Genomic DNA, 72,089 nt, shown 5'->3' on the forward strand with positions numbered 1-72,089 from the left:
TGCCTCTAGCAGTGAACAGCAGTTTTCGACATACTCATCAACACGGGGTACTATCAGATTTTTAAAATATTCTCTGGTATGATGTGAAAACTGGTATCTCATTGTTTTAACAAGCACTTTTTTATGCATGAGTGAGGTTGAGTATTGTTTTATGTGTATTAACCATTCCAATGTATTTTTTTCTAAAGTGACTTCAACTCTACTTTTCTGTTGGATTTTATATCTAGTAGTTTCTATTGATTTTTTTTATTTTGCGGTATGCGGGCCTCTCACTGCTGTGGCCTCTCCCGTTGCGGAGTACAGGCTCCGGATGCGCAGGCTCAGTGGCCATGGCTCACAGGCCCAGCCGCTCCGCGGCATGTGGGATCTTCCTGGACTGGGGCACGAATCCGTGTCCCCTGCATCAGCAGGCGGACTCTCAACCACTGCGCCACCAGGGAAGCCCCTATTCTCTGTATTTTTAATTATAGAAAACTATTGAGAAAAATTGCTTAATATATGTTACCAATAGAAAAATTTAAAGATTTATCATAGTTTCTTTTTTTTTTTTGATGTATTTCACCATAAGGGAGATCAATTTTGTATAGTTTTGCATCCTCCTTTTTTCAGTCAGTAATTATACTTGCTACCACTTACTATGTTTTGAGCAGAGGTCAGACGCTGTGTTAATTTTTTTAAATGTGCATTTCTTTTAGCCCTTACAAAAACTCTATGGGACAGACACAATTATTATTATTATTTTAGAGATTAGAGAACTGACACTCAGAGAGGATAGTTTGTTCGAAATTTAGTTTTAGTAGGTGAGCCAGAATATTAATGCAGGTCTGTTTGATCCCAGGACATTTATGGATTGAATTGTGTTCATATATCCTCCCCACCCCTTCCCAAATTCACATGCTGAAGTCCTCAGAATGTGACTGTATTCAGAGATGGGGCTTCTAAGGAGGTAATTAAGGTTAAAGGGAGGCATTGGGGTGGGTCCTAATCCAATGTGACTGCTGCCCTTGTAAGAAAATGAGATTAGGACACAGAGCGAAGACTGTGTGAAGACACAGAGAGAGGATGGCCATCTATAAGACAAGAAAAGAGGTCTCAAAAGAAAACCCTGCCAGCACCTTGATATCAGACTTTCAGAAGTGTTAAGAAGTTGCCTCCAGAATTGTGAGAAAGTAAATTTCTATTGTTTAAGCTACCCAGCCTGCGGTATCTGTTTGGCAGCCCTGGAAAACTAATACAAGGGCTAAAGTGCTTAACTCTTAGGGTATATTGCCTCTTAGCATCTACATTATTTCAGAAGCATTTAAAAAATTTTTGATGTCCTTAAAATTCTTTGAAACTGTTATTTTAATCACTAGATAATATTCCTTCAGATAGGTCTGCCAGAGTTAATTTGACTCTCCTCTCTAGTTGGACATCTGGGTGGTTTTGAATTTTTAATAACGGTGTAATGAATGTCTGTATTATGGAAATCTTCTCATTTCTCTTCTAGTTTCTTAGAAGGAGAATTACTTGGTCCAAGAGTATAAACATTTTTTAGGACCCCCTAGTTTAAATTAAGTAAACACATGCAGTACATTTCCCCAAATAAACAATATCAAAGAGACTTTCTTCAAATCGAGACACAGTAGAGTCAATGCAAGCTGTGAATGCTTATCAGGAAAAGAAAAGATTAGGTTCTTTTGTTTATATGTGCAATTGTAATCTCTTTGATACAGTATTGGAGAATCCAGGAAAGTAAGGGAAGTCAAACAGATCTGCAGTCAGTCCCTGACGTTCTCTTATTCTCTGTGTGGCCTTAGACAAGTGAATTAGTAGCCCTAGATCTCAGGTTCCTCATAATATTGTTATGACGATTAAACAAGTAGATGAATACAAATGCTTAGCACAATTCATATATGCTCATTTAAAAAAAAGAGAGTGAATGCCTCTTGCCAGGGTAAAGACTTACCTACCTAAAGTTACTAATACTCCCAGGATTTGGATGGTGAGATTTGCATCCAGACTGAAATAAAAGTCCTTACTTTATTTATTTAAAAATATATATACATGGGCTTCCCTGGTGGCGCAGTGGTTGAGAGTCCACCTGTCGATGCAGGGGAGGCGGGTTCGTGCCCCGGTCCGGGAAGATCCCACGTGCCGCGGAGCGGCTGGGTCCGTGAGCCATGGCCGCTGAGCCTGCGCGTCCGGAGCCTGTGCTCCGCAACGGGAGAGGCCACAACAGTGAGAGGCCCGCGTAACACACACACAAAATACATTATGTAGCAGGGCTTTTATTTATTTATTTATTTTTTATTTTATGTTGGAGTGTAGTTGATTTACAATGTTGTGTTAGTTTCAGGTGTACGGCAAAGTGACTCATTTATACATATACATATATCTATTCTTTTACAGGTTCTTTTCCCATATAGGTTATTACAGAGTATGGAGTAGAGTCCCCTGTGCTATACAGTAGGTCCTTGTTGATTATCTGTTTTATATGTAGTAGTGTATATATGTTAATTCCAACCTCCTGATGTATCCTCCCCCGCACCTTTCGTCTTTGGTAACCATAAGTTTGTAAAACCCCTTACTTTAAATCCATAAATAGGATTTATTTTGAGATTGGCACTGTGCTAGATAATTTTATATTTAGTGTTTTTTATATAATCCTCACAAATTTTGCGAATCGGTATTATCTTCATTTAACAGATGAGGAAACCAAGTCTCAGAGAGGCTAAATAACCTGCCTTAGGGTCACAGGGTCACTAAATGACCTAGGCGGGATTTGAACCTGGTTCTGTCCAATTCCACACCCCATGTTCTTTTCCTTCTTTACATTGCTTCATCCAATTAAGACAACATCCATTAGTGCAACATATCTACATATTATATGTAAAGGTATATTCTAAATTTATTATTTATACTTCAGCTCTTTTATTTTACATTTGGCCCAGATTTCCCCTTTCACACAGAATCTCACTTTGTTCATCAGGCTGAGGTTGAAGAAGTCAGGCAGAAGTTAGAATGATTTAAATTTTGTGCTCAGAAGACTCTAGCATAGCTAGCTAGTTAGCTAGAATAGTTAGTTATTTCTTCCTATCTCTTCCCCCGAACCCTCTTCGGAAAATAAAAGGATTGCAACCTGACCCTCTCTCTTGCTCTTTGATTCTCATTGCATTCTTTTTGGATTAAGGGTGTCCGGTTTCCTTGGGAGGAATAAAATATGGCCATCTAAGTGACAAGAGTACGAGCCCCTCCGTAAACTCCTTAATGGGAGTGTTTATGAGGTGTATTTTCACCTCATTGAGCTTTTTATTTCACTAAGATTCTTTCATCCACCCAAGCAGGTGAAGAAAATGGGAAAATGATGGCAGAGAAAAGAAGAGCTTTAGGGAACTTGAAAAGAAAGAGAAAACCAAAAGAAGCTGTCCCACATTTGTTTACTTCTAAGGTCTAACAAGCCATCAAACCAGTAACAAAAGGGCAAATATTTTTACCCCTGATTAGCAGTGTGCATGTAAAACAGGTCAGTTACCGAGAGAAATGGCCGCTTTATTTAGCCATTCATTTCATCATTCATTTCTACATCACTGTTCGTTTATTCATTCAATAGCTAGAGCATCTACGTTAGAAGTCCTGCCTTTAACATGAGGAGGACCTATATTTGACCAGTTAATCAAAAAGATTTTTAAGGAGGGGAATTATTTTAAAAAATACATGTACTATTAAAACTTTTTGTTTTTACTTAAAACTCATGTCTGTATATTCATTCACCCATCTTCTGATACAATCATTTGTGTATTGGTTTTCACCTTTCTTGGGGAAAAAACACAGACACCCAACATCACCCAGTTTCTAGTTCTATTTTCTCTAAAATAGATGAGGAGCTTAAAGAAACTTTTGAAGCAATTTTATTTCACACCTCTAACTTTTTACAATCCTTTCCCTTCCAAATATTATGGTTGGTTAGCTCATAATTAATTTAACAAAACATTTTTAAAACCGACAAGACTTTATCAAATTTTTCTAAAGAATTCAACAAAGGTTTCATGGAAACAATAATTTTTTTTATACTCAGATTATTTTTTTATACTGAGATTATATACTCAGGTTTACAGATTATTTAATTAAATGACACTCCTATGATGTTAGCTGATATTATTATGATATTAGCTTAACTTTACTACAGGTACTGTGTTCAGTACTTGGCCTAAATTCACTTATTAATCATTACAGCCAGCGTGTAATATTCTTATCCCCACTTCCCAGGGGAGAAAATGACATGCACTGGTTTGAGAAAAGCATACTGATGACTCTTGGTGAGTATATAACTTAATGGATGGGTTCAGAAGTGTGTGATGTAACAACATATAGCCTACTAGCTGTAGCCCTTGTTGGGTGGGAAAACTCTAAGATATTTTCTACATAAACTCCCAGAGTTGCCCAGGGGTATGAAGACCCAGTTGTCCACGGCAGCAACTTGCTTTATAATACACCTTTATCAGCTGCCTTCCTTTCTCACGTCCTCACTTTCCTGTTGGTACTTCCTAGTCAGGTGCTCCCTAGTCAGGCCCAGCTACATAATTTGCAGGGTCCAATGCAAATTGAAATTGCAGGGCTCCTTGTTGAAAAGTTATTATGAGTTTCAAGATGCTGACAGCACAGCATTAAACCAAGCACAGGACCCTTCTGAAACAGGCCCCGAGTGAGTGCACAGGTTGTGCGCCTAGGAAGCTGGGGCTGGGACTGGTATTCCCTCCCAGAGAAACTACTTGTACTTTCCCTGCCTTGGCCTTTGCATCTGGGGGAACCCAACCGACGTCACGGAGGTATTCCACAAATACCTCAAAATGAAGACAACTGCGTTTTTATTAATTAAATGCCTGAGCCACCTTTATAATATTTTTCCTAACTTTTTGGCTATATGCCCTTTGTTTACCTTTACATGGCAATGGTTCTGTGATTTCTCTATAAGGAGAACAGAAAGATAATTCAGTCTTTCCTCTAACATGATTGCACAAAGTTTAAAAAAAAAAATTAGGGGGAACTCCCTGGGGGTGTGGGTTCGATCCCTGGTCAGGGAACTAAGATCCCACATGCCACGTGGCACGGCCAAAAAAATGATAGCTTAGGAAAGTTTCCATTTTTCTTCATAGTCCCTTTTGAATAATGCCCTGTGAACTTTTAGGATTGTTATCAGATTTCGGGAAATCTTCACCAAGTTTCCTTCATACATGAATGAGAGCAATCAGATTTCAGGGCAATCAGATTTCATACATGAATGAGAGCAATCAGGTTTCAGTGCACTGTCTAATCTTAAAGGCTTGTTAGTTTTCTAGCACAGCTGTAACAAATTACCATAAACTTAGTGACTTAAAACCATACAAATTTATTAAAGTTCTTAGGTCAGAAGTCCAATACAGAGATTACTAGAGTAAAATCAAGGTGTCAGCAGGATTGCATTCGTTTTTTGAAGCTCTAGGGGAGAGTCCACTTCCTTGCCTTTTCTAGCTTCTAGAGGCCACTCACATTCCCTGGCTGGTAACCCCCTTCCTCTGTCTTTAAAGCCCAAGATGTTCTGTGGTTGAATTTCTCTCTGATCTACTCTTCTGCCTTCTTCCATTTTTAAGAACCTGTGGGATTGGATTGGGCCCACCCAGATCATCCAGGATAATTACCCCATCTCAAGGTCTGTGCCCACATCTGCAAAGACCCTTTTGCCATATAAGGTAACATATTCACGGGTTCCAGATTAGATTAGAAAGTAGGCATCTTTTGCTGGAAGGGAGACGTTATTCTGCCTGCCACACTCTTTTCATTAATGACATTATTCACAGATTTGTCTTCCATTTCTTGTTTGGTGGTGGATTATGAGTTTTTATCTTTTTATCAATGTCAGTTATATCAGCAAGAAACAAATAGTTTTTCAACGTGTTCAGAGGATTCAAATTTTTTCTTTCTCTTAGTGAATTACTACTTTTGGTATGGTCTGATTTTCTTTTTTTTCCTGGCAATTTACTTTTTGAGGTCAGAATAATTTCTATTGATTTTATCAATCTTCTATATTGCTTTTATTCCATATTCCATTTTTAAATTTATTTTTTTATTTTTTAAGTTGAAGTCTAGTTGATTTGTGATGCTGTGCCCGTCTCCGCTGTATAGCAAAGTGACTCAGTTATACACATTGAGACATTCTTTTTTTAATATTCTTTTTCATTATGGTTTATCCCGGGAGATTGGATATAGTTCCCTGTGCTATACAGTAGGACCTTGTTGTTTATCCATTCTGAATGTAATAGTTTGCATCTACCAACCCCAAATTCCCAGTCCATCCCTCTCCCTTTCCCCCTCCCCCTTGGCAACCACGAGTCTGTTCTCTATGTCTCTGAGTCTGTTTCTGTTTTGTAGATATGTTCATTTGTGTCATATTTTAGATTCCACATATAGGTGATATCATGTGGTATTTGTCTCTCTTTCTGACTTACTTACACTTAGTATGATCATCTCTAGTTGCATTCATGTTGCTGCAGATGGCATTATTTTGTTCTTTTTTTGTGGCTGAGTAGTATTTCCATGTTTTATCTGCACTTTCTCTCCACAACTTAATGTATAAAGATGACAAAAGCTGCCTTTATATGTATTCACATCAGGAGGCTTTCATTTCTGTCTTATTTAATAGATATAAAATGTCTCTCCATTTTCCAGATTAAGTGACGTTCCCCAAAGCTATTCTACAAATGTTGGCAGCCACAGCAATGTGATTGACATAAAGGAAAGTATAATAGGAGGGAAGCATTTCCTAAATGATTCAGTGAAAATATCTTATTTTTGCCAGTTTTACAATAACGTGTGAACTTGTGAGCACAGTGCTAGAGCTCCTGCCCAAGGCCTTCTTTACCTTCTTTAGCTGGAAAGACGTGATAAAGGAAGCCTAAGGTTAAACCAAGTCTTGAAAGACAAATGGAATTTAGCTAAGCATAGAAAGAAAGGAAAGATCGTCCAAGCAGAGGTCATGATTGGCTTCAGCACAGAAGTGTGACAGGGCATGGAATGTTCTGGAAAATGTCAGCCATTCAGAGTGGGTGGAGGAGAAGGAGGAGAGGGAGAGGTAGAAGATTCAGCAGATGAGAGAGGCGTGAGGAACACCGTGGACTTTATCCTGAGGGCAGGGGAATCCCACCAAAGGGTTATAAACAGAGATGATAGAAGTTTGGATCTATGTCTTAGGTTTACTTGGGGGCCGCCTTGAAGAGAGTTGGGTGGGAGAACAAAAGTGACCGCTTCAATCCTTTTGTTTCAAAGCAAATTCATAGCCATATCCCACTAGACCAGGGCTATTCAGTAGAACTTCCTGTGATGAAGGGAATGTTCTCTGTCTATGCCATCCAACATGGCAGCGCCAGTTACATGTGGCTCTCGAGTGTTTGAAATGTGAGAAGTGTGGCTGAGTGACTAAATTTTTAATTTAACTTTAATTTTTAAAAATTTAAATAGTTACACACATGACTGATGGCTACCATATGGAATAACACAACCCTAAACCCTCAGAGAAAGACTATGGGATATACAGGCTCATCAGTCTAAGCTTAATGAGAAATTTCAAATTTTAAAGACTCGTAGACTCTGAGGAGGAACGTAAGTGGTACCAGACATAGATGGATGCCAACTTAATGGAACTTATGATCAGGACAGGGCTTTGTGTTAAAAGGGATGAGTGGATACTAAGGAAATACTCAGGATGTGCCAAAAATCCAAAAGAAAGCTGTGAGGATGGATATTCGTTGCAACACTGGTTGTAAACAACATAAATATGCAAATGTAGAAGACTGATTAAGAAAATGCATCCATACAATGGAATAGATCCCATCTATGCAATGGACTGACATAAATAATGCAAAAGCACATTTATTTTAATAGAAAGATGTTTATGATATAACACTTAGTGGAAAAAGCATATTGTAAAATGGTTATAAAATTTTTAAGGAAAATATGCTTAGGGAAATATCTGAAAGTACATGCATAAAATACATATACCCAGAGTGGTTATAGCTGAGTTTCAGGCCATTGCTTCATTTCTGTCTTCCTTTTTTTTTTGCCTCATCAATATTATCACATATTTTTCTGCAAGGAGTGTTTATTGCTTTTCTAATTAGAAAAATAAGAAAAAAGTAAAATAACTTATTTTAAGACTCTTATAGGAGTGAAATAGGTAGCAACATCTATTATGGTTCAGTGTAGATACCCTAGTAGGTGAGGGATGAAGTAGGCAGAAAAGCCTTCTCATCAAAGATGAACTTTGAAAGAAAAGGAGGAAGGTAGGGGCAAAAGAAGGGAACAAACATTCCTTGAGCACTTACTCTGTGCTCAAGAGTAACTGCTCACTCACTCTGGGTTTATATATGTTATGTCTTTTAACTCCCTCCATGAACAGATAAGGTAGGTACCATCATCATCTCATTTTACAGGTGAGGAAATCGAGACTCCGATAGGTTAAATGACCCTGTAAGTGAAACGGAAAATCTTTTTTTTCTTTTTAACATCTTTATTGGAGTAAAATTGCTTTACAATGTTGTGTTAGTTTCTGCTGTATAACAAAGTGAATCAGCTGTATGTATACATATATCCCCGTATTCCCTCCTTCTTGCATCTCCCTGCCACCCTCCCTATCCCACCCTCTAGGTGGTCACAAAGCACCGAGCTGATCTCCCTGTGCGATGCAGCTGCTTCCCACTAGCTATCTGTTTTACATTTGGTAGTGTATATATGTCAATGCTACTCTTGAAGAGAGAAGACGGGATTTGAGGCATGGCTTCAGTGCTTACTAGCTGCTGCTAGCTTTTGTTACTGGGTGAATTTCATAATGTGCGAGTTCTCATTCATATATAGGTTTGTGTAATGACTGTGTTTGTGTAATGTCTGTACAGTGACTAGACCAGGAGCTCCTGGGGCAGGGATTATGTGTGTTTAGGTCAGTGTATCTACAGTGTTCAACAAAGAACCTGGCACACAACAGGCTCTCAATGAATACATTAGACTGAATGAAGGTATATCAGGCATCATTAATTTCTGACCATTTTACCTCCTAGAGTGTTGGGAGAAACTCAAATGAGATAATAGGCCTGACAGGACTTTGAAAACTGTAGAATCTTGTACCTAGGTCAGGGGTTTTGTTTTTTGAAGATTTTCCTTTATTGGCTTTTTTTTTTTTTTTCCCCAAAAGCCAAATGAACTTGGAACTGCTGCTGATACTCCTGCAAAGGAGATTTAATCTAGAGATTCTTGGAAGGTATCAGGAAAACACAAAGCATTAATTTGTTCTTAAATTGAGGTCTTAAGAGATGTTTTGATTGTTTTTAGGAACATCAGAGCTTATTAATGTATATTTTTAAAAATGTTTCTGAAACATCTCTTATTTTAACCAAACTATGAAATAAGTTGAGACATGGGAGGTGAAATCTATGTTATTAGTTGCATAATCACTTATCATCAGCTCCTAACACATATATTAGGAAATGTTGATTTTTCTATTTCTGTGGTCAAATAGAAGGAGACAGATTGTCCTCTTGCAGAACTGGGTGAGGGTGAAAGTACAATTGGATACATCCTGGGTTCCCACAGGATGTTGTTGATCAAATTGCTAATCACATTCTGAAAAGCCTTAGTTTTCTTTTTTCCTGTTGTAGTAGCAAGAACATCACCTTTGTGTCAGGTGGACTTGGTTTGAACACCACTTGCACTTTTCAGCTGTATGACTTTGGATACGGTCAGTAGGCTTCTTGCCTACTGACAGCCTTGGTTTCTGCAATTTGTAAAATAGGAACAATCATGCTGATCTTGCAGGACTGTTAGGAGGTGTTAAATGAAATCATGTGTCCAGCTTGTCTGGCAGAGTGCTTGACTCAAAGTAACCCTTAATGTAAATTATCTTCTTTGTCTACTTTCCAGATTTACAGTTGGCAATGAACAGACTTTTCCAAACAGAAACTTGTTCTTTTGAGTATCAGTGTATGAAAGTATGGAAGTGAAGTGATTTTATGGGTCAAAAAATGGCTTCTGTATTTGCGGCTGGGGTCTTCAGACCATAAATTAGATTCTGTAGTTTTGTACAACAGAAAGAACCCAGTTAAGTTTCAGGATCGTGGAGTACCAGAGCAACAAAAGACATTGCTTCAGAAAACTGAACATGGTGAGGAGAAGTGACCTACCCAAGGTCTCATGGCTAGTGGCATGCATGGTTGAGTTCACAGTACATCTAAGGAAGCAGGTTTAAAATTGTGTGGGGCATTACCTAGTCCTTAGGAAAAAAAGCTGCCTAGAGTGAATTCAGGTTCATAGTTATGTGTGTGAACCCGTGGGAAAATAAAACCCTTCCGTTGATCAGTAAACTTATACACCCCTCCCCCCATGTGTATGGGGAATGCAAAATCAGACTTTAGAGAGTTAGGAAGGGCAAGATTTCCAAAACCAAAGAGGCCAGGGAGACAGGCCGGCTGCTGTTCTGAGAAATCTGGGTTGCTGTCCATTTCCAAGAAACCATTCTGGAACCAGTGGACAGGTAGGGCACTGGTTTTTAAACTCATCCATCCATCCATTAATTAATTAATTAATTCACTCACTGAGCCCAGGCAATGATACTTTGTTAAGTGTGAAAGTTACAGAGATGAACAAAACACATCCCTTCTCTAGGAAGGTCACAGGCCGCTCTTCTGAATCCTTCCTCCTTTCTTGGAACCCTTCCTGGGTCTCTTACCCTGAACTTTGGGAGGAGTCTCCTGCTGAGGCTTCACTGCACACCTCTTGGTGAGGACCGACCTAACCACAGAGCTGGAGGACAGTCCTCTGGCTCTTCCCTTCATTTGTCTGGTTACCTGGATGTGACCAGGTCTATAGATGCCGTTTCTTTTCTCATCCTTGCTTCTACTCTTACCTCCGCACCACCTAAGCAGGGCTCAGCACCTTTCTTCACTCTGTCCCACCCCCCAATAAACTCCATCCTTATTGAGTTTTTAATGTTTAGTTGACTATTTCATTGTGGACATGAAGGGGAAGGTTAGGTTACATTGCACATCACCCAAAATTATTTGTTACAGTTCTTTCACTAGTCAATGCTCCTGTCCATAAAATCTCTTCCCTTGGCTATGTACTCTGAGTCTCTTTCTCTCTCTTCTACCTCATTCATCTTCCCCACACACCATAGCTCCCCAGGCCCTTTTCCTGTCATCTCATCTCCAATTTGCAACTTCACCATTTTTGATCATATCACACCCTTCTGGACAAGGTAGTAGGGATTGCAAAGAAATACTTTTTTTCTTGTCTAAAAATAAGTGTATTTTCCTGTTCCACAGATGGGTCACCTTGGGCAAGAGAGGAGAAACCATTTACAAAACGCTGAGCATCTACTTCAGCACCTTTCCCCTCTGTCCCCAGAGCACCCTATGCTACCTCTGGCGTGTCATTCATCCCACCGTTCTGTAATTGTCTGTTGCTTTACTTATCTGTAATTGATTCTTAGTGGTTATAGTTTTAGAGGCTGTGAGGAATGGGTGTGAAGTGGCCCAGGCCTGGGGAGTCCCTTCCAGGCAGGAAGTCGTTCCCTCTGAGTGCTTAAAAGATGCAGATGGTATCTGTTCCCCAGGTGGCTGCTGTTCTCCTGGAGAACAAAGACTCTCTCATGGTCTCTGTGAAAGGTGAAGAGGAAGGAGAAATGCTCATGTTAAGCCCTTGAAGTCCAGGCTCTGGAAGCTCCCTTCAATGTGCAATTAAGAGATGTATAGGGGGGCTACAGAGTTCCATAAACAGGGACCAATCTCTTTGGGTCAGCCATCAAGAGTCCCATCCTTCAGGGCTTCTCATACCCAAGTATGATTTTCCTGAGGGGCAGAATCTGTGGTTCAAGGAGTAGTTCAGAGCCTGTGGCTCTTTGTTGCTACCCCTTGGAGGATAATAAGAGTGGGAAACATTAAGAAAGATGGAATATTAAAAGTTGGAAGGAATCTTTAAGATCTTTTGAAATGATTCAATTATGTATTTGATAAAAATTTATGGAGTGCTTGCTATGTGCCAGGGACTATTCTAAGCACATGGGAAAGGGAGACTGATGGGACCAAGAGGAAGAGAATTTGGGGGAAGTTATAAGGAAGACCCTGAATTCAACTGTATTTATATATTAGAAGGGTGGAGGAGTTAAGTTTACTTAAGTCTCAGAGCTCCTAAGGGACATCTCAGTTACAGTCTTTATAGTACTTTCACTTTACATACTGGTTTCACATTCAGCCACAAAAACAAACAAACAAAAGTGTTAGGTCCATATGGCAAAGATTTATTTTCTCATATTACAAATAAGTAAACTGAAGTTTTATAAAAAATAAGATGTATATAGCAGGGCTTCCCTGGTGGCACAGTGGTTGAGAGTCCGCCTGCCGATGCAGGGGACACGGGTTTGTGCCCCAGTCTGGGAAGATCCCACATGCCGGGGAGCGGCTGGGCCTGTGGGCTATGGCCGCTGAGCCTGCGCGTCCGGAGCCTGTGCTCCGCGACGGGAGAGGCCACAGCGGTGAGAGGCCCGTGTACCGCAAAAAAAAAAAAAAAAAGATGTATATAGCAAGTCCTAGAGCAAGCATTTAAAAAATCTCAAAAATATGATGAAAAATTATCAAAGAAATGAAAATGCTATGTTAAAAATACTTAATGAAAAAGGAAGCAGTAAAGGAGGAATAGATGAATAAAATAGACACAAGACATAGAAAACAAAGTAAAATGTCAGATGTAAATCCAAAAATATCAATAATATAAAATATGAATAGATTAAGCAATCCAATCAAAAGGCAGAGATTGTCACACTGGGTTAACCAAATCCAAATAATATGCTGTCTACAAGAGGTACACTTTGGATTCAAAGACACAAATAGATTGAAAGTAAAAGAATGGAAAAAAGATATATCATGCACACAGTGACAGCAAGAAAGCTCAAGTGTTAATCAGACAAAATAGACTTAAAAATGTTACTGGAGATATAGAGGAATATTTCATAATTAAAAAAGTGTTGATTTATCAGAAACATGTAACAGTTATAAACATATATACATCTAACAAGAAAGCACGAAGATACATGAAGCATAAACTGACAGAAATGAAAAAAATAGACAATTCAAAAAAGAATATTTGGGGCATTCAATACCTCACTTCATAATGGATGGAACAAGTAGGCAGAAGACAACAAAGAACATAAGAAATGAACAGCACAATAAACCAATCATACTTGACAAACATCTATAGAACACTCCACCCAACAACAGCACAATATACATTCTTCTCAAGTGCAGGATAGGTCATATGGTAGGCCATTTAAAAACAAACACTTCAATAAATTTAAGATGATAGAAATAATGCAAAGTATGTTCTTCAAACACAATGGAATAAAGTTAGAAATAAATAAAGGAAAGAAATTTGAGAAACTTACAAATATGTGGAAAGTAAACAACAGATTCCTAAACAACCAATGGATTAAAAAGGAAATCAAAAGAGAAGTTAGAAAATACTTTGAATGAACTAAAACAAATACACAACATATCAAATTTATGGGATACAGCTAAAGCAGTGCATAGAGGGAAATTTATAGCTGTAAATCCCTATATTAAAAAAGGAAGATTTCAGATCAATCATCTAGCCTTCCACATTAAGACACTGGAAAAAGAAGAACAAAGTAAAACTAAAAGAAGCAGAAGGAAGGAAATAATACAGATTAGAGTGGAAATTAGAGAATAGAAAAACAATAGAGAATATCAAGTGAAAGCAAAAGCTGGTTCTTTGAAAACATTAAGAAAATGGACAAATCTTTAGCTGGATCAAACAGGAAGAGTGAAGACTCAAATTATGAGAATCAGAAGTGAAAGAGGGGACATTACTTCTGATCTTATAGAACTAAGAAGTATTGGGCTTCCCTGGTGGTGCAGTGGTTGAGAGTCCGCCTGCCGATGCAGGGGACACAGGTTGGTGCCCCGGTCTGGGAAGATCCCACATGCCGTGGAGCAGCTGGGCCCGTGAGCCACGGCCGCTGAGCCTGTGCGTCCGGAGCCTGTGCTCCTCAACGGGAGAGACCACAACAGTGAAAGAGGCCCGCGTACCACAAAAAAAATAAAAATAAAAAGAAGTATTCTATACCAATAAATTAGACAAATTGGATGAAATGGACAAATTCCTAGAAAGACAAAAACTACCAAAACTGACTCCAGAAGAAATAGACAATCTGAATAGACCTATAACAAATAGAAATTAAATGTGTGATCAAAAAACAAACAACAAAAATAAACCCCACAACTCAGTAAACCAAGATAGACAACCCATTAAAAAATAAGCAAAGGACTTGAATAGACATTTCTTCAAAGAAGCTATACAAATGGCCAAAAGCACATGAAAAGATGTTCAGCATTGTTAGTCACTAAGGAAATGAAATGAAAACCACAACAAAGTACCACTTTGCGATCACTTGGATGGCTGTAACAACAACAAAAAGGTAAACAAATGTTGGTGAGTATGTGAAGAAATTCAAATCTTCACACACAGCTGATGGGAATATAAAAGGTCCAGCTACTATGGAAGACAGTTTGGTGGTTGCTCAAGAAGTTAGACATCGCATTATCACATGACCCTGAAATCCCACTCCTAGGGATACAGCTAGGTATACAGGCATACCTTGTTTTATTGTGCTTTTACAATAGCATCAAACAGAACAAAATATGTAAGAATGAATTTAATAAAAGATGTGCAAAGTTGATTCTCTGAAAACTACAAAACATTTTTATTGGCTTATAACATTATATATGTTTCATACGCACAACATTGTATTTTGACTTCTGTAGACACTGCAGCGTGCTCAACACCAAAAATTTAGTTTCCATCCATCACCACACTGTTGACATTCTAACCATTTTGCCCCTCTCCCTCCCTTCCCCTACTGTGGGAAGCACTACTATATATATGTACCTATGTGTCTATTTTTGTTTGGTTTGTTCATTTATTTTGTTCAAAAAAATTTTTTTATATTCTACCTATGAGTACTACTCAGCTGTAAAAAAAAAAAGATGAAATCTTGCCATTTGCAACAATATGGGTGGACCTTGAGGCCATTATGCTAAGTGAAATAAGTCAGATGGAGAAGGACAAATAATGTATGATTTTATTTAAGACATAATGCTGTTGTACACGTAATAGACTACAGTATAGTATAAATGTGGCATACAAAACATTTTTGAAAGAAATTAAGAAAATCTAAATAAGTGGGAAAATATTTCATGTTCATGGATTGGAAGACATAATACTGCTAAGATGGCAGTGCTCCCCAACTTGATCTACAGATGAAATACACTCCCTATCAGAATCTCAGCTGGCTTCTTTGTGGCAACTGACAAGCTGATCTGAAAATTCGTATGGAATTTCAAGGGCTCTTGAATTACAAAAACAATCTTGGAAAATAAGAACAAAGTTGGAGGGCTCACAATTCCTCATTTCAAAACTTACTAAAAAGCATCAGTAGTCACAACAGTGTGGAACGGGCGTCAATACAGACATATAGGTCAATGCAATAGCATTGAGAGTCCAGAAATAAGCCCGTGTGTCTATGATCAATGGATTTTCAACGAGGGTGCCCAGATCATTCAATGGGGGGGAGGGGGAACAGCCTGTTATAGGAAAGCTGAAGAGCCACATGCAAAAGAATGAAATTAAACCCTTACCATCCCCCACACACCACACACAAAAATTAACTCAAAGTGACTTAAAGACCTAAATGTAAGAGCTAAAATTATAAAGCTTGTAGAAGAAAATGTAGGGATACATTTGAATGACCTCTGATTTGGCAATGGGTTCTTAGCTATGACATTGAAAGCATGAGCAAGAAAAAAAATAGATAAATGGGGATTTATCAAAATGAAAAACTTCTGTACTTCAAAGGATACTATCAAGAAAGTGCAAAGACAAGCCACATAGATAAATATTGGGATAAAATATTTGCAAATCATATAGTTGATAAGGCATTTGTAGCTAGAGTATAACTCTTAGCACAATTAAAGAAAGAAAAAAAGACAAGTAACCCAATTCCTGGCCTCCATTCCCCGAGAGCACCTCCATAGATCAGTAGTTAGGTGCCAAACCAGAAGCCTGCCCCTCAGGCTGAAGCTCCGGGACAAGGAAATAAGCCTCTTTCACAGAAAGACTGGGTGTGTGTTTCAGTCTATCTGCGCGGTACCCTAGGGGTCTGTCATAGTCCCATGGAACCCAGGATTGCAAGCCTCCACTTGTCTCCAGAGCCAGGTTTGATCAGGGGGTGTCCCTGGGTGGCAGCCACAAAAACCGGAGCCCCAGAGGTGTAGAAAAGCTCCCCTCCGGGAGATATTGGTGCTCTGGAAGGCGGCAGAGGGAGGGCACAAAGGTGAGGCCCACCAGCCAGCAGGCCCCTAGATGTGTGTTCATTAGATGCCTGTCTCTCAGGCCAGTGCTTTACGATTAGCAATGAGCTTCATTCAAGTCCAGTCTTGAATCCACGCACAAACTCTGTAAGAGATCTTTCTCAGATCGCTACAGTCTTGAGGGTGTTGTGGACAGGAGCCCTGTTGGTTTTCACAGCTAGATGTTTTTGGGGCTCATCACCTCTCAGTTGTAGGTCTAAAAAGTTGGGGTGCCCAATGTGGGGTTCAAAACCTTCACTCTTCAGGGAGAAGCTCCAGGTTTCGAGTTATCCTCCCGATTGTGGGTCGCAATGCTGGGGATGGGGTTTACGGCAGTTCTGTGTCCCAACCTCTCTTAGCGGCTTCTTTTGTTTGCCTGATGCCTAGTAGTTGCTCAGACAGTTTTTAGGCTTTTTTTCAGAGGAAGTTGTTTCATATGTAGCTGCAGATTTGGTGTGTTCCTGGAAGGAGGTGAGCCCAGAATCTTCTTTCGTCATCATCTTGAACTGGCTCTGAAGTGTTTTAAGTAGAGAAATAAAATAGGCCAATGCCTCTGAAGACTGTGGTGAGTCACAGAGGATGGATCTGTGGTGAGCAGAGGTGAGAAGGGGTGGTGTACGTCCAGCTATGGGGCTTTGGTAGGATGTCCTGAACTAGGTCAGTAGGTCAGTAGATTAAAGGAAAACAAACACATAGAGTAGTGAAATAATTAAGATTTGGTAATTGAGTGAAAGTAGGTGATGTCTTGGTAGGTGATGATGACTTTGTCTGAGATTAGAAACATAGGAGGATGGACAAATGTAATGATCTTGAGAAGCCTGTGGTATATCAAACTGGAGGTGTCAAGTGGAGGACGGACTATAGAACATAGGCGAGATGTTGCTGCTAGAGATGTAGACTTAGAAGACACCTGCATAGAGATGGTTGTTAAAATGACGAGAGCAGATTCTATGACCCAAGCAGAGTGCCTATGGATAGAAGAAAAGTATGCTGAGGACTTAATTCAAGTATTCAAAAAGTGGAAAGAGGAGAAGGCCATAAATTATAATGGAAAGAAATGGCTAGTAGCACATGGGGAGTACTGACGCCGAATCCAGCTTTGTTCCCCAACACTGAATTAAACCTTGGAGACAGAGTTTTGGGTGAATTAGAAAGAATAGGTTTATTGCTTTGCCAGGCAAAGGGGGGCACAGTGGACTAATGCCCTCAAACCTGTGTGTTCCAACCTGGAGGGGGTAGTGAGAAGTGTTATAGTTATGGTTCAAAGGGGTGTGATCAGCTCGTGGACACTCTTCTGATTGGTTGGTGGGGAGGTACGTGGGAGTCAGCATCATCAACCTTCTGGTTCCAACTGGTCTGGTGTCTGCGTGCTTGTGGGCAGCAGACAGTTAACTTCTCCCACCTGGTGAGGGTTTCAGTATCTGCAAAACTGCTCCAAGGTGTTGTTATGTGTATCCTTGAGGGGGAACCAAGACCCTGCCCCAAGGCTGCACTATTGTTTCTTGACTGTTCCTCCCCTGTCTCTGCATCCCCTCCCTTCCCTGATTAGCAGCGGTTTGAACCTGCTAGTTGGAATTCAGGGAAGGTCATGGAGGCTCAGTGAAGCCTATTCCCTGTAATCAAGAAATGGGGGACACAGAAAGGCTTTTGTGCCCAGGAGCCCCAGGGTCCTGCTCGGTATCCGTATCACACAAGGGAAAGAGAATTTCAGAAGAGCTGTGCGGAGTCAACAGTCCAGTGCAGCAGGAAGTCCAGTTAGAATAGGACTGAAAAGTGTTCATGGTTTTGGCAATATTGTGGCCACTGGAGACCTTCCGAGGAGCAGTTCCAGTGGAGTGGAGGGGGGAGAGGGAGACTGTAGTAGCCTGGCAAGGGAATGGGAGGTGAGAAGTGGGGCCCACAAGTGAAGAACACTATTTCTAGAGCAAGAAAAGTAGAGTAGAGACAGAGTAGCAGTTGGAGGGAAATGTTAGATCCAGAGTGCTTTACATTTTAGTATGGAAGGCACTTTATTCTCTTCATAGGCTCGTGGGGAGAGCCCATAGGGAATGGAGGACCCGGAAGACCAACGGTGGGAGCCAGAAAGAAGGGGAGAAACAGAAACCATGAGGGGTGCAGGCGGAGGGGCGGCCATGCGGAGGAGGGTCCCCACCTCCTATTCTGTGCTAGGCTGAGTAATGGCCCACAAATCTAGTCCCAGTGCCCAGAACCTGTGGATGTTACCTTCTATGGCAAAAGGAGGTAATTTGCAGATGTGATTAAATTAAATGGATCTTAAAATAGGGAGATTATCCTGGATATTCTGGGTGGGCCTTACATGTAATCACAAGTATCCTTTTAAGGAGGCCAAGGGAGATTTGACTATAGAAGAAGAGAAGGCAGTTGTGTCCATGTAAGCAGTGATTTGGTGACGCGGCCATAAACCAATGAATGCAGGTGCCACCAGAAGCCAGACGAGCCAAGGAATTGACTCTTTCTTGGATTCTCCGGAGGAAAATAGCTCTACTGATACCTTGATTTTAGCCCTGTAAAGACTCATTTTGGACTTCTGATCTCTGAAACTGTATAAGAATAAATCTGTGTCGTTTCTCAGCCACTACGTTTGTGATACTTTTCACAGCAGTAATAGGAAATGAATATGTCTGATACTGGAGGTGGGAGAAGATAGAGGAATACAAATAGTAAATTTGGGGGAAGGGTGGTCAGGGACTTCTGTCACATATACCCAGGGACCTCAATTCATTGCTGGGTTAGGAAGCCAGGTTATATGCTAGGCTGGCGAGGACTGGATAGGGAAGTAGAAGAGAAAGGTCTTAGAAGTGAACGGCAGAGGCTGCTGAACTCGCCAAAGAGGAGGAATTGCCTAGTCCCTTGATTCTTGGAGAGTTTTGGGTGTTGATGGTAACACCTTTGCAGTCCAGTGGTGGAGCTGTGGTGTTGCTTCACAGCTCGGCGATTTTCTCTGACTGTGATCGGTCACCCCAACAAAGGAGCCACTTAATTCAATCGAGAAAGTGACTGTGAGTTTGACTCGGGTTTGGGGTTTTGCCAGGTTGTGGGAATATGTGGGAATGGGGCGGTGGGAAGACAGGGGTTCCTGGCGACCCTCCTGATTCTGAGTGGGGAGCAGGGGAGGCAGCTCCCGAAGGTACTTACGGGTCGGGTTTAAATTAAGGAGGCGGAGAAGGAAGAGTGAGCGTCCAGTGGAAAGGCTAAAGGGAAATACGGTGCCAGGGCAACAGCGGAAGCGTGCGAGGGAGAACAGAGTAGTGGGTGGAGGGACAGAGACTCCGACGGTGCGAACCAGTGGGGCTGAGAAAACAAGCTGCCACCGATAGGGCTCGTGCCTGGCGAGGTGAACAGACCGCCTCGGGGGAAAGAGGCGGCTCGGATTCGCAGCTCGTCCTAAGGCTCCAGGTGGTAATGCGGGGTCAGGCGTCGGGATAGGCGTGGTGGAAATCTCTCACGGCAAGTCTGTCGTGGTGAATCGGGGACCACGGAGGTGAAGTGATGATAAAGACATGTCTAACTGGAGGGTTCTGGCTGTGGGATTTCCAGCCCCACTGTGCCTGCTTTTATAGGGTTCCAGGTTGCCTCAAAGCCCACTCTGCACTGGGTGGAGCTCAGAGCAGACCCTGGCCCCCTGTGTCCCAAGGCCAAATGCTTCAGGGTGCCTAGGTCCCACTGTGCCCAATGTCCTTTCCTCCTGAACAATTACAGACCCTCACCCATCGCTCCAGGCAGTTTTATGTCTCTATGCCTTTGCCTGTGCTATTTGTTCCTGTCAGAGTTGCCTTTGCCTACCATGTCTGCCTGGTGAAGTCAAAACCTAGCTCCACTGCTGTCTCCTCCAGGAAGGCTTCCCTGATGCTCTCCACCCCCGGCTTCCGCGCCCCTCCCGAGAGGAGCTCACTCCCTCCTCTGCCAACCTATGCTTTGCAATTACTCAACCTATTACATGGAACTGCGGTCTTCCCTTTGTCTGCATTTTTTCCCTCCTTCACTAGACCTTAAGTTCATTGCGTCTTGCAATGCATTCTGCATTCCCACTACTCAGGAGAGAAGATTCACAAACAAACTGAAAGAGACTTTGAGGGTTGCTTAAGTGAAGGAGTCCTTCTGGTGAGAGTGGTAATCGGGGATATGAGTTGATGGCTGTGGAAGCCTCAAGCCTATTTCAGTCCTTTTGGTTGAGTTACCTCCTTTCTCCAAAACCAGTTGCTTAAAAACTCATCGTCCAAAGTAAAAAGTAGATTTGCTCCACCAAAGACCAGCCCTAACTGTGAGGAAATGTCAGGTTTTGAGCGGACGCACTTCCGTGTCCTCACCCTCCACGATGCCCAAGCCAATTGCCGATTGGCTTCTTTACTTGCACCTCTGTCATTGGACCGCCGGCCTCGCTTCTTCACATCCCTCCTCTTTCCGAGATCCTGCCACCTGTTTTCCTAGGCATGAAAGAACTACAGTCTGGAGAGAGGCCTAAACGCTCTGTGAACCTCACGTCAAATCACATAGTTTCAGAAAACCCAGATGCAGTTTGAAATTACAGTTAAGAGCCCATGGAAAATAAATGACACGAACAGCTGAAAACCCCGCCCCTGCCCCCCTTCAACTCCCCTCCCCCTGTTTTTTATGTCCCTCTCCTCCCCCCCCTTCAGCTCTTCAGAACAAAATTTGTTCACTGGGGACACGAAACCCGAGCCTTGCACAAGAGTGCACACCACAGAGCGGGGCGTTGATTTGGTCCATCCAGGGACGGCAGCTGCTGGAGGGGGCGGGGTGGGAGGAGTGAGACGCGCTTGAAGAGCCTCTGGACGTCCTCAGGAGAGTTGTTGTTGGAGGGTCCTTGGGGGCCGCCCCCTCCTGTTTTGCGCAATCTATCTTTAGAGAACTGCAAGTTCATTTCTCAGAAGGGCCCCAGAGCTGGAGAGGACTTCTAAACGGACAAACCACTTCCTGCAATCTTTAACTGAATTGGGGCTGGGGGGCTGTGTGTGTGTGTGCGTGTGACCACCGGAGGGGGGGGTCCATTCAGACTCGTCCACCCTCATGTCTTTCCACAGCCCACCCCTGGCTCTGGGCCGAGAGAGATGGAGCAAAGAGGGGGCCCTAGGTCATGGATCAGATGTCATAGCCGAAAGTGCAGCCTTGCTTTCACTGGTCACGTAGGGGACTTTGAAAGGGGGACAGGTCCCTGTCTGGATCCCCCATTTCAGGTTGAACCCTCCTGTGCTTTGTCTCTGAGACCCTACTTTCTGCTCCCATGCACTCTCCCTTGGGCAGCGTTCAGAAGGCTGTTCCAGAAAGGAGTGGCTTGAAGCCCGGTGGGTGTCAGCCCTGATCAGTAGGCAAAGATCCCAACGGTTGCTTCCCAGCAGCTTGGTGCATTGGAGAAAGAGCGACTTCAAGAATAAGCAGACCTGGCTTCAAATCTTGTCTCCACCGCTTAGCATCTGTGGGCCTTGGGCAGGTGTCAGCTTTTTTTTTTTTTTTTTTTTTAGGTGTCAGCTTTTTGAACTTGGTACCTTGCGATGAATACCAGTAACTACCCTGGCTTATTGTTGAGGTTTGCATGAGATAATACACGTGTATAATTCTCATGTCAGAGCTGGACGTATGCAATATGTTCAATAAATACCACTTCTAGCTCCCTTACAAATAGGAATAATAACTAAGGCTACTTTGGGGAGTTTGCTAAGTGCCAGGCCTTAGCGCTAAACATACATTGTCTCACTTGATCACCGTGATGACTCTAGGAGGTGGTTATATTATTATTGCAGCTTTACGAGTCTCTAGATGGGCAGGAGCACGTCTCCATGGGACTCTGGCTCTAACGACAGAGCCCTGTGCTTTCCCTGTGTCTGTACTGCTACTTAGCACGCCTTTCTGGATGCCTCTTCTTCAGGTGCCTGGAGCAACTCTCCTGTGGTCGAAAGCTTCCCACTTCAGGTCACACTGTTCTTCCTTCCCAGTCCCCAGCGCTTTCATAAAAGCTACCACATCAGCCGGGTGACCGTGGACTGATGAGTTAGATCCGTGTTGGAGTCTGGGGAGTGAGGCTGCCAAATTCATAAAACAAATACGGGACACCCAGTTGGATTCAAATTCCAGATAAATAAATACTGTTGTTAGTAGATGTATGTCCTAACTACTGCATGGGACATACTTATGCTAAAAAATTATTGTTGTTTATTTGAAATTCAAATGTCACTGGGGAACCCTCTCTGGGAGGAGATATTTGCTGATGGAAGCCACACTGGTTTGGGGGCAGAAGACCCCTGTGTGGTCAGGCCATTCAAGGTGGCTGTTCTCTTGCTCTCTGTGCATCCCTGCTCCACCAGGCCCTGCTTCACTCACGTGACTATCCAATCCTCTTAATTATAGGGGTTAATCAGTAACTGCCTAGTGCTTGCCCCCTACCCCAGCTGCTGGTTTCCCTAGTAACTGATGAGCCAACCTGACGTCAGGACCCCCCCGTAAATGGTAGCTTCCTTCTCCCCAGCGTAGCGAAAGCTGCTGCCGTGTCCTGCCTGCCGTCTGCTGTACGTGGTGGGGTGTCGCTCCAGGATTTTTGCTTCAGACTTGTAAGATCCTCCTGTCCAAAAAACTGTTGACGTCTCTGTCACTATCTCTGGGCCCTTTCTTTGGTCTCGTGGCCGGGCAACTACTAGGCTTGCAGGCCTGTTGGGTGCAGCCCGACGACACCAGATCCAGTCTGGGCTCTTCCACCAGCTCTCTGTTCTTAGAAGAGTCACCTTCTCTGCCTGAGCCTCGATGTTATCATTTTGAAAAGGTGCATAAGACTCTTTCCTTGCACTACGATTTAGTGCAGTGTTCAGGGACTAAACGGTCATCTAATGTTGATTATTAAAATGTCAAGTCAGTGATTTCAATAAGCATTTTCAATTGAATGATCTGTGCCAAGTGGCGGAGACAAGGATTCATGAGACATCATGACCCTGGCCTTTGGGTCATGATCTGGTCGGAGGATTGTAGACAGACGGTTGCAGATGAGTTTGCTCCGTGTGGTAATGAAGTGCTGGGAGGGGCTCGGGGCAGGCCTGCTCAGCTCTGCCTGAAGGGACTCGGGGAAAGTATCCCAAGAAGAAGATGCTCAATCTGGGTCTTGAATGAGGAGCATAATTTCATGGCCACCTGTTTTCTGTGAAACTCACTGTCTCCTTTTACACAGTCAAAAACTATACTTTTATTTGTTAACGATTTTGCAGCTTAATGAACCCTCCCAGTCGACTTGCATTCTGTGCTTCACATGTGCTACTCATTTAAGCCTTTAAGTATCACTGTTCCCATCTTACAGATGAGAAAGTGGAGGTTCACAGGGGTCAAGGAACTTGCCCAAATTACACAGGTGGTCAGCGGTGGAGTAAGAACAGACCTGCAGTGGTTGAGAATCTGCCTGCCGATGCAGGGGACACAGGTTCGAGCCCTGGTCCAGGAAGATCCCACATGCCGCAGAGCAACTAAGCCTGTGTGCCACAACTACTGAGCCAGGGCTCTAGAGCCCGTGAGCCACAACTACTGAAGCCCGCGCGCCTAGAGCCCGTGCTACCTAGGAGTTCACTAAACTTTCCAGGCCAGCCTCAAAACCAGAGCCAAGAAGAAAGAGCAGAAAACATAAAACACGTGGGAAAAGCAGCTGGGTGTTGTCTTGGAGGCCAAGCTGCATTTCAGAGCCAGCCTTAGAAATCCAGCATTCCCCAGACCCCCTTCCTCCAGTGTGGCAAGGTGGAGGCAGGCACTGGTGGCCTTTCTTGTGTAATGAAAGGTTATATGATGACACTGGTTATTTGATCACAAAGCTCCTCGATGGTTCCCACTGAGCCAGAACCTTGGCAATGCAGAGAATGGATCCAGTTTCAAACCTGACCTTTTCTGAGTACGAAATGCTGATGGAGAAAGGAGCTAGAATTGCTCCTCAAAGACAATCCTCTCTGCAATTCAAAGTAAGGGCTGTCAGCTGAGGCATGGAGGGAGGCTAATACCCAGGGAGCTTCCAGGGTTTCCAAAGACGGGTACTTGCTATCCATCTTATACCAAGGGGGCTGCTACATAATGGTGATTGCTTTTGTCTTTGTCTTTGCTCATGTCATTCCCTCTCTTTTGGACACACACATGTATGACAGAGGCACACACACACACATTAATATTTGAAACACCCACATCAAATCAGGAGAAATGGTTTTGACTTTACGGGCATGAAACAGTCATATCCCACATGTTACACATGTAACCGTTTAACAGTATTTGCAAAGGAATCGACAGTTTCTTAGCTCACTCATTCATTGAACTTGGGTTGGTTCATTCAACAAATACGTATCATAAGCACGTATATGTGCTATAATATGGTGGGTGCTGGAAGATGGGACTAGTCATGGATGGAATTCAGATAATCCAACCCCAGGCAACAGTAGGGGCAGGTGGCATAGAAGATACTGACCGTTGCAGCCACATATCCTGAGATTGAAACTGGACTCTGCCACTCCCTAGCGGTGTGTCCCTGGGTAATCCATGTAACCCTTTGACTCTCAGTTTTTTCATGTGTAACCTGGGGCTAATGAGAACTATTTTATTCGTTTTGTATGGCAACATTTTGACTAATTACATGTTATCACTATACCCACTTTATAGATGACAAATATGGCTCAGATAGGACTACTGTTGGGCTCAAGTTTGCACACTCATGAGTAATAGAGTTGTGTTGAACCCTGGTCTTCAGTTTCCAAGTGTAGTATTTTTTTTTCCATTTCTCTTCATTTTTTTAGCCCAAGTAATTAATCACTCCCTCTAAGCTATTCAGCAAAACATTTCTTTATTCTGGTATCATTATCAGCTATGAACAGACCCTCCTGGGTCGGCTTATGCTCAACTTTTCAAGAGGACAAATGCTACCACAACAAGCTTCACTGTTTTTCGAGGTGAACACAGCCATTGCAGAGCATTAACTCTGTGCCGACCTCCGCCTGTGACTGATAAGAGCAATTTGATACCAAACAGTCTCTGGACTTGAGGGAGGGTCGACCGGCTCCCACCCTCTCCCTATCATAGAGTGCCAGCTCCTAGAGTGTCCCAGTTTGGTCCTGCAGGTTTTCCTGTTTATGCAGTACACCTCGTGAAACCATAAGCTCTTGGCTTTTTGCTGAAAGAACGATTCTAGCCGTCTTCAGCTATGTGTAGGTAATCCCAGATAGCTGGATCACTGCATCTGAAGATGCGAGAAAGCGGCCAGCACTCACCGAGGACCCACTCCGCTTGTCTAGTCAGGCATGAAAGACCCTTTTCTAACCTGGCAACACAAACATTTGTTAATATTTCACCTTAGGTTCTGACCCCTTCCTCTCCCCTCCCGCAGGCTGGAAGCCTTGACCAGCGGATATGAGAACGTGCCTCCATTTGGAGCTGATTCGTTTCGCTGTACCTAGTCGGGAGCGGGGACAGAGCGCGTGTGCGCGCGTGCCTGCGCGCGCGCGTGTATTATGGGGGTGAGCATATGGGGCGGCAGTTAAGGGTGGACGTCTCTCCCGCCCAGTTTAAACCAGGCCTTCACATTGCACAGTGCACTGGTACATACTTAGCACACAGTTAAATCTTCGGAGTCCAAGAGACTTCAGAGTCGTTTTCTGGTCCAACACTCTGATATTTGGGTCCCTCTTCCTAAAATCCTACCAACTGATTGAGCTGCAAAGGGTCCCATTTGGGTAGGTTTTAACAGTGGCTGTGGTTAGTCTGGGAAAAACAAAAGCTGTCCCCATATTCCAGTTGACATTTAGGTGTCCAGTAAAGATGTCTTGAATTTTAAGAAAAATTTATGTTCACTTTCATATGTAACATAAATCCATTCTTATATGGTAATATGGGAAAATATTACAGGTAAGACTGAAGTTCCCTTTGGGCTGTCTTCTTCCACTCCCGAACTTTTCTTAGAGGAAACCGTTATTAACATTTTGGTGCACATCCTTCTAGACCTTTATCTATGTCTTTGCAGACAAGTTTGAGCACCTTGGTAGGTACCTGACCTGGACCAATGCTCTGCGTAGCTCGGGTCTAGTGAATTTTCTCTTCAGACTTGATAGATGTTTCCATTCTGGCGGCTATCACGGAGCGGGGCAGAGAGGAAGAGTGGGCTCGTGGGGAACCAAGAAGACAACCCCAGGCAGGTCACACCCCAATAGGAAAGTTTACAGAGTTTGTATTTTTGGTTTGTAAGGACGTAAGTCATTGTGGATCATCCTAATGGCAGTTTCACCCTCTTCCCCAAGTCTTTGTTGCATCAAGGATGACCCAGAATCCCAGAGTCTCATCTGTATTATTGGGGTTGCAGGAGAGTTTAGAAGCCTTTCATCACAGCCACTGAAGTTTCAGAGATGGAGACACGGAGGAGAGTCTTTCTGAGCTTGGATAAGTAACTTTATTGTCTGTTTCAAATCATTTGTTAGGGGCGGTAATGATCGCGGCTCTGCTTGCCTCTTGAGGTCATGGAAGGGTAACATGAAATAATAAAGGTGAAATCTCAGTGTGGATACGTGCTGATTTAAGCGACAACTGTAGCATAGTGTTTAAAAACGTGAGCTCTGGAATCATATTTTTATCTGGAAGGCATGATTTTAAGTCCTCTCGAGACGGAAATGTGTGACGGGCCAATGACAATGATTCCAGCTCTGGACAGAAGGGGGCACTCTTGTACTTTCTCTAGACTGTCTTAACTAAGCGTCGGGAGGGGTCAAAGTCTTATTGTCCTGTTTAATTCTTGTCACTGTGGTGGGGGGTGGGGTGGGTTACATTGTGCCCATTCTCAGGGACTGGTCACTTCATGACTCCCCAAAATGCAAAGGGTCCAGGCCTGGGTTGATTTTTACCAGTAGTTTTTCCAGGACGGGTAGGAGCTGACCACCTGGCCCAAGTGGCATGTGAAGAATCCAGCACAGCAAACAGATGGTGCGAATAACACCAGGGGATCAAATTGCCACCTGATTTCTGCATGATCTATGTGTGCCGGCATGTTGCACTGCAGGAGCGATATACTTCTGCCTTCCATCAGGAATGGAAGAGATGGTGTTGGACTACGTGTTTCAGGAGATAAATTTTTAAGACACCAGCTGGCTTGGCAACGACAGCTAGTCCTAAGGATGCTGCTCTGGGGTGTGGGTGGGTCGTTATAGGAAAGCAGCACTGAAGGAATGTCCCATTTAGCGTCATCTCCCATCTTTTCATGAATATCAGAAGCCCTGACAACAGGGATGAAAAATGGGTGAAACATTTGGCATCTGGGGTTTCCAGAAAGTACAGCCAGAACTCTCTGTAGAATAGTACAAGGAATTCCCCAGTGTTAATAATTCTACCAACTTTGGTTAATTTCTCTCTGTCTCTCTCTCTCCCTTGTTCTCTCTCTCTCTCTCCAATTGTTATATACATATATCATTATATATACAATTATATATAATGGTTTTCCTGAATTATTTGAGAGTAAGTTTTATACATGATGCCCTTAACCCCTAAATACCTCTGTGTATATTTTCTAAAAACAAACACATTCTTTCATATAACCATAGCATAATCATCAAGACTAGGAAATTAACATTAACACAGAACTATTACCTAACCTATAGACCTTATCCAGATTCACCAATTATCCCAATGACATGTTATATAGCAAAGTACTGTGTCATGCTTTGAATTTGCGCCTGTTGACCCTCCTCAGTCTTTGTCTTTTATGACAATGGCAATTCAGAAAAGTGCAGGTCAGATATTTTGTAGAATGTTCCTCAATTTGGGTTTCTCTAATGTCTTCTCATGATGAGATTCAGGTTATGCATTTTCAGCTGAGCTGTCATAGAAGCGATGCCTTTTTCCATGCATTATATAAGGAGGCATGCAGTGTCAATTTCTCCCATTACTGGTGGTGTTGACTTTGATTGAGGTTGTGTCTGCCAGGTTTCTCTACCATCTTTCTCATTAATTAGTATCTTGTCAGAAGATACCTGATTTTGTAAACATACTCTTCATGCTTTAAGCCACTAGTTTTATCGCGCATTGATGATGCTTGCCTGACTTGATTATTATTATAATTGTTGCCAAATGGTGGCTTTCTAGTTCCATGATTCATTCTACATTTGTTAGCTTCCGATGGTAAGGAAGAGACTTCCCTTCTGTATTTATTTACTTAAAAGACTGGGCCACAGTGGTTCAAATCCTTGAACACAAGTAATATGAGATGGTAATCAGGTGCTGAAGTTGTGCTTGGTGGTTTGTAAAGAATGTTAGCATCCATTTGTCCCATTTGCTCTTGAAAGCTCATCAGTGTAGGGGTTAATGGCGTCCTTCTATTACAAATGAGGAAACTGAGACTCCAGAGAGGCCCCTCAATCGTCACACGTGTTGATGTGATGTCAGTATTGTGAGGTCAGGATTTGGTTTTGTGAGCTCCCTGAGGATAGGGCAGGTATGTTAGTGACATTGAGATCTTCTAAACACTCAGAACAGAAGGTACTCAGTACTGGTTGCTTATATGAGTAAGTGAGTGAATGAATGAATAACAAAGCATTCTGCTTGCCCAAATCTCTCTGCTACCTTCTTGTGATTCATAGAGGTCCTTTCCTCCCCTGTTACAGCAAAGTCTAATGCTGGAATGTCCCTGGGAAAGGCAGCCAGGTATCCTGCACAGTGCTAGGTCTTTGCTGAAGACTGTGAGAATGGGCAAGAAATGGAACAGCCTGGGCCTTTACAAGCCCAAAAGGGGGGATGGAGATATGGACCAAATGGAAAGAGCTCAGAGAACAATGCTGCCAGGTCCCAAACACAGGTTTTTCTGATATCGTTCGCCATTGGCTACAGGTCAGGCCAGGCCACAATCCCAGTGAGGGAGAGGGACAGGCACACTCATCATTTTGACTCCAGTCCAAAGTCTAAACGCCGCTAACCAAGCAGGACAAGAGGTTTCCACCAGCTTCCAATGAAACCTGGCGGTTTTACGGTTTCCATCGGCTTCCAGTGAAACCTGGTGGTTTTATGGTTTCCACCTGAGCTCTGGCAAGGCCTGGCGTCCCAAACCCTGCATGCTTGTTCAAGCCTTTGACCACAAATGCAGCTCGCTGTGGGGATCAAGTGAAACCAAATCAAAGCCAAATTAAAAATAATTCTGAAATGTAACCAAGAACTTGACCCCAGAGTATCATGGAGGCTTTGACGCTAGGTTGCATTAGGAGGAAGGACGGGCCTTTGGAAAATTAATTCCCTGAGGTTTTTATTTTTAGCCTGTGATTCTTATCTGGCTCATCTCTACACATGACCTCTAACCTCACCTTCTTGCTATTATTTGTTGGGATTTTGTGGTCAGCATGGCTCGGCCACGGTGCGTTTTGCCCTGAGTGAGTTCAGTATATATTTCTCCTTCTGGTTTCATGCCTTCAGAGAAACAAACAGTAGTTCCTTCTGTCAGAGGCTGGTGGCCCTGCTCAGAATGAACAGACTGATAGCCTTGAAAGAGTCCCCCCGGTCTACCACATCACTGAAACAATAGTGTGCTATGTCATGACTAAAAAAAAGGTTGCATTCCATAAAGCATTATGAGTGGCCAGCTCGGAAAGTTAGAGCATCTGTTGATGGCAGCTGGGGACAGAGTCGCCATGTAGCTTTCCGTGTTCTGAGCGTATCCATTGCACCCAGCTAGCAGTCCTTGGAATCTGTCTCTGTGGTCACAAGGAAGTTTGAAGAAAGGAAAGGGGACGGGCTCAAAATAAGGCCATTCCTTCTGCAGGAAAATAAACTAAAAATGGTCTTCTTAATTCTTGCTGGGCCCCTTGAATGATTTAGACCATATTGTTAAGCACATAGGCTGTTGGGCTCCCTTCCCTCCCCCACCCCCTCCCAGGCCAAGATGGGGTGGGTCTGTAGGTCATCTGAACTTGACCCAGAAGCTTGTAGGGGTCTCCAATGGAGGAGGATATAACAATATCCGAAGAACCTTCCTGTGTTTGTTCTCACTCCAGAGTGAGCACAATGGTGAATGGTCTGATTCTGCCACTCCTTTGCTCAGAAGAGCAATGGCTACCGTTTCATTTATTCTGAAAGCCCCAATCCTTACAATTACCTGCAAAACCCTACCTGCACTGGCCCGTGTCTCTCGGTCCTCACCTCCCCTTCTTCTCTGCCTTGTTCACTCTGCTCCTTCCACCCTGACCACTTTTGTGGTCCCTTGAAAACACTGGGAACACCCAGACCTTAGACCTTTACTTTTCCTCCAGAAGGTCACATAACTGTATCTTCTTCAAGGCTTTGATCAGATGTCATCTTTCCATGCCCCGAACCCTGTTTAAAATTGCAACTCCCACTTCCGCTCCCCCAACACTCTGTACTTGCTCTGCTTCTGTTAATTTCACTTATCACCTTCCAACACACTTTTAATTTATTTACTACTGTTCATTCTCTTTCCCTTCACTGGAAGATGAGTCCACCGGGGCAGATTTCTCTGTTTTGTTTTACTGACATAGCCCAAGTACCTAGAATGGTGGGCACTCAATTAGTACTTGTGGAATGAATGAACGGACTTGGTTGTCCTGCTGGACTGGTCCACTGGGGTGTTGAGATGAGGCTGGCAACAATACTGAAACACAACCAAGGGATTCCTGCCCTGCTTCTCCGGGCCGGGGTGGGGTCATCGCAATTCTCAGGGGTGAGCAGCCCATTTAACTTTTGATGAGAACCACCCCCCTCCCCACCGAAAGAAGGAGGTTATGTAACCCTGAAGCTTTTCCTAATCAGTTGTACCCTAGAAGGGTGAGGAAACCCGACTGGTCAGAAGAGTGTTTCCCACCTAAATTTCTCCAGCTTCCTGTTCTAGGAATGATTAGCCACAGAAGTCAGAGAGAAACCAACGGAAAAACAAGTTTCCTCCAATCTCCCTCTGCACCTTGAGCATTGAGGTTTATGAAGATTACGGTAGAGCTTATCCAAGAGAACGGTGACCGCTGCCCCGGCTCCTTCCCCTAGTTGGTGGTGATGCAAGGGCCAGGGCTGAAACGAGGGCACTGGGGTATCCGGAGTGGGGGACCTCAAAGAAAATGCATCTTGAAAAAAATGTGAGCTGCTCTGAAAGATGCAGCCTAGCAGCTTCCTGAAAACGAACCACATGTTGTTGGTTTCCCATCCCCTAACTCCTTCTCCTTTCCAGCTCTCTTCCTTTCCTCTCCGCAACCCCTACTAGAAAAGATAACTGTCTTGTTTCCAGATGAGGTTCTGTTGCAGGGAGATAGTCTGGGGCCTAGGATCTGCAGGCAGACATACATTTGGAATGATCTCCCCGCTGAGGTTCCTGTGTTCCACATCTGCTTGGGACATCCAACAGCTGTGCTGAGGGCTGCCCATTGGGGAAGAGGTTGTGGAAGGATTTCAGATGGAAGGAAAATTTAGTGCTCATGCCGTGGCTTAGGTGCAGACAGTAGCGAATGCTTTCATAGGCTTGCTAGTTGGCTAATGTGTAGCACCTGTTCAGGAACTGAGCGGTTTGCAACTGAGGACTCACCAGTTTATGAGCAGAAGAGAGGATTTTGCCACTTGACTGGGTTATTTTCTTCCAAACTTTTTAGCTAGGTCTGGCATTGAATCCGGAGTGTTGAATCTGAAGGTCCCTGGCATACAGTTCAGGGAAAAATTTCAAGAAGTTCTGTGTGATTTTCTTAATTTCCTAATTTTTTTTATTGTAAGTTGCAATTCTTTTATTGTCTTAATTTTTTCAAAGTCTGGCTCTCCATGTTATATATTTGAAGTGTATATGGTATTTCAGATACTCATTTTCATTTATTCTAGGTGGATACATTTCTATTCTTTGAAAAAAAAAAAGACAACTTTCTCTTGCCCAATAGCACAAGACCATTTTAGGCATTTAGTTAGGGGGAGTATCTTGGATAAGCAATGTTGAAAAATGGCGTGCAATATAATTGAATCACTTTGCTGTACACCTGAAACTAACACAACATTGTTAATCAACTGTACTCCAATATAAAATTAAAATTAAAAAAAAGAAAAAAATACATATATATTTGGTCATTCAGATGGCCAAAATATATTTCTTATATATATTTGGTCTTCATCCACAGTTTCTGGCTCTCAAAACCCTTGGAATTTCCTGGGCGATAAGTGAAATGGGAATATCTCTTGTTATAGTATTTGGTGTCTTGTCTTTGGTTGCTTGAAAGCTTCAGAGCCATAAGGGTGGAACAGGTGTCTTGATATCCGTAACAATCCCTTCTCCATCACAACAGGGTTTGTGTTTATAGGTGACTTTTGGAAAGCGCTGAAGGATGGGAGCTGGTTGCCAGACGAACCAGCTATGAATACGGGTGTGCGGTCAGGCCACTCAACATGGCTGTTCTCTTGCTCTCTGTGTATCTCCTGCTTGACCAGTCTCTGCTTCACCTGCATGCTACTCACATGACTATCCAATCCTCTTAATCGTAGGGCTTAATCAGGAAGTACCTACGTGCTTGCCCCCTACCCCAGCCACTGGTTTCCCTTGTAAGTGATGAGCCAACTTGACATCAATCTCTTTGTAAATGGTAGCCTCCTTCTCTCCGGAGTAGTGACGTTTCCTACCGTGTCCTGCCTGTTGTCTGCTATACACAGTGGAGTGTCACTCCAGGACTGTGCTTCAGACTTGTAACATTCCCCTGACCAAGACACCATTGATGTCTCTGTCACTGTATCAAGGCTCTTTCTTTGGTCTCACGGTTGGGCAACTACAAGACTTGCAGGCCTGTGGGGTGCAGCCCAACAAGGGGGTTGGAACTTTCTGTCCCATCCCCTGATTTTGGGGGAAGGGTAGTTTGAATCAATCACCAATGGCCAATGAGTTAATCAATTATGCCTGTGTAATGAAGCCTCCATAAAACCCCCAAAGGACTGGGTTCAGAGAGCTTCCAGTTTGGTGAATTTGTGGAGTGGCGCACATGGAGAGGCATGGAAGCTCCATGCCCTCTCCCCACACCTTGTCCTATGCATCTCTTCCATCTGGCTGTTCCTGAATTATATCTTTTAATAATAAACTGGTAATCTAGTCAGTAAAATGTTTCTCTGAGTTCTGTGGGCCACTCTAGCAAATTAACTGAGCCCAAGGAGGAGGTGTGGAAACCTCTGATTTATAGCCAGTTGGTCAGAAGCCCAGGTTATCACCTGGGCTTGCAGTTGGTGTCTGAAGTGGGTGGGTAACAGCTTTGTAGGATTGAACCCTTAACCTATGGAATCTGATGCTGTCTCTGGGTAGATAGTGTCAGAATTGAGTTGAATTGTAGGACACCCAGCTGGTGTCCTGAGAATTGTTGGTGTGCGGACCCCTCTCCACCAACACACATATTGCAACACACATCATTTGGTCCAGAAACCCAAAAGATGGGGTGGAGGGACTCTTCCAGGGACTGGAGAGTAGGTTTGGTAAGATTTTGGACTGCCACACAAATTTCTTATCAGTAAACCTCTTACTGAACAAACCTTTCATAAATAACATCAGAAAAGGGCACAAATCATAAAAGTACAGCTTGATGAATTTTCAAAAATAAACACTTCTGGGACTTCCCTGGTGGCTCAGTGGTTAAGAGTCCACCTGTCAATGTAGGGAACACGGGTTCGATCCCTGGTCTGGGAAGATCCCACATGCCGCGGAGCAACTAAGCCCGTGCGCCACAACTACTGAGCCCGCCTACCTAGAGCCCATGCTCCACGACAAGAGAAGCCGCCACAATGAGAAGCCTGTGCACTGCAACAAAGAGTAGACCCCGCTCGCCGCAACTAGAGAAAGCCTGCGCAGCGAGGAAGACCCAACGCAACCATAAATAAAACAAAAAAAACCCCAAAATCAACAACAACACTCCCCAGTACCTAGCACCCAAATCAAGAAATAACTTGTGGCCAAATCTCCAGATGACCCCTGCTGCTCCTTTCCCATCACCACCTCCCCTCAGGGGAACCACTACCCTGACTTCCAATTGTGTTTGTTTTGAACTTTATATAAATGAGATCATAGAACACATACTCTTTTGCATCTGGTCTCCTTCGTTCAACATTCTGTTTCTGAGAATTAGTCATGTAGTTGTGTGTAGCAACAGTTTGTCTATCCTCCTCACTGTATGTATGTTATTTTATTATATGAATATAAAAAATTTATTCTGCTGAAGACATTTAAGTTGTTTCCGGTGTTCACAATTAGGAATATGTCATGCTACAGATATTCTTGTTCACATTCTTTAGGACACTTATGTACTCATTTTTATTTTTTTTATTATTATTATTATTTTTGCGGTACGCTGGCCTCTCACTGTTGTGGCCTCTCCTGTTGCGGAGCACAGGCTCTGGACGCGCAGGCTCAGCGGCCATGGCTCACAGGCCCAGCCGCTCCGCGGCATGTGGGATCTTCCCGGACCGGGGCACGAACCCGAGTCCGCTGCATCAGCAGGTGGACTCTCAACCACTGCGCCACCAGGGAAGCCCTTGTACTCATTTTTAATTGGTTTATATCTAGGAGTAAAAAAATGCTGCACCAGAGGGTACAAATGTATTTGACTTCGGGAGATAAACACCAAGTGGTTTTCTAAAGTGATACCAACCTGTAGTCTTGCCAGCAGAGCAGGAATGTTCTGATGGCTTCACATCTTCATTAATGCTGTGTAATATTGGTGGTGTTTTTTATTTAAGGCGTGCTGGTGGTCATGTAATGGTATCACATTGTAGTTTTGATTTACATTGTCCTGATGAATAGTGATTTTGATCACCTTTTCATATGTTTATTAGCCACTTGGGTATCCTTTTTAGTGACATGGCTGTTTAATATTTTACTCATTTTTCAAATTCTATACCTTTGATTTTACTTATTGATCGGAGTCCTTTATAAAATCCAGAATGGAGTCTTTTGTCAGGCACATGAATTTCAAATATCTTCTCCTACATTGTGGCTTGCCTCATCATACTCTGGTTTCTTTGGATGAAAAGATTTAAAATTTTAATTTGTCAAACTTTTCCTAAGTGGTTAATTGTTTGTGTGTAAGTCCTGTATAAGAAATTTTTGTCTATTGACAATATCATGATATTCCTCTAGGGTACTTTGTAGAAGCTCTATTTTTTTAGCATTTTCATGTAGATCTATAATCCATCTGGCCTTTTGTGTCTGTTGTAAAAAGGGAGTCATGATTGCTATAGCAACATTTATTAAAGAGACCATTCTTTCTCTGCTTAACTGCAGTATCACCTTTGTTATGAATGACTACATGCGTGATTTTTTTGTTTCATTGGTCTGTTTGTCTATCTTTGCAGTGCCCTAATTACCTATAACTCCATAATAAATCTTGATATCTGGTAATGTAAGTCCTCTAACTGTTCTTCTTCAAGAATGTCTTGGCTTTTTCTGACCCTTTTCATTTCCTATAAATTTTAGAATCAGCTGGTTAATATTCACGTCAAAAAATTCTGGAGTCTTGATAGGGATTGCAAAGAATATATAAGTCAATTTGGAAGAAATTGATATCTTTACATATTGAGTGTTCTGATCCATAATCGTGGTCTATCCCTCTGTTTGCTTAGGTCTTTTAAAATTTCTCTAAATAATATCTTGTAGTTTTCAGTTTAGAAGTCTTCCATATCTTTAGTCAGTTTTACTGCCATATCTTTAGTCAGTTTTACTGATTTTTTAATAAATGGTATTTTAAAGTTTTTAATCATTTAACAAAATCATTTATTTCAATAGGTTATAGAATTTTATGGATTCTCAATGTACACAATCACATTGTCAATGAATGATCATATTTTTATTTCTACCTTATCAATCTTATGTCATCCATTTCATTTTCTTGCTTTATTACACTGGCTAGGGCCTCCAGTACAATGTTGAATAGGAGTATTGATAGTGGATATCTTTGTCTAATTTTCAATATCTGGGCGATATATTTCGATATCCCACCATTAATACTATGTTTGTTGTAAGTTTTTTTTCAGACCATAAAGACAGGCATATTTATAGATTTTTTTTTTTTTTTTTTTTTGCGGTACGCGGGCCTCTCACTGTTGTGGCCTCTCCCGTTGCAGAGCACAGGCTCCGGACGCGCAGGCTCAGCGGCCATGGCTCACGGGCACAGCCGCTCCGCGGCATGTGGGATCTTCCTGGACCGGGGCATGAACCCGTGTCCCCTGCATCGGCAGGCAGACTCTCAACCGCTGCACCACCAGGGAAGCCCTATTTATAGATTTTTAAAATAAATACTCTTCATCAGATTAAGAAAGATTTTTTGTATTCCTAGTTTACTAAGTTCTTTAAAAATCACTTTATCATATCTATAAATAGGCCTACATGATTTTTCTCATTTTTTCAAGATAGTAAATATTATTGGTTAACTACATCAGCTTCATTTCTGGAATAAGTAAATTTTGTTGTAACATATTATGATTTTCATTATTTCTGGATTTGAAATAATTATTTAGTATGTTTTCTTCTGTATTTTTGAGAGGTAATTATCCATAATATTATTTTGTTTTAATATTCTTGTTAGGTTTGAAAATCAAGTCATGCTGTTCTTATAAAATAAGTTTGGAATTGTTTTCTCATTTTTTCTGGAAGAGTTTATGTAATATTGGTGTTATTTCTTCTTTAAGTATCTAAAAAAGAATTCAGAAGTGCTCCTCAGGGCCTATACATTTCTTTGTGAAAATATTTTTAATTGCATGTTTAATTTATTTAATATAGTATTACATTTTCTGTTTCATTATGTGTCTGTTTTGGTAATTTGTATTCTTTAGAAATTGGTTGACTGTCTAAATTTTAAAATTATTAACACAAAACTATTGTATTATAATATCTTGATATAAAGTTATGTCTATATTTTCATTCCTTATTTTGGTTATTTTTTCTTTCTGTCTCTCTCTTGCTATAGATTCCTCAATTTATTAGTTTTTTCAAAGAACCAACTTCTGAATTTATTGATTTCTCTATTTTATGTTTGTTTTTATTTCATTTTAATTCTTCCTTCATTTCAAATTAATTCTTCCTTCTGTTTTCTTTGGGTTTAATTTGTTGTTCTTTTCAAAATTTAAACTTCTTCAGGTGAATAGACTGCTGATTTTCAGCTTTTCTTCTTTTCTAACATATGCCTGAGCTAAATGCCACAAGTTTTAACATGTCAAATTTTTAATATCACTCAGCATATTTTATAATATCCAATCTGATTTAACATTGAATGTATTATTTAGCAGTCTTGTCTGATTTTCAAACATTTGAGAATTTTCTAGTTGTCTATTATCGAATTTTATATCCAGTGCCATCATAAAATATATTTTAAATGATTTAAAGCCTTTGAATTGTATTGAAGCTTGCTTTATAGCATAATATCAATATATGGTCAGTTTTGGTAAATGTTCCACATACACCTGAAAATTGCATAATTGTCAACAATACTTTTTCTTCCTTTTGTGGAATTTCAGTTACATTTATGCCTTTTTCACATATTGTCATCTATATTTTCTTTTGATATGTTAAACAATTTTTTGTCCTTCTGTACTTCAGTCTGGATAATTTCTATTGATACTTCTAGTTCACTCAACCTTTTATGAGCTATATGTGACCCAATGTATCCATTTATTGAACTACAATTTTAGTTGTATTTTTTACTTGTAGAATTTCCATTTGATTCTTTCTTAAAGATTCCAGTTATCTGATAGTGGTCTACATCCTGTCATCTATGTTCTTCAAAACATTAACAGTTTTTAAAAAGTCCATGTCTATATATTTCTATTTTTAGTTTCTTTTTTCCTCAGTCCTGTTTCTTATTCTTCTTAGTAATTATTGAATGAATGCTGGACATTGTGTATAAGAAAAAGTAGAGGCTCTGATTGTATCACCATATTGAATGTGGCTTTTCCTTCTTGAGCTCTTGGCAAAATTAATAATGGGCTTAGGAATGTCACCTCATGGCAGGACGATGACATTTCATTCACTACTGGAGATACATGGAGATACATTCATGTTATATTCACATGTTTCACTTTCTTTCCATCTCCATTGCTGCAACCCTGGACTGGACCTTAATTAATTGTATCTCATCTAGAGCTCTGACCAATTTTTTCCATTTTTATTCTCTCAGTTCTTTGCAATTTGGCCATAGTCATTAGATTAAGATTTACAAAATTCCTCTGGTTACATCCCTACTTTTATACAAAGCCTTCAATAACTGATTTCAGAGAACTGAAATCCAGCAAGAAAAGACCACCATGTTTTCCCCTATAATGGATTCCCAGTGTGAGAGATGGCAAAGAAAAGAAAAAAGTTGGAAACTTGTCAAATGTCCTAACATCTCAGTCTTATGTTTCTAGTATGATTGTAAGTGGAATGCCACCCTTATTTAATAATGACTGTTCTTCCAATAAGAGAATATTCTTATCATGAATTCTCTTTCGAGGTAAAATTTCACTTCTTAAATTTGTTACGATGAGAATTATTTGTTAATTATAACAAAATAAAAGATTTCTATTACAATGTAGAAATCAGTCTTTCCTAATTGTACAAATTGTCTAGGGTTTAGCATTATTCATTGTTTGCATATAATATCTCAGTTTAAGTGCACTTCCCACCAAGTAAAAGGAAGAGTCATACCACAGGAAGAAAATGTAATTCAAGGTAGCTTTTTTCTTTCAATAAAAACGTGCTCCTCTCTTCATGTCTGTGAGTATAGATTTGATACTATATGTAAATGTGCCTTGTAAACTCTAAAGTGCTATAAAAGCGAAAGCTATTTTACTTAATAATTAACATTAATGCTAATAAAATATTGTCCTCTATTAAAATGCAAAAGCTCTTGGGAGACAAAGGCATTAAACCAATTATGCATGACTTGGTGAGAAATATTTCATCAGCAACTTTCCCGAGCAATACATGAAGTGGTGCAGAGTAGAGGAGAGAGAGAGACAGGATACATGAGAGAGAGAGAGGAAGAGGAAATGTGAAAGCGACAGGGAGAGAAAACATACAATTATGTATATCTGGAGCATGAAATAGTAAAGGAAGGACTAGTAGAAAGTAAGAGGCAGGACAAGTAAGCAGGAGTGAAATAATCATGTTGGACTCTTTGGCCGTTGTGAGGAGTTTGGTTTATAGTATAAAAGCAATGGCTAATGTTGGGCTTTAAGTAGAGCCATTTCAGGAGAAATGAAAGGGAATCAGAGTGACCCCAATGGGGATCTTCTGCATCTTATTATTGGGATATAATTTTCTCTGTTTTGATCAAAGTTAAAATTTCTTTCTTTCAAAATTAAGTCTTAGATGGGGGTCTAAGTTTCAAATGCAATAATGTATATAAAGCTTCCATCCTGGAGCCTGTTTGTATAAAAGGCTTTCAGCAAAAGGCAGCTATGAGGCTGGCCGCAATGAAGCAACTTGGGCTACTTTGACCTTCAAGGTCATTCTTGCCGACACTTGACATCTCACCTCTCACCACTCAGGAATACAGGGCAAACTGGATTTTAGAGACTGCTCTCTTCTCTTTTGCTTTCCAATATTTTAAATACACACACTTATCTTCCTACCCCCTTTCTCTATTCCCTCCAGCTGAAGACTTAATATGAATTCCAGGTAAATCCTGAGTTTCATTTCCAAGTTTTCTGTGGAAGGTCCTTCCATTGGTACATTATTTAGCTCTCCAGGAATACCTGGACGGGGGAATTGGAGAAGATAGCATACAGGTGTTCAGCATTATCTCCCTGGAGAGTCTGCGTGTTGGAGAACAGCTAAGTCTGGGAACTTCTAGGAAAGTTATTGGTTCATACATCTGTCTTAAGCACGTGGGGACCTGCCAGTAGAATTCTGGAGAAAAGACTGCGTAAAGAACCTAAAGAAGGTTGATAGATGATTTGAGAAATGTCAAAGTGAAGTGATATTTGATGCAAATTTATATGGGTTTTAACTATTTTCAGCTTTATTTGCTGCTCTCTGTGGTGTTTATTTACCTTGTGGGTTTTAATTGACTGATCAATGAGAACTTTATTTGGACTTGCGGTCACAGATTATTTTGAGTGTTGGTGACTCATTGCGGAGGGTTGCATTTGAAAGATAGACACAACATTCAAATCCTTAGGTCTTGTGTATAGTAGAGAGGAAGGTAGGAGGCAAGGAGAAGGGAAAGGAAATAACATATACCTACTGTGACACATGTTTAGGCACCTACATATATTAACTCATTTAATCATCACAGCAAATGGGAACACAGATATTTTAATCCATTCATTGCAGATGAAAAAATGGAGGCTCAGATAGGTTGAGAGACAGCCAACATTTACAGAGATAGAAAGAAATAGAACTGGAATATGATCTGATAGAGTAGAAATCCATGTTCTTTCCATTATCACTTTGGGAAGATGCATTTGGATACTAGAGAAGATATCTGTACCAAATAATGGGATTTGGCTATAGTTATTCACATTCTGGGGCAGGGTGGGGGGAGTTAATATCTTATCATTATATTTTCATTCTTCCTTTTGAATTTGACTAAGTCACTGGGACTCTCTGTGCCTCAGTTTTCTGATCCCTGAAAAGACATGATGGGATGAAACTAGTAATTTAGAACACCAGGTCACCTTCCCAGGAGCTCAGAGAAATAAGTGTGCATGCAGGGGAGGTCATGGGAGGAAGCTGAGTGGATCCTACATCAGCAAGAGCTTATCTTCTTTTATCTCCTTTGCATATTAGACTTCCGGATGCTTTTGAAGAAAGGATTTCATGGCTATTGAAAAAAAAAAATAAGGCAGGGGGACAACTAGTCTATACTGCCTGGTTTGCACTCTTTAACTTTGTTTTGCTCCACAGTCACGTCATCAAATCTGAATTGACAAGCTTGAGGTCTCAGAGGCTCAAAGTTCCTTAGAGGCTCAAGCAGTGAAAACATGTGACTGTCAATGGACTCATTTATGTGAACAAAGAATGAAGCTGTGAGGAGGCATAGAATACAGGAGAATTGAGTCGTTCACTGGCTCTCAGTCAATTTGCTGAAAATCCATTTGCCAAAAGGTGATTCACCAAAACACCAATTCCCTGTAAACCTATTCAGTGAAAATAAATCCGCCGAAAGATCAACCTGCCTAATTCCCTGGAAACTGTCAAACAGGTATTTTAGGCCAGATCTAAGACAGTTTGCTGCAACTGTTTCCTAGCAAGAGCAGATGATTTTGCTTAAGGACTATAGCAGAGGCAAGACTTCAGGAGGGGAGGGAATGGGGAAGGGCATGAGGCTGCAAAAATAGCAAAGTTTGTAAAATTAAAGTCTCATCTTTAGAATACAAAATGTTGACTATGTGAAGTGTTTGGAGACAAATGTAAAATGCTAGAGAAGCTGACATTCAAATTAGCTGGATTAGCAAATCCGTATAAAAAGTGTGCAGTGACATTTGGATTTTTTTCACTTCTTGCCTATTATGGATAATGCTGCTATAAACGTTCATGTACAAGGTTTTTTATTTTTTGTTTTTTTTCAGACATGTGCTTTCATTCCTCTAACACATTACCCAGGAGTAGAATTGCTGGTCATATATGTAAGTGTATTTCAACTTTTTAAGGAACCGTCAAACTGCTTTCCAATGTGGCTGTACCATTTTATATTCACCGGCAATATATGAGGATTCCAGTTTTTCCACATCCTTGTTAGCACTTGTTATTATTTGTCTTTTAGATTCTAACCATCCTCCTGGGTGTGAGATGGTATCTTATTGTTTTGACTTGTATTTCCTAATGAGTAATGATGTTGAGCATTTTTTTCATGTGCTTATCGGCCATTCATTTATCTTCTTTGGAGGAATGTCTATTCAAATGCTTGGTCCATTTTTAAATTGGGTTGTTTTTCTATGTATTACTGAGTTGTAAAACTTTTATATGTTCTAGATAGAAGTGCCTTATCAGATATATGATTTGAAAATATTTTCTCCCATTATGTGTATGTCTTCTCACTTTCTTAATGTTGTCTTTTGAATCACAAAAGTTTTAAATTTATGTCCATTTTATCACTTTTTTTCATTGCTTGTGGTTTTGAGTTGTATCTAGAAATCGTTGCCTTGCCCAAGATCATGAGAAATTTTCTTTTTTTTTTCTAAAAGTTTTATAGTTTTAGATCTTACGCTTTGATCTTTGATCAATTCTGAGTTAGTACTTGTGTATGGTGTGAGGTAGGTGTCCAAATTAATCCTTCTGCTGGTGAGTATTCAGCTGTACCAATATCATTGGTTGAGAAAATTTTCTTTCCTATTGAATTTTCTTGGCATTTTTGTTGAAAATCAGTTGACTGCAAATGTATGAGTTTATTTTTGGGCCCACAATTCCATTGATTTATTTATACGTCTATTCTTATGCCAGTGCCTTGCTGTCTTGATTAGTGTAGCTTTATAGTAAATTTTCAAGTTGGGAAGTCTAAGTCTTCCAACTTTATTCTTATTTTTCAATATTGTTTGGCCATTTCATTTTCTGCAAAAAGACAGCTAGGAATTTGATGGGGGTTGCATTGAACCTATAGATCAATTTGGGTAGAATTTCCATTGTAACAATATTGAGTTTTCTAATACAGGAACATGTGTTGTCTTTATTTTTAGATCTTTAATTTATTTAGACAATGTTTTCTAATTTTAAGTGTACAGTCTTAAACATCTATCATTGACATTTTCCCTAAGTATTTATTGCTTTTGATACTATTGTGAATTGAATTGTGTTCTTAATTTTACTTTCAGATTGTTCAATGCTTCTATAAAATACAAATGATTTTTGTGTATCACTATAATTGATCTTTTGTCATGTGACCTAGCTAAACTTTTTTATTATTTCTAATATTTTTTGTGGACTTCTTAGGATTTTCTACATACAGGATTATGTCAGATGTATATGAAGATTGCTTTACTTCTTCCTTTTCAATCTGGATGACTTTTATTTCATCTTCTTGTTTGATTGCACTGGCTAGAACTTCTAGTATAATGCTAAATAGAAGTACCAAGAGCAGATATCTTTTTTTTTTTTTTTTTGCGGTACGCGGGCCTCTCACTGTTGTGGCCTCTCCCGTTGCGGAGCACAGGCTCTGGACGCGCAGGCTCAGCAGCCATGGCTCATGGGCCCAGCCGCTCCGCGGCATGTGGGATCTTCCAGGACCGGGGCACGAACCTGTGTCCCCTGCATTGGCAGGTGGACTCTCAACCACTGCATCACCAGGGAAGCCCAGGTGTCTTTTCTTTATTCTGGCTCTTACAGGGAAACGTAGCCTTTTACTATTAAATATGATGTTAGCTGTATTTTTTTTTGTAGATTCTCTTTATCATGGTGAAAAAGTTTCCTTCTATTTCAACTTTTGTGAGAGTTTTATCATGAACGTGTGTTGGATTTTGTCAAATACGTATGTTCTGTCTATTGAGATGATCATGTGGTTTTTTGATTTTCTATGCTAAAACAGCCTTGTATTTATTCCTTTGACAAATCCTAGTTGGTCAAGGTGTTTAATTCTTCTTCTATGAATCTGTATGATTTGCTAATATTTTACTGAGAATTTCTTCATTGTTTCTTGGCTTGTCTTTTTCACTGAACTATTTTCTCTCTGCTTTTAATACTATTCTCATGAAGAAGTAGCTGAAAAACAAATATTTAAGATTCACTGGATATGACCATGTTGGAAGAAACTTTCCTATAATACCCATGAGCTTTGGAACAAGATGGAGGTGAGACTGAATTGTAATTTTTCATAATCCACCTCTCTCAACCACTGTGGAGTCCTGGGCTTCTAGCAATATCCTCCAGTGTGCAAATAAAGAGTGGTTAAGGAAATATTTAGGTGGCCCTTGCCTAAAAATGAGTAAATGAAATTAAGTAGAGGATTTTTCTTTTTCACAAAACTTTGTTTCTCTTTCTTCTTCAGCATTACTTACTATGGCTAGTGCTGCTAAGTGGTTTACATGTGTTATCCAATAGCATACTTACATTCATTTTTCTTTTTTATAAATTTATTTTATTTATTTATTTTTGGCTGCATTGGGTCTTCGTTGCTGTGTGCAGGCTTTCTATAGTTGCGGTGAGTGGGGCTACTCTTCATTGCGGTGCGTGGGCTTCTCATTGCGGTGGCTTCTCTTGTTGCGGAGCATGGGCTCTAGGCACGCAGGCTTCAGTAGTTGTGGCATGCAGGCTCAGTAGTTGTGGCTCACAGGTTCTAGAGCGGAGGCTCAGCAGTTGTGGTGCACAGGCTTAGTTGCTCCACAGCATGTGGGATCTTCCCAGACCAGGGATCGAACCCATGTCCCCTGTAATGGCAGGTGGATTCTCAACCACTGCACCACCAGAGAAGCCCCTTATATTCATCTTGAAACACAGGGAGGCTAAATAACTCGTTGAAGATTACCCAACCTGCAAGTAGCAGGGCAAAGATTCCAGGCTGCCTGACTAAAACTTACGCTCTTACCTATACCGTCAAGGGTCTCTTCCTTCTTCTTCCCTCTTTCCTTCTGTCCTTTCCTCTGTATTTCTCCCTCTTGCTTATTCAATTCACATCTGTTGAGCCTTTTATAACAATAAAATTGATATTATTAGGTAATATTTATTAAGTACTTATTATGGACCAGAACATATACTTTTTCCTTAACAATTATTAACTTATTTAATTCTTATAAATACCCACGAAATATATGATTTCCTTGGTCTCATTTTACAGTTGGGAAAAATTGATGCACAAAGTTTACATAATCTGTCCAAGGTCACAGAGCCAGTAAATGATGGAATCCAAGTAGTCCCTTTAATGACACACGCTATGGTTATAAAGAAAATGTGAAAAATACGCTAGACTGATACTGGGTAAGTGTGTTTAAATGATACTTCAAAGACTGATGAAGATGATCTGAGTATGCACAAGCTGCCTGGAACAACTAACTCTGCTTAGAGAAGCAGTGGAAGGCTTTACGAAGAGTATGATATTTGTTCATGATATTACGGAAGAACAGGAGGTTGTCAGTACCTGGCAGGAGCAAGGAGAGGTCCAGCATCTCGCATGAGAGGAGCTGCTTGGACAAAGGGCAGAGCGATGTGGAAATAGCCATCACCTTCAAAGACCAGTGAGACATTCAGAGCAAGGCAATGCAGGGTTAAACGTGGGGAGCGGCAAAGCAGCTTTGCTCTGGAGGCTGGGTGATTAAGCCAGGTTCTGAAGGGCCCAAACCAAAGTTTCAGAGTCAGAGCACCATTTTTGAGCACAGGAATGACATGATCAGTTTTGGTTTACAGAATCATCCCAAGGCAGTGGCCAGGAGACTGAGGGAACAGAGTCTGGCAACAGCAGGGAAGGAGGAAGGAGACTGGTGCAGAGTGAATCTAATTTCCTACTTTGACTACAAGTGAATCTGGGGCAATAAAATGTTTCTATTTTGGGGGGCATGATGAAGCAAATTGTGTACAGGACTTAGAGGTGGGCCCAACTGGCTCCCATTCATAATTTAGCTTAGCACTGGATGTGTGTCTCTGGGCTAATTGCATTCTCTCTCTGAAGATGGTTTTCTGGAACAGAGATAAAAGTACCTGGCTCTTAAGGAGATGCTCAGTATAAGTTAGCTACATGACATTACCTTCAAATACTTTCTGTTTACCTGGATAAAAAATATGTGAAGTGTGTGTGTCTGTGTGTCTGTGTGTTTATTTGTTTTTTAACATCTTCATTGGAGTATAATTGCTTTACAATGGTGTGTTAGTTTCTGCTGTATAACAAAGTGAATCAGCTATATGTATACATATATCCCCATATCCCCTCCCTCGTGCGTCTCCCTCCCACCCTCCCTATCCCACCCCTCTAGGTGGTCACAAAGCACAGAGCTGATCTCCCTGTGCTATGCGGCTGCTTCCCACTAGCTATCTATTTTGCGTTTGGTAGTGTATATATGTCCATGCCACTTACTCACTTCATCCCAGCTTACCCTTCCCCCTCCCTGTGTCCTCAAGTCCATTCTCTATGTTTGCATCTTTATTGCTGTCCTGTCCCTAGGTTCTTCAGAACCATTTTTTATTTTTTTAGATTCCATATATATGTGTTGGCATACGGCATTTTTTTTTCTTTTTCTGACTTACTTCACTCTGTATGACAGTCTCTAGGTCCATCCACCTCACTACAAATAACTCAGTTTCGTTTCTTTTTATGGCTGAGTAATATTCCATTGTTTATATGTGTCACATCTTCTTTATCCATTCGTCTGTCAGTGGGTATTTAGGTTGCTTCCATGTCCTGGCTATTATAAATAGTGCTGCAATGAACATTGTGGTACATGACTCTTTTTGAGTTATGGTTTTCTCAGGGTATATGCCCAGTAGTGGGATTTTGGGGTCAGATGGTAGTTCTATTTTTGGTTCTTTAAGGAACCTCCATACTGTTCTCCATAGTGGCTGTATCAATTTACATTCCCACCAACAGTGCAAGAGGGTTCCCTTTTCTCCACACCCTCTGCAGCATTTATTTGTGTTTGTTTTAATAGCTTTATTGGACTATAATTTCCACATCATAAAATTCACCCATTATAAGTGTTCAATTTAATTATTTTAGGACATTTATAGAGTTGGACCATCATCACTACAGTTCAGTTGTAGAACATTTCCGTCACCCCGAGAAGTTCCCCTGTGTCTGTTTGCAGTTCATGGTTACTTCCACTCCTAGCCATAAGCAACCATGATCTGTTTTCTGTCTGTACAAATTTGCCTTTCATAGACATTTCTTACTGATGCAATATGTAGTCATTCTAGACCTTTCATGTAAATGATATGTAGTCTTTTGCATTTGGCTTCTTAAACTTAGTTTAATATTTTTGAGGTTCATTCATGTTGTGGAATTATCATAGTTTGTTGCTTTTAATTTTAATTCCATCACGTGGATATACTACATTTTGTCAATGCATTCACCAGTTGATGGGCTTTTGCGTGTAAAGTGTTTATTGCACAACGTTGAGTGCTACTCGATCAAAACCCGTCAGAATTTTCAGATTAACTGAGATTTATTTTCCTTTGAGTAAGTATTTTGAAGAAAGCAAATAACCATGCAGCAAAGACCATATCAGAGATGTAAAAAGGGAGTTTGTTGTATGTTATATCTAGCAATCTCTTTATTCATCTATCAGTCATTGATGTATCTATCAATCATCACTGTTTATTTTAGCATTTAATAGCAAAGGAGTATGTATGGACACCAAGGGGGGAAAGCGGGGGGGGGGGGGGCGGCGGTGGTGGTGGTGGGATGAATTGGGAGATTGGGATTGACATGTATACACTGATGTGTATAAAATGGATGACTAATAAGAACCTGCTGTATAAAAAAATAAATAAAATAAAATTCAAGAAAAGAAGAAAAACAAAAAACAAACAAACAAATAAAAAAAAGAGCAAGGGAGTAAAGCATGCATTCCCACCTCTAGGACTTAAATTCCTGAAACAAAATTCTTTTATTTATATAACTATCAGTGAATAATTAATTTCATTCATTTTACTATAGCTACTAACCATCATAGTGGTCTTGTTCACCTGAGGCATATTTTTAACAATGAAGCTGGAAGCCAAAAACATTTGGTGGTTGCTGAGGCAAGTTGGAAATTAAATGCACCAGAATTCTTCCATTTTTCATGCTTTGGGCTAATGACATTTTGACTGTAATAAGAATCCTGTTCCCACCCAGTTACCTTCAGGTGTGGCTTCCAAGGGTCACTGAAGTCGATAGCCTTGGCTTGGTGAAAGATCTATCCCCTGTACTCACCCCCATCAGATCACGCATCACCTTGTTCTGAACTTCCTGTTCACCTGTCTGTCTCATTTATCAAGGGGTCTAATTTCTAATTTTTGCAAATCTAATCTATGGTGCAGTCCCTGAGGTAGTAGATGCTCAATAAAGTTTGCTGGATAAATGAATATGTGCTAAGTAAACTGTTTAGAATTTTGAGATTTGTTTTTGCAAGTGACAGCTATTTTGAATGTATTCTAGGTGGGTTGAAGTGAAAAGGACCACTTCCTGGCCCCATTTATAATTTCCATCACTGGTCAGTTATTGTGAAGAAACGCCATGTGGTTCCCTTCATTTGCCCAGGGGAGTTCAGTGGGAACCAACCACTTCTCACCCGCTGGCTTTCTGTGGTTGAAAAATCTAGATCCCTAAATAGCCTCTCTTTTGTGCCCTGGGGTTCTAAAGCTGGCATCCACTTTTCCCTTCAGATCTAAAACTTTGTATTCATATCCAATTCATATGATTCTTGGCCTCCTGAGTAGGACCCAAAAGAGAAGCCAGATTTAAGCACAATGATGGCAACATCCTCCTTACATGTCTGCATTCATTTTTTAAATTAAGTTTTATTGGAATATAGTTGATTTACAATGTTGTGTTAGTTTTTGTTGTACAGCAGAGTGAATCAGTTATACATATATCCGCTCTTTTTTTTTTTTTTTTGCGGTAGTTGGGCCTCTCACTGCTGTGGCCTCTCCCGTTGCGGAGCACAGGCTCCAGACGCGCAGGCCCAGCGGCCATGGCTCACGGGCCCAGCCGCTCCGCGGCATGTGGAATCTTCCCGGACCGGGGCACGAACCCACGTCTCCTGCATCGGCAGGCGGACTCTCAACCACTGCGCCACCAGGGAAGCCCTATCCGCTCTTTTTAAAATTCTTTTCCCAGGTAGGTCATTACAGAGTATTGAGGAGAGTTCCCTGTGCTCTACACTAGGATCTTATTTCTTACCCTCACCCAGTTCCCCATGACCTCCATGCCCTTCTTTACAGTGAAACTGGAGCAATCTTTTCAAAGCACAGATCTCGCGGTGCCGCACCCCATGTGGAACTCTCTCCAGGAGCTTTCCCCCACTCCAAAGTCTCACACTGCCTGGTTCCAGCACAGCCCCTTCCTACGGTGACCCCTGCCTCCTTCTCTAGTGTCACCTCTGGTCCCTCACCCCTTCTCGTGTACCTTTGCACCGTGAGTACTTAGCATCAGGGGCTGGCTACATGGATGTTTTCAATTACAACTGAGAGGGGATGGGGATAACAGTGAACAAGATGAACAGTGTTAATAGTGGGGATATAGTCTATGGAATGTGCCACGCATCCCCTAGAAAGCCAAAGATGGGAGACAGGACTCTTGTCTTCTCCCTCAGTTGGCTACAGTTCCCATGTACCTCGCAGAGCATGCTCTCTTTGCTGTCAGTTGCTAACCACCTCATATTTCTCAAATAGTGCTGTGATCCCAGCTCTGGGGAAACAGACTGCGATGGTCTCCCTGAAAGAAGGCATATTGGGTCAACACAAAGCTCCTTCCGAAGGGATTTTCTAAAGAAAAATTTGACTCTGCAGTTTTCAGGTTTTGTGCTGACTCTGGATCTCTTGAATGGCCAAGAGTCCCCTTCAGTATCAGTACAGATCCACAGACTTTTCCAGGCTCCCCTGCATATCCCTCCATCTGACAGTTCCTCCTCCTGCGTTCTTGTTCTTGGCTCACATTCAAGCTTCAGCCCGCATTGACTCCCTGGAAGCTTCTCTGATCCTCTAAAGACTGCCCTTAATTACCTACCCTTCTGTGCTAACAGAGCAGCCTTCCATGCCCGAGGATCTGTTAGGAGTGGTGAAGTGTTGACTTTTTATTTCTAACATTCCTTCTACAATACATTTATTGGTTGGCCTGCTTCCATAAAACAGATCTGTCATAAATGGGTCTATTTGCCCTGAAATACAGTTTTTACAGACAAGGTAGGATGAATACTTAATCACTTCTGTTTACCAATTTGCAAAAGAATATGTTGCTTTAATAACCACTTCAAATGGTGACAAGTACATTTTTGTTCCTAGTTTTCTTTTCTGAGTATGATTATGGACTCATGGCTTTCATAAGTCCCATGTATTTCAATCTGCTATGACCACTGTTTCTTTTAGGGCTCCAATCATCACAGTTTGGGGCAGCATGAACTCCTTCCAGCTGGTTCTTGTGTCCATTTGACATACCCAGTTACTATTGGAAAGCTTCTTTGCTTTTGAACATGATAACATGTTCCAGGCTCAACTTGTACCTTCCCTAACCCAGTCCTAAAAGCAGCCAGTTCTCTAAGAAATCCTAACTTCACAGAGCGCTAGATGTGATTATACCTACTTAATGACATTGTTGCTAGGCCATTTCAATGGACTAAGATAGATAATATACTATTAATAAGACCATCCATTAATTTAACTATTTCTACTTCAATTTCAATGTTAGTTTTATAGTTAATTTTTGATCTTATAATTGAATCTTTTATTCTCTTTGACCGTCATTAGTAATCCCTCATTTGTTTTATTGTGTGACATAAAGAAAATAGTTTCAAAGTAACAATATGAACTTTATCACTAACATACAATGGTCAGATTTAGTTTAAATTACTTTGTAGTCCTTTTTGTCCATGGAACATATCCCACAAAGGATGTTCAATCAAAGTACTGTGGTCAAAGCGTCTTAGGGGAAAAAATGATCGTTTCTCTGTGTGGTTATGTTACTAAATTGATAGATGGTTAGGTTTATTTGTCTTGGTTTATTTTCAATTTTTAGAAAGGCTTTTAAAAATTAGCTTTACTTTTAATAGGTATGAACTTACACTAGTCAAAGGGCATTAACGGCATAGAACGGCAAACACAGGAAGTTTTATGTTCATCTCTTTCCCTTCCACACATTCCCCAATACATTTCCTATGAAGTAACAATTTTTATTAGTTTCTTGTTTATATTTCCTGTGTTCTTTTGTTGTTTTTGCAAATATAGGAAACATTTTTATTTTCTTCTTTTAGGCAAAAACAAATATATCATAATTGGTCTACATTTAGTCCTGTTTTCACTTGGCAGTATACCCTGGTGAACTCTCCATGTTACTGCATAGAGATTGTCCTCATTCTTTAAGCCCACTCCATTGTGTGGATGTACCATGGCTTATCTAACCACACCTGATGGCTGGATATTTCAGTTGTTTTTGATGTTTTGACTTATAAATAATACTACAATTAATGACCTTCCACGTATGTTGTTTCATGCTTTATCGGGTGTTTCTGTAGGATAGATGTCTAGAAGTAGAATTAATGCATCAAAGAGTAAATGAATTATAACTCCGGTAGGTACTGCTGAAGCCCATGGGGTTTTATCTCTTCCCAATGTTGGCCCCCTAAACTGATTCGAAGTGCAAAGAATAAATGAATTTATTTTATAAAAGGTATTTTAAAAACAGGTATTTCAATATTTTTAAATACCAGGTTGCTTTAAAAAATTTAATCTACTGCTATTCCTCCTCCAAAAAATAAAACAAAAATGTAAACTCAGATATACTAAAATACCTCACACTCCTTTGTAATTACTGAAGTAATTAAACACAATATTAATGAGAGGCAACTGTGTTCCAGTGATGTATTAGGTGCTAGGGATACAGGTGTGAGTTTGTCCTCATGGAGCTTAGAGTCCAGTTGAGTTGCTGAGATAGACATGATACACCCAGTGGCCCAATTACTAGTTTAACTGTAGCTGTGATAAGGTCTGTAAGAAGCAGTGACGGGTGAGATAAACACATATAGCAGGAGGACACGTCCTTGCCTTGGGAGTGGGGAAAAGCTTTTCTGGGTGATGTTTGTGCTGAGACCTGAAAGCTAAGTGGTGATAAGTGAGAGAAGTCGTGAGGGGTGGAGGGAAGAGGCAAGAGAGTCATTCAGAAAGAGGAAACCAAATGCATAGATTCTGAGGTCAGGAAGGAGATTGTTGCAAGTAGCAAAAAGAAGGTCGACGTAGCTGGAGCACAGACAACCCGGGTGAGGGGTATGCGTTACTGCCCCAGAGACAGGCAAGAGGTAGTTTTTAAAGCAGTACCAGGGAGGCACCACAGTTTCTCAATCTTTTCTTTTCCCCACAGTGCCTAGAACACAGCTGGGCACTGAGTTGAAAAGTACTAAGACAGTTTTGAGTTAACTGGGGTGGATCATTTGAGCATCAATTTCTTGGGTTAAGATTTAGACTCTTTTTTTTCTTTTTTGCGGTACGCGGGCCTCTCACCGCCGCGGCCCCTCCTGCTGCGGAGCACAGGCTCCGGACGCGCAGGCTCAGCGGCCACGGCTCACTGGCCCAGCTGCTCCGCGGCACGTGGGATCCTCCCGGACCGGGGCAGGAACCCGCGTCCCCCGCATCGGCAGGCGGACCCTCCACCACTGCGCCACCAGGGAAGCCCGAGATTTAGACTCTTAAATGAGAATGGGATCATTAGGGGCCACTGCTGTCCAAGACATTTTGTTCTTTAACACCATCCAAAGTCAGCATACAAACACATATACAAAGAGACAAGCTTCCATTGGAAGAGCACTGGAGCTGCAAGAGCTTCAGATGATCACCTGCTGTGATGTTCTATATAACACTTGTTCAGTTTTGTGAAGCCTCAGGAAGTTACGGTGGATCTGAATCACCACCGTGATCTTCCCAGGAATTGTCCCATTTCATCCTCACAACAGCTCCAGGAGGTAAATACCAAGCAGGTGAACTTTGTCTTTCTGTACCTTTAGCAAGATGGACTCTCCCCATTATTGGGGGTAATAAGTAGAATTACCACCTTCTTCTCCTTCCCCCAGGAGTAAACAAGTACACTTCTTAGGAAAGAAACCAAATCAAACAAATAAAAATACCCTTCAGGTTAAGGCGTGAAGGTTTGGTAACACTAAAGGGAGGATTATCTCTACCAGGAGATTTGTACTTTGATGATCTACTACCACCACTCCCAGCCCTAGTGCTGAGGTGAAGAAAAGGAACATTTACTGAATGCTTCCAGTATATATGTGGGACACCACGCTAAGCGTTTCTAATGGGCTAAATCATTTAATATTCACAGCCATCACAGAAAGTGGGAACTGTTGTTATTCCCATGGAGGGATAATGGAGCTTGGCCACAGCAAGGCAAGGTAATGCCAAGCACAGTCCTAATCACGTGCCCAACAATAACTTATTTAACACTTACAACAGCAACATGAGTTTAAGGACTATGGCTGTCTCTGTCTTACAGAGGAGAGAATTGAGTCTCACAGTTAATAAGCTGCAGGACTGGCCTTTGGACCCAGACCATCTTAACCATGGTCTTGGCCTTCCCAGCACTGGTGCCCCAGACACAGGGCAGTGGAGAAGGGTTAAGTTTGCCTCTTTGTTTCAACACGTGAGTGCCTGGAGTCTGGTCACCTTATTGCTGTAAGCTGAGTCTCCTCAGATAGGGCATCTGTGCTCCCTACCTGGCTGCTTTGTTCTGAGGATCAGTGTAGATAAAGTGAAAGTCTGCAGCATTTGGTTGAGTTTTTAAGAGGTCCTGAGCTGACTTCAGTCCTATCTTGGGCACTTACTATCTGTGTGACCTCATTCAAACATGTGGAACTCTCTGAACTCTACTTGTTACCAAGTCCAAGCTCATACTGCTTGCCACATGACAGGCCAATAAATCGAGAGACGGGTTCTGCGGCAAGGAATAGCAACTTTATTTCGAAAGCCAGAAGACCGAGAAGATGGTGGACTGGTGTCCCAAAGAACCATCTTACCTGAGTTAGAATTCAGGTTTCTTTTATACTAAAAGGGGAGGGGATGTGGCTGCTTGTTGCAGATTTCTTGGTGCCAGAATCCCTCGTTCTTGCAGCTGTCCACATAGGTCTGGTCACTATGTTCCTATAAACCTCCAACAGGACAATTGTTATTCTCTGTTCTGCAACTTCTTCTCTCTATATGAATGGAAAAGTGTTATTACACCTTTAAAGGTCAGAGCCTTGAGAATGGGGTATCCTGTGTATTTCAGGCTATAGGCAACGTTCTTTTACAAAAGGTGCAGAGCCAGCATGACTGACCACAGGCAACAGAACACAGGGTTCAAGCTAAAGGAATAGATCCAATATGGAGTCAGGGTTGTTCTTCTCTGTTACGTTCTTATTTCTTCTGATACCTCAGAGATGTCAGAAACACTCCATGAGATAATAGTTAGTGGCTAACAACTACGCTTTGCTCTTTATGTGTGGTCATGTACTTTTCATGCCTATTTTATGAGATAGGTACTACTGTGATATCCATTTGACAGATGAGACTACTGAGGATGGAGAAATTTAAGAAACTTACTACGGCTCTCTCCTAATACATACCAGAGCCAGGATATGAATCCAGGCAGGGTTACCTCTCACCTGCCCCACAAACCCCAATATCTTTGAAACCAGACAATTCCAGGGTTGAAGCCAAGCTTTGCCACATACCAGACGTGTGTCAGAATAAGTTACTTAACCTCGCTGAGCCTCAGTTTGTACACCTGAGGCATGGTGGTCACTGGGAGGATTGATGGAGATCCTCTATGCAAATGCCTAAGCCGACCGCCTGGTGCGTAATCAGCTGGTAACAAATGTTAGCCCCCTTCCGGTCGGAATGTTGGTGAGATAAATTGCTCCCCGAAGGCTGACGCAGGGAGAACTGCCTACCTCAGTCCACCAAATGAGACTTGGAGGAATTAAACTGGGCAGCTTTAATCGATCATCTTGTAATTTCCCCAACTGGATGCAGAATCGCCACACTATATTATAGAGTCATTACTTTTGTCACTCCACAGGGCCTGAGCAATGCATTGTTGTAACTTTGCTATTAAGATGGGGTTTGTCTAATTAAAATCAAGGAGTTCTGCGAACAGCCTATGTTGTTTTGATTCCAGCAGGCCTTGTTTAATCAGAACAGTTGCCTGTGCGCCTACTGACTGTGTTTCTTTTGGATCAGATACTCCACTTAATGTGCCGTAGGGTTGCACATTGACTGAAGCTGATGGCAGACTCGTCAGGGAGCATACGACAGTTTGCTGGGAGCTCAGTGGTTACTGTTTTCACAGCTAGTTATCTCAGCTTTTATTCTTGCTATTTAAATAAACCCTTAATAGGTCGGGGGCAATTGTTCTATCTTTTCCCCATTGATTTGAACATGTGTGAATTTCTTCACTCATTTGACATTGATGTATTAGGGCTTGCTATGAGCCAGGTATCATACTAGGTACTGTGTAATATGGTGACAGTGCTTAAGAGCTGGTTCTTTGTGTCTAGGGGTAAAAGATCCCGGGATCCCGGGATGTGGGAGGTTAAGGATAATGCAATGAATCACAATGTTATTAGAAACTTGAAATTAAAAGTTGTTATGATTTATGGCTCAGAGGAAAGAGTCCTGGGAGGCTGAAGTTAGCCTGACCTGGGATGAAGTTCTTACCCCTCCATTTTCAAGTTGTGTGCCCTTGGGGAAGTCACAACTTTATTGAGCTTCAGATGGTAATTGACTTTCCTAATATAACACTGTTAGTACATGGCAAAGCCAGGATTTGAACCCTGGCAGCTGGCCCCAGAGGGCTTCATCCTAACCACTATGCTGTACTCTCCCTGCTGTATAATGAGAATGGAGTATATAAGGCCCCTAACGTTGGTCTGGTGTTTCAGATAAAAAAATTATATCATTGGACTCTTTAGGAAAGCCAATGCAAGTATTGTAATCTCCACTTGACAGATGTGGAAATAGAAGTTCAAAAATTTAACTGATCTGCCCAAAGTCACAAAGGTAATACACAACAGAGTGTGGCATGCATTTATTTTATTTTTTTTAGCAAATTGAAATACTTTACACATTATTTGATATATTGCATTTTCACATAATTTTTACCATATCATGAAGTAATTAAAAAACCAACAATTCATATAAGCTACATAATGTTGTATATTATGGATATACCTTAAGCTTTAATCCACTTACCTATTGTTGGACTTTTTGGTCTTCACTTAACTGGGGAAATTACTACTATTGCTCTCATTAATATCCTTTTACATAAACCTAGATCTTTGGATTAATGATTGCTTCCTTAGAATAGATTAATTCTTAGAAGTGGAGTCACTGGGTCAAATGTTGTGAACTCTTGATTGCTATCAAACTTCTCTTGAAGATATAATAACTTAGTGAGTATTTGTTGAGTGCTGAATGAAACAGAAAGGCATTTATCCCAACAGTGTATGAATCCCTTCCGTATCAGTCTGGGTGTGGTCAAGAAAATAAAATCATTCATTACAAGTTTGTTAGGAAAGAGAGTTTAATATAGGAATTAGGGCTTACGTGAATGTGGGATGAGTGGGTTGGTGAAGGTCTGGAAGCCTGCAGCCAGAGATGGGAAAAACTATCACTAAGGACTTCAGCTTCAGCCCCACGTTCTGGAGCTGGCGGAGAAGTTGGAGCTTACAGAGAAGTCCGAGAAGTCACAACTGGTCACCATGACTGCAGAGGGGAAACTCATGAAAGGTCTAAAAATTCACCACCTCTGGCCACTAAGACCTCTGGCTTCTGCTTCACTTCTGCCTTCCAGATCTCCTGTGAGTTCTTCCCTTTGACAAACTCTAACGCTGAAACACACAGGGGGGAGATTCTAGAAAACACAGTTCATACCTTAGCAGGGAGTAGTGAGGGTGCTGAGGTGAGAATTGACAATCCACTACACCTTCTCTTTATATACTCAGCAGAACTTGATGGAACCTTTTATGATTCTTTGCCAGTATTAAAAGGAAGAAGTGATTATCTTATTTTAATGTGCATTTTTAAATTATGACTTTTAAAATTGAAGTATGGTTGATTTACAATGTTACATTAGTTTCAGGTATACAACATAGTCCTTCAATACTTTTATAGATTATGCTCTGTTTAAAGTTATTATAAAATATTGGCTATATTGTGCTGTACAACATATGCTTGTAGCTTATTTATTTTATACATAGTGGTTTGTGCCTTTAATGTCCAACCCTATCTTGCCCCTCCCCCCAAACCTCTCCCCACTCATAACCACTAGTTTGTTCTCTATGTCTGTGAGTCTGTTTCTGTTTTGTTATATTCATATATAAACATATTCATTTGTTTTATTTTTTAGATTCTAAAGATAACATACAGTATTTGTATTTCTTTGTCTGCCTTAGTTTGCTAAAAACCAAACAACCCGATTTAAAAAATGGGCAGAAAACTTACCTGAATAGACATACAGATGGCCAACAGGCATGTGATAAGATGCTTAACGTTGGTAGTCATCAGGGAAATGCAGACTGAAACCACAGTGAGATACCCTCTCACACCTGTCAGAATGGCTATCATCAAAAAGACTACCAATAGCAAATATTGGTGAGAATGTGGAGAAAAGGGAACCCTAGTACACTGTTGGTGGGAATGTAAATTGGTGCAGCTACTATGGAAAACAGTATGGAGGTTCCTCAAAAAAACTGAAAATGAAACTGCCGTATGATCCAGCAATTCCACTCCTGAGTATATATTTGAAGAAAAAACCACTAATTTGGAAAGATGTATGCACCCAGTGTTCACAGCAGATTATTTACAGTAGCCAAGATATGGAAGCAACCTAAGTGTCCATCAATAGAAGAATGGATAAAGAAGATATGATGTGAGTGTGTGTGTGTGTGTGTGTGTGTGTGTGTGTGTATGTACTGGAATATTACCCAGCCATAAAAAAGAATGAAAATTTTGCCTTTTGCAACAATATGGATGGACCTGGAAGGCACTATGCTTAGGGAAATTGTGACTTTCAAAAAATGTACTTCTTGGTCACCTATTGATTCAAATATTCCTGAGCACCTAAGTGTAAATCAGTCATGATTCAGGGCTTTGGGGAAACCCTGGTGAATAAGGCAGGCAAAGGTTCTGCTTTCATGAAGCTTATGTTCCAGGGCAGGGAGATTAGAAAAAAGGAACAAATAAAGGAATAAAACACTTTCAGATAGTAATATTATAGGGAAAACTGTGGATGATTTTGAAATGGGCAAAAGAGATTACTGAATATCCTGTGAATGGATTTGGAGTTTCTAAAGATTATTTGATACTATGGCGGTGGTGGTGGGGGCTTTGTCTTTGAGTAGGCTATACAACTCTGTAGAGATAGAAGTTGTAGAAAACTGTTAGTCATGCAATTAATTCCTGCCCATAGAATTGCAAACTGTGTCAGGTGCAATGCAACTGATTTATCCCCTTGTCGATATTGAGCAGTTTTGTCAGTTTTACATCAGTTTGTAAATCCGTTTCAGCATTCCTTAGCTGAATATCAGTGCATGGCATTTGGACTTCTCTGTTGAACTGGTTATAACATCTGACTGTGGTTACCTCATTAATTATTGAGTTAAAAAAACTTTGATATATGTTCATTTTTATATGTGCATGGGAGTCATGATTATATCTTCTATTCAAATGTATAATAGTTTGGAACATGCAAGTGAACAAGATAATTTCAGACAGTAATAAGTATCATCAAGAAAACAAGACAGGTATTGTTCTAGAGGGTGACCATGGGGAGGGTGGGAAGATGCTATTTTGGATTGGGTGTTGGGAAAGGCCTTGCTGAAGGGGTGGCATTGGAGCTGAGACTTGAGTGAATAAAGGAGGGCAGAGTGTTCCATGGCAGAAGGAATAGCTTGTGCAAATGTCCTGAGACACGGATTAGCTGTCATATTCAAGAAACCAATTGCAGTGACTGAGGAGGTGAATGGCAAGAGATGTGATTAAAAAGGCTAGTGGGGGCCAGATTATTTGGGGCCTTTTAGACTATGATGAGGAATTAGAATTTTACTCTAGGTGTCATGAGAAGCTGTGTGGTTTTACACAGTGATTTGTCATCTTCTGATTTGTATTAGAAATAGATTTGTATACCTTTTTCTACAAGAGTTCCATTCTCATTTTCTTCCTCAAATTATTATTAAACCTGACTTTTTTTTTTTTTTTTTTTTTTTGCGGTACGCGGGCCTCCCACTGCCATGGCCCCTCCTGTTGCGGAGCACAGGCTCCGGACGCGCAGGCCCAGCGGCCACGGCTCACGGGCCCAGCCGCTCCGCGGCACGCGGGATCCTCCCAGACCGGGGCACGAACCCACGCCCCCCGCATCGGCAGGCAGACTCCCAACCACTGCGCCAGCAGGGAAGCCCTAAACCTGACATTTTAATTAGCTTCTCAAGCCTTATCATGAGCAAAGAAATTTTTTGTTTTGATTGAAATTTGTCAACAAGTACAATCATGAAAGTAACACATAACTGTTGTGCAAAACAAGAACTGTAACAAGAGGAAATAAAAAGATATGTAGCTTTAGAAATATGGAACGTAGCTCATGTACCGTTTTTAGTTCCTATTTTATCTTAGGGTCTTGGACACCTCAAGCCAGGAAAGATAATTTATAAGATATCTTCTAAGCTGACCGATCTACTAATACTTAGTGATTTACTACGTTTCTCTGTGGCATCTGGTCATTGGGCAATAGCAGCTAATAGGTACTGCCTACAAGAAGCAGGTGCCAGAGACACCTGAGGCTTTTGCCACAAACCCAGTTCATTTCAGGTCACACATCTGCTCTCCCTTCCTCTGAGAGACCCCCACTGGGAAGGCTCTTCCGGCCTGGCAGTCCCAGGGGTACGTGGTAATCTTCTCCCCCCACCTCAATAAGAAACACACCTGGGAAGAAATTAACCAGTGGAAAGAAAGCTTTTACAAAGAACACAAGAGGAAATTCAGTGGAGATGCCCGGAGGCCTCTATGCTAGGAAGCAGGAAATGGGCATTCCCCTGCCCCCCTTAGACTTGCTATGAAATAAAGGTCTGTTCTTGCTGTTTAAGTCAATGGAGTTAGATGCCCCTCAAACTGGGACATGAGGTCAGAGAAAGGTGTCCTTTTTGGATGGACACTACCTTCATCTGATCATGGATGAGAGCAGCCAATGCAAAAAGGACTGACGGTCTCTCAGTAGACTCTCTGGGGTCCAACTTTCTATTGATGAATACACTGTGGGAAGTAGTTCCAGGGAACATGTCTCTGGATGTCTTTCTTTGTCTGTAGAGGCAAGACTCTCCATGTAAAGAGAGGACTTTAGCATTGAGGGAACTTGGGAGTCATTGAAACGTAATTGATAATGACAAGACCTTATGGTCAAGGACTGGACCATCATTATAAAAAGCTGTGACTTAACTATTCTAACCTGAGCTTTGCCATGTAGTAGCTGTGTGATCGTGGGCAAGTTAACTAACATTTCTGAACCTTGATTTCCCTATTTGTAAAATGGTGATGATAATAGTGTCTGTGGCATAGAATTGATGTAATTTTAAGAAGAGAAAACCCATCTTCTGTGCTTAGTGCAATAACAGAAGAACACAGTCTGCATGTATAATAGGGAAAAGGAATGAAGTCCTCAGAAATTAACAAGGTTTATGTAACCCCATCTAGGAGAGAGGAACCCAGAATAGAGTAGCAAGGACATTCTCTAGGCCATAGGGAGATGGGTTTTATTGTGGTGGGGGCAGAATGAATTCTTCAGTTAGGGACAAAAGAGAATGACAAATACCTTTCATCATTGTGATTAGCTCTGCATTAAGCTCCTTTTTTGTTACTAATTTGGTATCCCAAGAATTTTCACACAGGTAAAAGTGAGTATCTGGAAAGCTGACTTTGGTACTCTGGTTACTGGACATATGTATTCCCTATCCTAAAGGGATTTATTGGCTGGAAGTAAACAAGGGGACACTATTCCCTTGAGCAGATGGGTCATAGCCTCTCTTCAAGGTGTTCAAGGCCTAAAATTAAAATGGAACCCACCAAAGATACATGACTTTCTCATCACCCATGATCTTTACTTGAAAAATAATTAACTGGTTTCTCGAGACTTGGGACTTGAGTTGCTCAACTAGGGTGACCATATGTCCTGGTTTGTTGCAGGACAGTCCTGGTGTATGCATTGTATCGCAGAATAATTATTCACAGCACTACCTTTCATTCTGAAATCTATCTTGGTTTAGATGATTAATTATGTGGTCACCCTACCCTTATCACATGGGATTTGGCCCCAGCTTGGGGGAACTCATTTACTGTGTTTCTGGTTGTCAGTGTGAGGGGACAGATGTTCCTTTTTGTGATATTTCCCTTCTTTTTTTGTCAGTTGGGATTATACTGTATTTAAAACTTTGAAAATAATATCTGGTTGGGTAATGGCCATTCAATAAAGAGTGGTAAGTATTATTATTGTTGTGGTGGTGGTTGTCATCATCTTGTGTGGGGATGAGATTTCTGCTGGTGAAAGGGCCTGCGGTGTGGTGGAACCATCAATTAACCAGACTGTTTTCCCTTTTCTACAGGAGGAAAAAAATAATTCTGGATGCCCACTGAAAGCCAGGCTCTGTGCTTGATGTTCTCTATGCATTTCAGTTCAATGGTGTTTTTAAATCTATGTTTCTAGACAAGGTTTTTTCTCCTCTTAGTTGCAGTTCTGGCTCCGACATTTGTTAACTGGTCATTTCATGCAGATCACTGACCCCTGTGAACCTCTATTTTCTCTTTTGGAGGAGGTTGTTTCAAATGAGAGTTCACATCCAACTGAGGTGATCAGAGAGTGGGCTCAAAATAGGACTGTCGTTAAGAAAAGCTGTAATTGTATTGTTTCTCTTGTCTGAAGAAAGAGTGTTTACAGAATAGGCTTGGAGATCCTGTCACTTAGCCACCACTGCCACTTCCAAGGTACTGCTTTATGACTGTGTGTAAGAGGGCTTCCCACACCAACTCTGCCCATGAATCATAACCAGGGGAAGGGGCTTGACCACAGAGCCTGATAACAGCACTGTACTCTAGCACGTTGGGTTCAGAAGCTGGGCGAGAGTGAGAAGTGGTTTTTCTGCTGGCTGCTCTGTTTTTTGCTTTGTTTTCTCTCTCAAGCACATGACAGGATCTGGCAGAGGTAGTGGTCAGGGGAGTATGATGGGGGAAGTAACCTTTTCTCTCATTGGGGGAGATTTGCTCCATTGAAACATGAAGTGCAACTTCACACGGCTGGGCCTTTGCTGGCTGGAAAGGGCAGTGTGTGAGCAAACAAAAGTGTTCTTATTCTTTTGTCAATGAAAACTCAGTAAACCGCAGGAAGAGATGGCAACACTTTTCCCACTCCATTCACGTGAAGGATAATGAACTCCATTGTAGAGCCAGCCTTTGGGCATTATCTGATGCTGCTATTTCTGCTGGTCAGAATTTGCACGTCCCACATGACTCGGGCTCGTGCAGCCTCTTTCCCAGTGGGTAACTCTGACTGCTTAGCATTCTGCAGATTCTCAGCTCTGGCCTAGAGAGCCCACCACTCAAAATGAGCATGGCCATGTGGCCTCCCAACCTCTGACATGGGAAATAGTTCCAGTGGGCATTTAGATTACAATGGGCTTTTCTTGTGGTTTTTAAATATACACTGGCTTTATGGCAAATGATATTCTCACACACACACACACACACACACACACACACACACACACACACATACACACTCCTCAGTGAATAGAATTTCAAATGAATGAGAATTTATAAAAATAATTATTGGGGGGGGCTTCCCTGGTGGCGCAGTGGTTGAGAGTCCACCTGCCGATGCAGGGGACAGGGGTTCGTGTCCCGGTCCGGGAAGATCCCACATGCCGCGGAGCAGCTGGGCCCGTGAACCATGGCCGCTGGGCCTGCGCGTCCGGCGCCTGTGCTCCGCAACGGGAGAGGCCACAACAGTGAGAGGCCCGCGTAACGCAAAAAAAAAAAAAAAAAAAAAAAAAAAAAAAAATTCTGGGGCTTTCCTGGTGGTGCAGTAATTAAGAATCCGCCTGCCAATGCAGGGGACATGGGTTCGAACCCTGACCTGGGAAGATCCCACATGCCGCGGAGCAACTAAGCCCGTGTGCCACAACTACTGAGCCTGCGCTCTAGAGCCTGCAAGCCACAACTACTGAGCCCAAGTGCTGCAACTACTGAAGCCCATGCGCCTAGAGCCCGTGCTCCGCAACAAGAGAAGCTACCGCAATGAGAAGCCTGCGCACCACAACGAAGAGTAGCCCCCGCTCATCTCAACTAGAGAAAAGACCACGCACAGCAACAAAGACCCAAGCAGCCAAAAATAAAATAAATAAAATAAATAAATTTTAAAAATAATAATTCTGTACGGTGAAGGGAAGGTAGCAATGTTTAAGTACAGACCATGCTACAGATCCCAGGTAGACAGTTCCCTAAAACTATCTTGTTAATTCCTCAGTGAACCCTTCAAGGTACGTATTATCATCCCTACTGTACTAGTGGGGAAACCAAGGTTCAGAGAGGTTAAGTTATTGGCCTAAGATGAACACAAAGGAAAAAAGGGGTGGGTCCGGAAGATGATGCCAGTTGAAAATCAATTACATGCCAAGTGCAGTGGTAGGCAAAGCTGTAGACAGTTCCTCACTGATTTCTTATAACAACTTTATGAGGTAAGCATCATCCTCACTTACAGATGAAAAATGAGAGTTCCAAGAGGGTAGATAGTGTCTAGTGAGGCAGCCAGGATTGGAAACACATGCTGCCGTCCACATCATGCTGCCGTGTGATTCCACTTTTAAGAGCCAGAGACTGTTCACAAGCCTATAATAGACTTATCTCAAGGATGTGATCAGAAAGGGAAGCTGGTTGGAGCTGACTTAGCACACGTTCCCCTACCTATGTCAAAAACTGTGTTCAATCATTTCTTTACCCCCTTAGCAACCTTTGAAGACATACTGTGTACAAAGTGTCACAGAGGGCTCTGGTGTTCAAAACAATGATTTTTAATGTGTGTGTAACAAAACAACATGCGTATATGTTCACTATACTGAGACAGCAAAGTAATGCAGTTTTAAAAGAATTGGAATATGGTTGATTTGCAATATTACATTAGTTTTAGGTATATAGCATAGTGATTCAGTATTTTTATAGATTATACTCCATTAAAAGTGATTGCAAAAAATGGCTCTAATTTCCTGTGCTGTACAATACATTCTTGTTGCTTACCTATTTTATTCATAGTAGTTTGTATCTCCTAATGCCATACCCCAATCTCGCCCCTTCCCGTTTCTTGCTCCCCACTGGTAACCAGGAGGATATTTTCTATATCTGTGAGTCTGCTTCTTCTTTGCTATGTACGTTCGTTTGTTTTATTTTTTAGATTCCACATATAAGTGATATCATACAGTTATCTGTCTTTCTCTGTCTGACTTATTTCACTAAGCATAATATTCTCTAGGTCCATGAACATTGCTGCAAATGGCAGAATTTCACACTTTTTTATGGCTGAGTAATATTCCTTTGCGTCTATGTATATACCTATGTGCACACACATACACCACATTTGTCTGTTGATGGACACTTTGGTTGCCTCCATATCTTGTCTATTGTAAATAGTGCTGCTATGAACATTGGGATGTATCTTTCCAAATTAGTGTTTTTGTTTTTTTCCTGGATATATACCCAAGGAGTGGAATTGCTGGATAGTGGAAAAACACTTGATAAGATCCTCCGTACTCATCAAGCACTTTCGTAATTGGTGGTTAAATCTTTGTACTTGGAAAATTTTCTTATCAGCAATAGGGTGTAACATTTAAAAAAAGAAGCTAGCGTCTATCCAATACCAACTTGGAGTCAGTACCATGCTGTATATATTATCTGTAATTTTTACAATAAGCCTGAAGGTAGGTATTATCTCCCACATGTTCTAAGACAGGAACCTGAGACAGAGAGATTAAGCAACTTGAAATATCAAGTCTTCAGCTAGTAACGGTTGGAGCCAAGATTGTGAATTCATTTGTGTTTCAGAGTCGGTGAGCTTTCTGCTCCTGCAGTCTGCTGACGTGCACACAAATGCAGCTTACCCCTCAGAGCACATTGGAGCCTCCTGACTGGGCTTTGTTTAAAACCCATAAAGCATTTTACGATAGTCTCAAACATGAGCCGTAGGATCCGGGAGCCTAATTATTAGTCAGCTAGGACTAGTGATCCTTATTTCATTTACAATTTTAAGATGGGACCCCCTTAAAGAATGCAACTACGTACCCTCTCCATTTATGATTTCCCTCCCTCTGTAAGAGCCTAGAGTGCCTCACGTATGGTAGGTACTCAGGAAGTGTTTGTTGAGTGTAACGTGATTTTTGCTTAATTTTTTAAAATTTTATTTTGGCTAAAAGAAGACCAGAAGCTGCCACGAAGAAGGGAGGAAGAGTCAAGACAGCAAGATGTAGCAATTTACTGGAAGGAAACAAAACGGGAAAACTATTAAAAGTAGACATACAATTTCATAAGCATAAAATTTAGGTCATTCAAGATTGGGCAAATAACCCCAGTCATGTCAGTAATCTTAGTGGAGTTCTTCGTAATCTTTTCCACTGTCCAGCATTCACAGAAAAGATAATATTTGCTCAGCATACTGGATAAATAAAGGAGGTTGCTTACTGCAGAGCTGACCATCCTTGGGATCTGGCCAGTTCGCCCCGTCCATCCCCCAAGGACTAAGGGGATTACCACCTTGGCACAGCTGCCCTGTGGGCCCCAGCATATTGATTAGAAAGCACCATCTCGGAAAGTACCACAAAACTGAAAAATAAGGGGTGATGTCTTTGTCTTCTGCACCCCTAGCGTTTGACACTCAGTCACCCCTAAAAAATCTTTGTTGAGTCGAATAGAATGATGACTTTGCATTTTCCAGAAAAGACACTATTTAGCATCCTTTGTTCAGGAAGATGGGGCAATGCGTAATTATGTTAGAAATGTTTTGAAACGGAAGCCAAGGAAACAACATGGGGAATTTGCAAAGGCTCCCAGCTAGCCAGTGGCAAAACTGGGAGAAGGCACATCTTCTTCTTCTGCCACTGCTGCTGCTGCTTTTTTTTTTTTTTTTTCAGTTAAATGGTATGATATAGTTCTTCTGCTTGGGAGGGTCACACTGAGTGCCCAAAGCTGCCAGATGTTTCCAGCAGATAGACCACTGTGAACAGTGTGCCATGCAGACACCCGGAGTTTATTTCTGTGTGCTAAGTAAGAGGTAGAAAGAAGGGGCACAAGGAGTATTGCATGCTGCATGGTCTGGATTCTATTTTAGATTTGCAGTGATACGGTGCTGTTTTGTGATCATTTGTGTTCTTTTTTAATCTAGAAACTTTCAAATAGATATTTAGATATTTCCAGTGTCAAAATTAGAGGAGACGTGTGTGCGGTTTCTTTGCTGGGGAGTGGGAAACCATTGCAAGCTGATGATAGCAGCCGTTACGATTTGACTAGTCTGGCATGAATTTTTCCCAAAGATATGCAACACTGATCATCCGAAGACTACTTGCTTACCAGAAAAAATAAAAGGCAAAAAGAGGAAAGAAAAGAATGATCTTGAAGGGAAGGGAAAGGCTGAAGCAAGCCTGCAAGGGTTTTGTTTTTTTTTTATGGCTCAAATTTCCTTCTGCAAGAGGTACCTTGTTGAAAGTGATACAGAAGGGCTGAGGTTCTTTTTTCTTTCGTTTTTTTTTTTAAACCATGCTCTTGGGAAGTTGCAAAAGCTGAACAGAAAGTATGAAATCTGGAAGTTTAAAAAAGGCACAAACCTCTCCAAAATGGCCAAAAAATGACTGATACTAAGAAGCAGAGGATATTGGCTCACTTGTCACTGTCCCAAATCTCACTCATTTAGTTTACTATTTTTTTTTCCTATTAACTTAAGAATTAAGAAAGCTTACCAATTATTGTCCCAGGGACTTTCTCATAAATTCTCCTTCTGTATGATGAGAATCATTCCTGTAATTTATCATTAATAGCAAAGTTCCAGAAGTACCACCTTCTGGAAAGAGCAAGTCGGTTGTATCATTTGATGCACAGGAGGTTCTGGCGGATGTAAGTAAGGAACGTTGGAGGGAAGTTCACTCTGGGGATGCCCGTGGAAGCTGTTGTACTTCATCCAGGTCTGATTTGATGAGCAAAGTCACCTGAGGTTACCTCAGTGTCTTTTCTGGAATGGCCTTCGTTGGAGGATCTGAGCAGACACAGCACTGATTTAGATCTGGAGTCAACTGCTGACTCTGCCATTTAATGAACTGTATGACCTTGGACATCGCTTCAATGCCGTGAGCCTCCGAATTTCTCAACTGTAAAACGGGGATGCATGACCTCCAGCTACCTCACTGGGTTGTTGTGAAAATTAAATGAGGAAATATAGGCAAAGCATTTGGCATGTAGTACATACTGTTATAGCCCTTCTTCTGCCATCTTTTAATAGACCCAATGGCTATGTGGAGGTTGATAGGTGTTTAAACCAAGAATACACAAACACCTATTGTGATCAAGATACGCACGTTGGACTCAGTCCAGGACTCAAGGGGATGGGGGAATGTAGGGGACTCACATTTGTTCATCATCTGTTGGTGTCAGGCTCTGTGCTACATCATCTCACATAGGTCGTATTTAATTCTTGCAGTAACCTCTGAGCGGTAGTTATCACACACATACTCATCCCCTGTTATGGATTAGGAAACAGGCTCAGGGAGTTTCTTACTTTCTTACAGTCATGCAGCTAAGCAAGTGGCAGGCTTGGGAAAGGAATTCAACTTTCCCTGTAGCTTATTGTGCAACTGACCAAGGTCATAATCTCAGACATGTATTTTAGGAAGTTCCCTACAGATGGACCATATCGAATTGCTTTCATTCTTAACAATGGCTGGATCATAGGTTTTCTGATATGCTGATTAATTGTGACCCCACTTGTAGCTCTCTTCTGCCTGAAGACCGTGTTTGTCCCCCCCAGCCTTTCTGATGTCGACGGTAGGAAGCTGCATTTCGAGGCCTTTGCCCTGAGTGCAGGCGGGAGAGACAGAGATCTTGAACAGGCTTTCAAGTGAAAGTGTCCAGATTTGGCCAAGTTCTTTTTCAAGTTTTCCAAGCCTTACCTCACTTCCACACCTCTATGCCTTTGTGTGAGCTGTTTCCTCGATTTCACAAAATCTTACTCATCACCCTTCTACATCCTCCTTGACTGTCTTTTCCTATGTCAAGGCCTTCGTTACTCACAGGTAGAATGAAGCATTCCCTTCTTTTTCATATGTCTTAGCAGTTATTATAATGCAGTGCATATAATTGGTTTCCCACCTTGCTCCACTAGGCTGGGAGCTTCTTGAGGGTATGGATTTCTTATTTCTCTTTGTATCTACTAGCCACTGCCTGGCATGTGTGAAATTGGTGTATTAATACTAGTAATCAGTGAATCAAAAGAGGCTAGCACTGACCTCTGAATTACTGTGATGTATCTGAGAGCAGTGTTATCCTCTTACGAGGCTAATCATTTATGCCAACTTTCCAGGCCTTTGCTTGGCCTCAGCATCCTCATTTTTACTCTTCTCTGGTCAGAGCAATCTCAGAATCCCTCTAATCAATGACGATTTTGGTCCAAACTCTACCTTAACTGTTTATTTCTATCCTCTGCCTGGGACCCCTGGGAATTCTGATTTAATTGATTTGGGTACTTGCCTCCCAGAGCTAATTGTTTAAATATAACCAGCACAGTACAAGTCACTCAGACTGCAGCTCAGAGATCCCAGCATTTGGGGAAGAGATACAGATGCGTGCAAAAGAGAGAAACCATTCATGAATGTTGGGGCCAGGGGAGGGGATAGCAGTTGAAAAGGATGTGAAAGCCACTTCCCTTTCTCCTGTGAGTAGAAACTCCAGTAGAAGTTATCAGAACCATTCATCTCTGTGATCATTCATTTATCTGTTTGTTCATTCATTCGTCCTGTAGAGCCCCTCACTGGTCTTTCTCGTCTTCTGGCCCAGTCTGGAATTCAGCGGTCCCCAACCTTTTTGGCACCAGGGACCGTTTTTGTGGAAGACAATTTTTCCACAGACTGGGTGTGTGGGGAGATGGTTCAGGCGGTAATGCTAGCGATGGGGAGCGGTGGAGAGCGGCAGGGAGCGGCGGGGAGCGGCGGGGAGTGGCGGGGAGCGATGGGGAGCGGTGGGGAGCGATAGGGAGCGGCGGGGAGCGGTGGGGAGTGGTGGGGAGCAATGGGGAGCAGTGGGGAGCAGTGGGGAGTGGCAGATGAAGCTTTGCTCGCTCACCTGCTGCTCACCTCCTGCTGTGTGGGCTGGGGTTGGGGGGGTGAAGGGCACCCCTGGTCTAGATTATCATCTACCGCAGCACTGACCATGAGCTTTCTACGGTTCCCTGTTATTCATAAGATAAAGTGCAAGCTCCTTAGCATGGCATCCAAGATCATGGATCTAGTCTCTGCCTACTGGATCCCTCTCGTCTCCTGCGGCCCCAAACTTGCTCCGCTCTAAGCTCTCGCCATATTGGACTCTTAAGGACACCGTTGAAATGCCAGGTTTTTAAAATTGTTGAAAAGTTTATTTATAAACTTATATCTATTTACCTGTTCATAACAATTCTGTTTAGATCATTCATGAAAATTTCTGAGACATTAAATAGCTAATGATCATCTTAAGTTACCTTTCTTGCTGACAAATTCTGTAACAAAGATAACATGAGCTTATTTGACCTAGGCAGAATAAAAGTGTTATATTTAATGCTAATAACTCTAAGGCAGGCTTGTTTTAATTAAAACAACAAACTTAAACTAGCTTTTATTTACAGAATGGAGCTTTTTACAAATACCATCTGAAGGTAAAAAAAAACATACATTTATAACATACATACATACATAGACATACATAAACATACAGACAGAAACAGATCTTATAACTTTTATCCTAAAATGTTAGCCATGAGGCAGGTATGATAATGCAAAGCTCGCTAGTTTGTTAAAAAACAGTTGAATACAAATTGTGTTTCTGGAAGTTTGTTTTGCCTCCATGCTTTCCTGTAAGCTGTTTTGCCTTCTAGATTTCTTCCTCTTCTTCCCTTACTTAGTTTTCAAAACTCAGCTCCACCTTACCTCCACTGTAAGGTTTTCCCTGATACTGCCAATCTAAGAGAGCTATGAGTCCTTTTCTCTACTGCAGTGTTGTAGACACAGACCTGTCATAGCTCTGATTATATTGTGCTGAACCTGTTTGATATTCATCTTTCTTCCTACTTGCCTGTGAACTTCTCAGAGTCAAGGTCCACGTGCTAGTCCTCACAAGAGCAGTTCGCGACCTATAGTAGGCATGAAATAAATGTGCACTGAATGAGCACATTAATTGTATGCTGCATGCTGAGGAGTTTGACTGTTATCCCGAATTCAAATAGAATCATTCATAGATTTTAAGCAGAGGTAACGGAAGGATTGGGGCTGTGCTTAAGGATGGAATGGAGAATGAAAGCAGTGGGCGTTTCTGGAGGCCAAGAATCAAGTCCACCTTCGCACCCTCACCTCTAGCTCCTTCCACCATTATTATACTCCAGCCACTCTGGAGAGTGTTCACCTAGTGAGCTTCTATACTCCTTCAAGACACAGCCAAAACATGATATCCTCCCAGGAGCTGTCTCTGACCCATTTTCATAGCACTTTGTCATGTTCTCGATTGTAATATCTTTAATAATTATTGAACATTTTATTATGTGCTGAGCACCTTGCACTTAAAAAAATGAATCATCACAGTGGCCCAATGAGACACTATTATGAAACTTCTTTGACCGTGGAGGCAACTGGAGCTCAGAGAAGTTAAGTCACTTGCTCAAATTACCCAGCTAGGAATAGTAGATGAGATGTGAATGCAAGTCTGACTCAAGAGTCACTGTGCTTCCCCATGACAATATCTGTATCATGGTTTCTTTCTCTGCCCACATCTCATAGCAGAACACCTGACACAAACGGTTGGATTTAACTTAGCTCTGTAGCTCCGGTCAGTGCGTTGGTTGGTATGGGGACGTCGGGAAACCTCAGGATTGTTTGTAGTCTTTTCCTTCTTGTTTCCTCTGGGCAATGCTGGTGATCCTCATTCTTTGTTTCTGTTTCTTGTGTTCCCCACGATTCTTTCATGAAGCTCAGTTTTCAGTTGCATCGGATGACTTTTCTCTCTTCTGTTGACATTTTGATTTGAAGTCTTCATCCGTCTTCCATGTTGCCCATGAAGCCCTTATCCCTGTTGTTAATGAGATCGTGGCCTCCCCTTCCAGGGACCCGTTGTTCTGACATGGTGAGCGGTGATCCACATTTCGAAGCCCAGTTGCCAGTATCATTTTGATAGCAGGTCCACACATCCCAAGGGTTCCTTTTCCTGCAAGGTCATGACCTTCAAGTAGCAGAAGAGAGGAAATTATCAACCAGGTCTGTAAGTCTGTCAATTCTTTCACCCTGGGCTTCTGTTATGATAGAACCTAGACAGGTCTACGTTTAAACTCTGTTTCCACTGTTTCTTAGCCGTGGAACTTCTACAAAATGGGAGTACCAGTGACTGCTTTCCTGGGTTGTGGAGAGGATTCAATGTAGTAATGGGTAGGAAGGCTCTTTGTTTAGCCCTGGTTCATAGCCCTGCTGAATGCTAACAATCTCCTTTCTCTTTGACATAAAGTCACCATTGAGGGTCCTTATGACTGGCTACTTTGTGTGAATCAGCCCAGTTGGGCAGAGGCTGCTAGACTTAATAGTGATTCAGGTAAAATGAATTTTCTACCTATTTACCATGTACCAGACACTGGCTAGGTGTTTCCATATATGTCTTGTCACATAACCTTATCACAGAAGTTGACGTAGGTCTTCTTCCTTTTTAAAAAATGAATTAATTAATTTTTGGCTGCGTTGGGTCTTCATTGATGCACACGGGCTTTCTCTAGTTGCAGCGAGCTGGGGCTACTCTTTGTTGCCGTGCATGGGCATCTCATTGTGTTGGCTTCTCTTGTTGCAGAGCATGGGCTC

Source organism: Stenella coeruleoalba, assembly GCF_951394435.1.
Source record: "Stenella coeruleoalba genome assembly, chromosome: 17".
In the NCBI taxonomy this organism is placed as follows: Eukaryota; Metazoa; Chordata; class Mammalia; order Artiodactyla; family Delphinidae; genus Stenella; species Stenella coeruleoalba.